The sequence below is a fragment of the Leiobunum rupestre genome, chromosome 11 (assembly GCF_980474605.1).
Source record: "Leiobunum rupestre chromosome 11, qqLeiRupe1.1.hap1, whole genome shotgun sequence".
Classification (NCBI taxonomy): domain Eukaryota; kingdom Metazoa; phylum Arthropoda; class Arachnida; order Opiliones; family Sclerosomatidae; genus Leiobunum; species Leiobunum rupestre.
In genome coordinates this window covers 52,425,354-52,497,442 of record NC_143394.1, presented here as the reverse complement: position 1 = coordinate 52,497,442, position 72,089 = coordinate 52,425,354, and the positions used below count along the sequence as shown (strand labels likewise).

The window sequence follows — 72,089 nt, the reverse complement described above, 5'->3', positions numbered from 1 at the left end:
AAGACATTTTCCGTGCAAAGGTTAATCAATGTACGCAATGTCTCGAAATCTCTGCGTTCGCAGTTTTTCGTAGTGTTGGCAAAACCACCGTGTGACGGTGAGCATTAACGCATTATTTTGCGGTTTGGTTTGGGTGGTGTTTTTTCGCTCACTGTCGTGACGGTTTGGTGTACTACGTTTTTGTAATGTTTATGCGTAGGTTGTGAATGTGGAGTTCGTGTTATGACGGTTGTGAGTGTTGAGTTTGTTGTGTTTGTGTTTTGATGGTTGTTCATGTTGAATTCGTGTTATGACGGTTGTGGGTGTAGAGAATGTGGTGTGTCGGTGTTATGATGGTTGAGTATGTTGTAATTGTTTTCTCTCCAGCTTCTACTTAATGACTTTGGGACGGACCGAATGCTGAGTGTTATGCAACCTCTCAACGTCCAATGGCAGGGTTTCCACCAAGTGATCACGGTATTCGTATTCGAATAAATTCGCGATTTATTGGCACAGGCCGGAATCGCACCGGGGTCTGCTGCGTGCAAGAGATTTACTCTAACCACTCAACCACCAACGCTTGTTAACCTGCGGTGTTTTTACCTCTCCGAGGGGACAAAGTCCCCTAGGAGGGGTTATACAACGACCGTGTCTGTCTGTGGGTCTGTAAGTGGGTCTGTGTGTGGGTCTGTGGGTGGGTCTGTCTGTCAGGACTGCGAACGCGTTCGCATTTTCGGTGCAAAGTGTAATCACTGCGTACGCAGTTTCTCAAAGGGTTGGCAAAACCACCGTGTGACGGTGAGCGTTAACGAATGCATTTGCGGTTTGGTTTGGATGGTGTTTTTTCGCTCACCGTCGTGACGGTTTGGTGTATTACGTTTTTGTAATGTTTATGCGTAGGTTGTGAGTGTTGAATTTGTTGTGTTTGTGTTCTGATGGTTGTGCATGTTGAGTCTGTTGTGTTTATATGGGCGTTTTTTCTCCAACTTCTCCTTAATGACTTTGGGACGGACCGAGTGCTGAGTGTAATGCTACCTCTCAACGTCCAATGGCAGGGTTTCCACCAGTTGTACACGGTATTCGTCTTAGTATCAATTTGCGATCGCATCGGGCGGGATTTGAACCCGAGACCTCCTGATTGACAGGCGGACGTTCTACCACAGAACCACCGACACTTGTCACGCCTTATTGAAAATTAGACCTTCAGCTTTATCGGAAGCGTATTTAATATAGTACGAAATTTTGGTTTAATTGAAATAGAATTGAAATTGAAATTATTGCATCGAAGAAATTCTAATTTAGCGTTTCTCTATTGATTAAAAACAAATGCGCCACCCAGGTTTCGAACCCAGACCATTCGGCTTGGCAGTCGAGCGCTCTACCACAGAACCACCGATAGCTGCTTAGATTCACTGAAATTAAGACAGGCATCGTAAGCATAATAGGTAATAAAGTCTTTTTTTATTAATGAATTTATGAAGGCCTAATCTGGTATTTTTTAAAGGTTAAATCTTGTTTTAGCGCAGTCAGCCGAGATTAGAGGGTTAAAGGGTAGACCCTGTGGGTGGTCCACTTTCTTAACGACCTATATATAGTTCTGTTAATTCAAAGGAGATAATTTAACGTTAATTGCTTTAAGAGGTGGCGGTTAGTCAAGTGGCTCTCTGTGCTTTGTTGATGGTAAGGTTTTTGCTTCTTGTAAATACATTTGGTGTGGATATTTGGATATCTACGATTTCTAACGCAGTCAATGATTTCTTGGGTGTGCGAGTCATTATATGATATTGGAAATTGGACGGCATTGGTCTTTTTCATGTGGTATGCGTCACAACGTCAACAGGAAGTGAACGAGTCGTCCACTACCAGATATCTACGGTATCTTCATCAAGGGCGAGTGTTGAAATAAAATGAGCGTTAAAGATGCGGCAAGTATTTCGTAAGCGAGTAATTCCAAAAAGCCTCTGTAGATATTTCTTTCATTAAAATTTGCTTCGTATTATATTTAACTGATAAACTTGTTCTGTAAAAGGGTTTAATTCAATTGTGCATTGTTATAGTACGTCTAACTTACTGTTGTAACTACTTAACTTATGATATTCTGAATAAATTAAAATTGGTCGTTTCGTCTCAATTATTTTAATTATAATTAAAATTTTATACCGGGCGGGATAGAAATGGGTTAATATTTTTAACAAATAACTCTAAATTGCGGAGATATATCTTTCAGGGTTATCTCGAGAAATTAATACCACTAGGGACAATTCTACCGAGGAGAGGTATATTTTGGCTTGCCAACTTGTTCTAATTACTTTAATTTATTCTATATCATTTTAAATATTTACTAGGACGTCTCAAAACCCGGAGCCGGCATTCTCGAGAAAGACTTGAGCGGAGCGTGGGCGCTACGATAATCGTGAATTATTATTCCAATCTTTTTTATAATTTATAATAAATCCACTCTTTATTAAAAGTGGAAAAAATAGAAAAATAATACGGTAAAGAATACGGGCGAAAAGCAAAACTCGCTAACTTTCCATGCGGGAAAGAGTACCGAAAAATAATACGGTAAAGAATACGGGCGAAAAGCAAAACTCGCTAACTTTCCATGCGGGAAAGAGTACCGAAAAATAATACGGTAAAGAATACGGGCGAAAAGCAAAACTCGCTAACTTTCCATGCGCGAAAGAATACCGAAAAATAATACGGTAAAGAATACGGGCGAAAAGCAAAACTCGCTAACTTTCCATGCGGGAAAGAGTACCGAAAATGAATACGGTAAAGAATACGGGCGAAAAGCAAAACTCGCTAACTTTCAATGCGGGAAAGAGTACCGAAAAATAATACGGTAAAGAATACGGGCGAAAAGCAAAACTCGCTAACTTTCCATGCGGGAAAGAGTACCGAAAAATAATACGGTAAAGAATACGGGCGAAAAGCAAAACTCGCTAACTTTCCATGCGGGAAAGAGTACCGAAAAATAATACGGTAAAGAATACGGGCGAAAAGCAAAACTCGCTAACTTTCCATGCGGGAAAGAGTACCGAAAAATAATACGGTAAAGAATACGGGCGAAAAGCAAAACTCGCTAACTTTCAATGCGGGAAAGAGTACCGAAAAATAATACGGTAAAGAATACGGGCGAAAAGAAAAACTCGCTAACTTTCAATACGCGAAAGAATACGGAAAAATAATACGGTAAAGAATACGGGCGAAAAGCAAAACTCGCTAACTTTCCATGCGGGAAAGAGTACCGAAAAATAATACGGTAAAGAATACGGGCGAAAAGCAAAACTCGCTAACTTTCAATGCGGGAAAGAGTACCGAAAAATAATACGGTAAAGAATACGGGCGAAAAGCAAAACTCGCTAACTTTCAATGCGGGAAAGAGTACCGAAAAATAATACGGTAAAGAATACGGGCGAAAAGCAAAACTCGCTAACTTTCAATGCGGGAAAGAGTACCGAAAAATAATACGGTAAAGAATACGGGCGAAAAGCAAAACTCGCTAACTTTCCATGCGGGAAAGAGTACCGAAAAATAATACGGTAAAGAATACGGGCGAAAAGCAAAACTCGCTAACTTTCAATGCGGGAAAGAGTACCGAAAAATAATACGGTAAAGAATACGGGCGAAAAGCAAAACTCGCTAACTTTCCATGCGGGAAAGAGTACCGAAAAATAATACGGTAAAGAATACGGGCGAAAAGCAAAACTCGCTAACTTTCCATGCGGGAAAGAGTACCGAAAAATAATACGGTAAAGAATACGGGCGAAAAGCAAAACTCGCTAACTTTCCATGCGGGAAAGAGTACCGAAAAATAATACGGTAAAGAATACGGGCGAAAAGCAAAACTCGCTAACTTTCCATGCGGGAAAGAGTACCGAAAAATAATACGGTAAAGAATACGGGCGAAAAGCAAAACTCGCTAACTTTCCATGCGGGAAAGAGTACCGAAAAATAACGGTAAAGAATACGGGCGAAAAGCAAAACTCGCTAACTTTCAATGCGGGAAAGAGTACCGAAAAATAATACGGTAAAGAATACGGGCGAAAAGCAAAACTCGCTAACTTTCCATGCGGGAAAGAGTACCGAAAAATAATACGGTAAAGAATACGGGCGAAAAGCAAAACTCGCTAACTTTCCATGCGGGAAAGAGTACCGAAAAATAATACGGTAAAGAATACGGGCGAAAAGCAAAACTCGCTAACTTTCCATGCGGGAAAGAGTACCGAAAAATAATACGGTAAAGAATACGGGCGAAAAGCAAAACTCGCTAACTTTCCATGCGGGAAAGAGTACCGAAAAATAATACGGTAAAGAATACGGGCGAAAAGCAAAACTCGCTAACTTTCCATGCGGGAAAGAGTACCGAAAAATAATACGGTAAAGAATACAGGCGAAAAGCAAAACTCGCTAACTTTCCATGCGGGAAAGAGTACCGAAAAATAATACGGTAAAGAATACGGGCGAAAAGCAAAACTCGCTAACTTTCCATGCGGGAAAGAGTACCGAAAAATAATACGGTAAAGAATACGGGCGAAAAGCAAAACTCGCTAACTTTCCATGCGGGAAAGAGTACCGAAAAATAATACGGTAAAGAATACGGGCGAAAAGCAAAACTCGCTAACTTTCCATGCGGGAAAGAGTACCGAAAAATAATACGGTAAAGAATACGGGCGAAAAGCAAAACTCGCTAACTTTCCATGCGGGAAAGAGTACCGAAAAATAATACGGTAAAGAATACGGGCGAAAAGCAAAACTCGCTAACTTTCCATGCGGGAAAGAGTACCGAAAAATAATACGGTAAAGAATACGGGCGAAAAGCAAAACTCGCTAACTTTCCATGCGGGAAAGAGTACCGAAAAATAATACGGTAAAGAATACAGGCGAAAAGCAAAACTCGCTAACTTTCCATGCGGGAAAGAGTACCGAAAAATAATACGGTAAAGAATACGGGCGAAAAGCAAAACTCGCTAACTTTCCATGCGGGAAAGAGTACCGAAAAATAATACGGTAAAGAATACGGGCGAAAAGCAAAACTCGCTAACTTTCCATGCGGGAAAGAGTACCGAAAAATAATACGGTAAAGAATACGGGCGAAAAGCAAAACTCGCTAACTTTCCATGCGGGAAAGAGTACCGAAAAATAATACGGTAAAGAATACGGGCGAAAAGCAAAACTCGCTAACTTTCCATGCGGGAAAGAGTACCGAAAAATAATACGGTAAAGAATACGGGCGAAAAGCAAAACTCGCTAACTTTCCATGCGGGAAAGAGTACCGAAAAATAATAAGGTAAAGAATACAGGCGAAAAGCAAAACTCGCTAACTTTCCATGCGGGAAAGAGTACCGAAAAATAATACGGTAAAGAATACGGGCGAAAAGCAAAACTCGCTAACTTTCCATGCGGGAAAGAGTACCGAAAAATAATACGGTAAAGAATACGGGCGAAAAGCAAAACTCGCTAACTTTCCATGCGGGAAAGAGTACCGAAAAATAATACGGTAAAGAATACGGGCGAAAAGCAAAACTCGCTAACTTTCCATGCGGGAAAGAGTACCGAAAAATAATACGGTAAAGAATACGGGCGAAAAGCAAAACTCGCTAACTTTCCATGCGGGAAAGAGTACCGAAAAATAATACGGTAAAGAATACGGGCGAAAAGCAAAACTCGCTAACTTTCAATGCGGGAAAGAGTACCGAAAAATAATACGGTAAAGAATACGGGCGAAAAGCAAAACTCGCTAACTTTCCATGCGGGAAAGAGTACCGAAAAATAATACGGTAAAGAATACGGGCGAAAAGCAAAACTCGCTAACTTTCAATGCGGGAAAGAATACCGAATAATAATACGGTAAAGAATAAGGGCGAAAAGCAAAACTCGCTAACTTTCAATGCGCGAAAGAATACCGAAAAATAATATGGTAAAGAAAACGGGCGAAAAGCAAAACTCGCTAACTTTCAATGCGGGAAAGAGTACCGAAAAATAATACGGTAAAGAATACGGGCGAAAAGCAAAATCGCTAAATTTCAATGCGGGAAAGAATACCGAATAATAATACGGTAAAGAATAAGGGCGAAAAGCAAAACTCGCTAACTTTCAATGCGGGAAAGAGTACCGAAAAATAATACGGTAAAGAAAACGGGCGAAAAGCAAAACTCGCTAACTTTCCATGCGGGAAAGAGTACCGAAAAATAATAAGGTAAAGAATACAGGCGAAAAGCAAAACTCGCTAACTTTCCATGCGGGAAAGAGTACCGAAAAATAATACGGTAAAGAATACGGGCGAAAAGCAAAACTCGCTAACTTTCCATGCGGGAAAGAGTACCGAAAAATAATACGGTAAAGAATACGGGCGAAAAGCAAAACTCGCTAACTTTCAATGCGGGAAAGAGTACCGAAAAATAATACGGTAAAGAATACGGGCGAAAAGCAAAACTCGCTAACTTTCAATGCGGGAAAGAATACCGAATAATAATACGGTAAAGAATAAGGGCGAAAAGCAAAACTCGCTAACTTTCAATGCGCGAAAGAATACCGAAAAATAATATGGTAAAGAAAACGGGCGAAAAGCAAAACTCGCTAAATTTCAATGCGGGAAAGAGTACCGAAAAATAATACGGTAAAGAATACGGGCGAAAAGCAAAATCGCTAACTTTCAATGCGGGAAAGAATACCGAATAATAATACGGTAAAGAAAACGGGCGAAAAGCAAAACTCGCTAACTTTCAATGCGGGAAAGAGTACCGAAAAATAATACGGTAAAGAATACGGGCGAAAAGCAAAACTCGCTAACTTTCAATGCGGGAAAGAGTACCGAAAAATAATACGGTAAAGAATACGGGCGAAAAGCAAAACTCGCTAACTTTCAATGCGGGAAAGAGTACCGAATAATAATACGGTAAAGAATACGGGCGAAAAGCAAAATCGCTAACTTTCAATGCGGGAAAGAATACCGAATAATAATACGGTAAAGAATAAGGGCGAAAAGCAAAACTCGCTAACTTTCAATGCGGGAAAGAGTACCGAAAAATACTACGGTAAAGAAAACGGGCGAAAAGCAAAACTCGCTAACTTTCCATGCGGGAAAGAGTACCGAAAAATAATAAGGTAAAGAATACAGGCGAAAAGCAAAACTCGCTAACTTTCCATGCGGGAAAGAGTACCGAAAAATAATACGGTAAAGAATACGGGCGAAAAGCAAAACTCGCTAACTTTCCATGCGGGAAAGAGTACCGAAAAATAATACGGTAAAGAATACGGGCGAAAAGCAAAACTCGCTAACTTTCCATGCGGGAAAGAGTACCGAAAAATAATACGGTAAAGAATACGGGCGAAAAGCAAAACTCGCTAACTTTCCATGCGGGAAAGAGTACCGAAAAATAACGGTAAAGAATACGGGCGAAAAGCAAAACTCGCTAACTTTCAATGCGGGAAAGAGTACCGAAAAATAATACGGTAAAGAATACGGGCGAAAAGCAAAACTCGCTAACTTTCCATGCGGGAAAGAGTACCGAAAAATAATACGGTAAAGAATACGGGCGAAAAGCAAAACTCGCTAACTTTCCATGCGGGAAAGAGTACCGAAAAATAATACGGTAAAGAATACGGGCGAAAAGCAAAACTCGCTAACTTTCCATGCGGGAAAGAGTACCGAAAAATAATACGGTAAAGAATACGGGCGAAAAGCAAAACTCGCTAACTTTCCATGCGGGAAAGAGTACCGAAAAATAATACGGTAAAGAATACAGGCGAAAAGCAAAACTCGCTAACTTTCCATGCGGGAAAGAGTACCGAAAAATAATACGGTAAAGAATACGGGCGAAAAGCAAAACTCGCTAACTTTCCATGCGGGAAAGAGTACCGAAAAATAATACGGTAAAGAATACAGGCGAAAAGCAAAACTCGCTAACTTTCCATGCGGGAAAGAGTACCGAAAAATAATACGGTAAAGAATACGGGCGAAAAGCAAAACTCGCTAACTTTCCATGCGGGAAAGAGTACCGAAAAATAATACGGTAAAGAATACGGGCGAAAAGCAAAACTCGCTAACTTTCCATGCGGGAAAGAGTACCGAAAAATAATACGGTAAAGAATACGGGCGAAAAGCAAAACTCGCTAACTTTCCATGCGGGAAAGAGTACCGAAAAATAATACGGTAAAGAATACGGGCGAAAAGCAAAACTCGCTAACTTTCCATGCGGGAAAGAGTACCGAAAAATAATACGGTAAAGAATACGGGCGAAAAGCAAAACTCGCTAACTTTCCATGCGGGAAAGAGTACCGAAAAATAATACGGTAAAGAATACGGGCGAAAAGCAAAACTCGCTAACTTTCCATGCGGGAAAGAGTACCGAAAAATAATACGGTAAAGAATACGGGCGAAAAGCAAAACTCGCTAACTTTCCATGCGGGAAAGAGTACCGAAAAATAATACGGTAAAAAATACGGGCGAAAAGCAAAACTCGCTAACTTTCCATGCGGGAAAGAGTACCGAAAAATAATACGGTAAAGAATACGGGCGAAAAGCAAAACTCGCTAACTTTCCATGCGGGAAAGAGTACCGAAAAATAATACGGTAAAGAATACGGGCGAAAAGCAAAACTCGCTAACTTTCCATGCGGGAAAGAGTACCGAAAAATAATACGGTAAAGAATACGGGCGAAAAGCAAAACTCGCTAACTTTCCATGCGGGAAAGAGTACCGAAAAATAATACGGTAAAGAATACGGGCGAAAAGCAAAACTCGCTAACTTTCAATGCGGGAAAGAATACCGAATAATAATACGGTAAAGAATAAGGGCGAAAAGCAAAACTCGCTAACTTTCAATGCGCGAAAGAATACCGAAAAATAATATGGTAAAGAAAACGGGCGAAAAGCAAAACTCGCTAACTTTCAATGCGGGAAAGAGTACCGAAAAATAATACGGTAAAGAATACGGGCGAAAAGCAAAATCGCTAACTTTCAATGCGGGAAAGAATACCGAATAATAATACGGTAAAGAATAAGGGCGAAAAGCAAAACTCGCTAACTTTCAATGCGGGAAAGAGTACCGAAAAATAATACGGTAAAGAAAACGGGCGAAAAGCAAAACTCGCTAACTTTCCATGCGGGAAAGAGTACCGAAAAATAATAAGGTAAAGAATACAGGCGAAAAGCAAAACTCGCTAACTTTCCATGCGGGAAAGAGTACCGAAAAATAATACGGTAAAGAATACGGGCGAAAAGCAAAACTCGCTAACTTTCCATGCGGGAAAGAGTACCGAAAAATAATACGGTAAAGAATACGGGCGAAAAGCAAAACTCGCTAACTTTCAATGCGGGAAAGAGTACCGAAAAATAATACGGTAAAGAATACGGGCGAAAAGCAAAACTCGCTAACTTTCAATGCGGGAAAGAATACCGAATAATAATACGGTAAAGAATAAGGGCGAAAAGCAAAACTCGCTAACTTTCAATGCGCGAAAGAATACCGAAAAATAATATGGTAAAGAAAACGGGCGAAAAGCAAAACTCGCTAACTTTCAATGCGGGAAAGAGTACCGAAAAATAATACGGTAAAGAATACGGGCGAAAAGCAAAATCGCTAACTTTCAATGCGGGAAAGAATACCGAATAATAATACGGTAAAGAATAAGGGCGAAAAGCAAAACTCGCTAACTTTCAATGCGGGAAAGAGTACCGAAAAATAATACGGTAAAGAAAACGGGCGAAAAGCAAAACTCGCTAACTTTCCATGCGGGAAAGAGTACCGAAAAATAATACGGTAAAGAATACGGGCGAAAAGCAAAACTCGCTAACTTTCAATGCGGGAAAGAGTACCGAAAAATAATACGGTAAAGAATACGGGCGAAAAGCAAAACTCGCTAACTTTCAATGCGGGAAAGAGTACCGAATAATAATACGGTAAAGAATACGGGCGAAAAGCAAAATCGCTAACTTTCAATGCGGGAAAGAATACCGAATAATAATACGGTAAAGAATAAGGGCGAAAAGCAAAACTCGCTAACTTTCAATGCGGGAAAGAGTACCGAAAAATAATACGGTAAAGAAAACGGGCGAAAAGCAAAACTCGCTAACTTTCCATGCGGGAAAGAGTACCGAAAAATAATAAGGTAAAGAATACAGGCGAAAAGCAAAACTCGCTAACTTTCCATGCGGGAAAGAGTACCGAAAAATAATACGGTAAAGAATACGGGCGAAAAGCAAAACTCGCTAACTTTCCATGCGGGAAAGAGTACCGAAAAATAATACGGTAAAGAATACGGGCGAAAAGCAAAACTCGCTAACTTTCAATGCGGGAAAGAGTACCGAAAAATAATACGGTAAAGAATACGGGCGAAAAGCAAAATCGCTAACTTTCCATGCGGGAAAGAGTACCGAAAAATAATACGGTAAAGAATACGGGCGAAAAGCAAAACTCGCTAACTTTCAATGCGGGAAAGAATACCGAATAATAATACGGTAAAGAATAAGGGCGAAAAGCAAAACTCGCTAACTTTCAATGCGCGAAAGAATACCGAAAAATAATATGGTAAAGAAAACGGGCGAAAAGCAAAACTCGCTAACTTTCAATGCGGGAAAGAGTACCGAAAAATAATACGGTAAAGAATACGGGCGAAAAGCAAAATCGCTAACTTTCAATGCGGGAAAGAATACCGAATAATAATACGGTAAAGAATAAGGGCGAAAAGCAAAACTCGCTAACTTTCAATGCGGGAAAGAGTACCGAAAAATAATACGGTAAAGAAAACGGGCGAAAAGCAAAACTCGCTAACTTTCCATGCGGGAAAGAGTACCGAAAAATAATACGGTAAAGAATACGGGCGAAAAGCAAAATCGCTAACTTTCCATGCGGGAAAGAGTACCGAAAAATAATACGGTAAAGAATACGGGCGAAAAGCAAAACTCGCTAACTTTCAATGCGGGAAAGAGTACCGAAAAATAATACGGTAAAGAATACGGGCGAAAAGCAAAACTCGCTAACTTTCAATGCGGGAAAGAATACCGAATAATAATACGGTAAAGAATAAGGGCGAAAAGCAAAACTCGCTAACTTTCAATGCGCGAAAGAATACCGAAAAATAATATGGTAAAGAAAACGGGCGAAAAGGAAAACTCGCTAACTTTCAATGCGGGAAAGAGTACCGAAAAATAATTGATTTTTTTTAAAAACACGTTTTTATTTTTTTCTCGCGTTTAAAAAATAATACCTTTAAAAGACTTCTTACCCCATTATAAGAAAAATATAAAAAAAAATCAGATTTTGTGAAGGTGGAGTACGCGTCGCAAATCGCGACCAACCATGACCCCCCGAGTATTCAAATATTTTAAAAAAAAAAACAATTATTTTTAAAGATTCAGGTTCAGCACTTCTTTTATGCCTAAAATGTGAAGTTTCATTAATTTCAGTGAATTGGTTCAAAAGATATTTGAATATATTCAAAATTTCATATTGGAAAGCCAAACATTTCAATTTTTGAAAAAAAAAATTATATTTCGAAAAAAAAATTTTGAGACTCAAAATTTGAGAAACTTAGTTTCTTAACCTAATGTATTTGTAGAAAAATATTATTAAAATTAAAAATTAGGCATTTTTCCACCTGGTCGATTTCACATGGAATGACTCTATAAGATTCTTAACGGTCTAAGAGTCTCTTCAATCATTGAGTTCGAATCTTGTTTCAACCTTTAAGTCGTAGATAAGAGTATTACAATTTTTCCAGTATTGGAGGGTCCGTGACTAAAGGAAACGTAAAACGAGGACGAGTGTTGGTCGTGTTTGGTTCGGAATTTCAAGCAGTTATAGTCTTGAAGTCATAAGTGTCAATTATCCATTCTTTTAGTCGTTTGCTCAAGACATTCGGACCAAACCTCGAGACAAACACCGCCTTTTTTTTGAAGAATAGTTAAATTGTTCTTCGGGGCCGATTCCAAAGGTGAATTTTCTTTGTTTCCCATAATTGCCGTAGTTTTTCTATTTTGTCCAAATTGATTCGTTTTATTAGAGTTTCGGTTGCTATTAGAATCTGTAAATTTCGTATTCCTCTTATTTTTAACCCGCCTCGCTTTAGTTGCCCAGGATTGATCTTCATTTGCCCTTGGCTGTTCCTTACGTTTCGTTGCGTCCACGGACAGAGGAGAGGTTTGACTAGATTCTTGGGAAGGCGTTAGTGATTCGCAGACTTTTAAGGTCTCGCAAGTCAGATCAGAAATGCGCGAATTTTGAATAGAACTGTCACGGACACTTGAGACAACGTTGTTGAGTGATGCGAATGTACTTCAGAGGTTAGGGTTGTCGATTGGATTCTTAGTTATTTGAAGTATTTCCAACATCGTAAGGCACATATTTTCATTCTGAGCTTTAAGTGCGGTAACTTCAAAATGTAACTCCAAAACTGTTTTAAGTAGAGATTTCAATATCAAAGTATCACCTATTGAATTGATTTTATCGGAAATAGCATGTTCAGACTGAACTTCTTCATCGTAAGAGACTTCGCTTTTAAAGGAATCCAACGTTAACGAAACCTTTGATTGGTCGTTCGGAGTTTCTAATAGCGACTCGTCGGTCTTCGACATCTTGCAATCATTACATTTAAAATTTAAAACAACGTCTTTTTCCTAATAAGGTAGCTTAACCTACGTTATATTGTAGCAGGAAGTGTGAGAAAACAGTGAACATTGACGGCATTTAATTTTTTTTCTTTGTGGCTCGGCCCTTTGCGGCTCGGCCCTTTGCGGCTCGGCCCTTTGCGGCTCGGCCCTTTGCGGCTCGGCCCTTTGCGGCTCGGCCCTTTGCGGCTCGGCCCTTTGCGGCTCGGCCCTTTGCGGCTCGGCCCTTTGCGGCTCGGCCCTTTGCGGCTCGGCCCTTTGCGGCTCGGCCCTTTGCGGCTCGGCCCTTTGCGGCTCGGCCCTTTGCGGCTCGGCCCTTTGCGGCTCGGCCCTTTGCGGCTCGGCCCTTTGCGGCTCGGCCCTTTGCGGCTCGGCCCTTTGCGGCTCGGCCCTTTGCGGCTCGGCCCTTTGCGGCTCGGCCCTTTGCGGCTCGGCCCTTTGCGGCTCGGCCCTTTGCGGCTCGGCCCTTTGCGGCTCGGCCCTTTGCGGCTCGGCCCTTTGCGGCTCGGCCCTTTGCGGCTCGGCCCTTTGCGGCTCGGCCCTTTGCGGCTCGGCCCTTTGCGGCTCGGCCCTTTGCGGCTCGGCCCTTTGCGGCTCGGTCCTTTGCGGCTCGGTCCTTTGCGGCTCGGCCCTTTGCGGCTCGGCCCTTTGCGGCTCGGCCCTTTGCGGCTCGGCCCTTTGCGGCTCGGCCCTTTGCGGCTCGGCCCTTTGCGGCTCGGCCCTTTGCGGCTCGGCCCTTTGCGGCTCGGCCCTTTGCGGCTCGGCCCTTTGCGGCTCGGCCCTTTGCGGCTCGGCCCTTTGCGGCTCGGCCCTTTGCGGCTCGGCCCTTTGCGGCTCGGCCCTTTGCGGCTCGGCCCTTTGCGGCTCGGCCCTTTGCGGCTCGGCCCTTTGCGGCTCGGCCCTTTGCGGCTCGGCCCTTTGCGGCTCGGCCCTTTGCGGCTCGGCCCTTTGCGGCTCGGCCCTTTGCGGCTCGGCCCTTTGCGGCTCGGCCCTTTGCGGCTCGGCCCTTTGCGGCTCGGCCCTTTGCGGCTCGGCCCTTTGCGGCTCGGCCCTTTGCGGCTCGGCCCTTTGCGGCTCGGCCCTTTGCGGCTCGGCCCTTTGCGGCTCGGCCCTTTGCGGCTCTGCTTCACCAGGTCATTTGGCGGGTTTATCATAACAAAATGAAATATTTAAACTGATAATTAATATCGAGATATATACAAAGCAATATAGTATTTACAAAACAATATTGTTATTTTACCCCGCGCAGTAACACTATCGAGTGTTACCTGAATTATTGTTTGTTTATTGTTCTTGAAATCGTTCGCTAATTTCCAAATTGTACAGCAATTGTACATCTGCTGAATTACTGTTCTTTTAAGATTTAAACAAGTTTGCAGAAATAAAATTAATATGAGTCTTATTTAAGGCTGCATAAACATTTATAATTTAGACTAAATCTAAGCTTAAATTTATATACTTAAATAACTTTTGATATTAGCTGTAAATATAAGGGGTTTTAGTCTTAATTTAAACTTCAAATTTAAGTGTTAATTTAGTCTTAATCTAAAGTAAAAAAAGTAGTTTAAAACTGAGTTTAAGCTCCGAATTTAGGTGTTAATTTAGTCTTAATCTGCAGTACAATATAGGATTAGAATAAGTCTGAATTTAAGCTGCGAATTTAAATTTAAATTTTGTCTGAATCTATCTACAAAAATAGATTTTGTTTTAGTCTGTTAATGAACTGCAAAAAGTTATATTTCAGTTTTAGTCAAAACTGCATATAGTTGTCTTATTTTTACAATACTTAATTATTATCATTATTAGAACTATAATTTAAATACGCTAAAGCTTAAAACATTTAAATTTACACGCTTAGTGATCATTGGAATTAAACTAATAACTAACTAACGTTTTATAAATGTATATAAAAAGGGAATAATTGAAATAGGATTTTTTAAGAAAATGTATTTAATTAATTATTGAAAAGTAAAATTTTCGACAAATTATAATTTTAATCTTCAGTCACGTCACTTGAGGATGAATTTATCTTTTTGTGCGGGCATTCCATTTGGGTGGCGTCTTTGTACTTCCGCTTTACCGCTCCACATTTATTATTAACTATTCTATTGAACACACTTTTACTCATTTGAAATTTACCAATTGTGGTTTTAATATATACTGAAAAGAGTAACATGAAATTAGTGTTGTTGTTAGTTATTTGATACAACTTTTACCTTTAATCGCATTTAGTAAAGTACTTGTTCCGGGATTCCTTTCGACCCCCGTTTTCCCTCTGAGGAAAATTCTGCAAGTTGGGGAAAAGCATAAAGGGCGTCTAAAATTAGTCTGATCATTTTTCCTTCGTCTTTCACTCCTAATATTTCTAGTGTCTGTTTTTGACTTTCCGAAATGAATACATTGTATCCAGGAACAAGTGGAACCTAATTCAAGCGGTGCATAATTAGTCATTTTTATTAGGAAAGATTTTAAGGTTTTTTGTAGTTGTTTACTTTGTTTCTTTAACGCAATCCTTTATAACGCTCGGGGACGAATGTTCTAAGAGATAAATTCGTCTCCCGATTCCATTTTTAAAATTGACAAAAACCTCTCCACGAAATATATGTTTTCCGGAGTTGCTGTGAAATGATGTTTTAATTAATATAGTTTTAAATAAAGTTATTAAATGTATCATGTCAGAACTGACGAGAAATTCAATTATTTCTTCAATAGCTGAGCAATTTCTAAATGATATATGTATAGATATATAATTTTTATAATGTAAGACGAGTACCATTATCCTTAAAATACTTATTTATTGGTGAATATTCTGCATTATTCGATGCTGATATTTCAATAGATTGTTTTCCGCTCGTAATCTTTCGTCCTTTGTTCGAAAACACTTTCATCATCTTTCGTTATTGTATTAGGCTGGAGTTGGTTAGCTGACCGAAGAGCGTTTGTGCTTAAAAACCAAAAAAAAACTTTATTTATCAATTTATCTAAAAACATGAAAAAAATATTGACCTAATACAATTTTCCGGAACGACGTGTAACTGGTTTATATTATCATCATTTAAAATTGCTTCCTTAGTGATATATTAGGTAATTTAAAAAAATTGTACAATTAAAAATAATTTTAATATATATACGTGTAGTTCGGAATTTCCAATATCCCGAAATTGTTTGCTAGTACTAGCAACTAGAAACGATGGGTCAACGATAGCTTCCGCCACTGCTTTACCGTAATTACACTCATAAATATCGGAACATTCGATATTTTCCGGCTGCGGATTCGTATTTAAGTCAAATTGGTTTGGACTTTGCCACATGTCATTGATGTTTTTAATATTAAGAACTGAGCTGTCGCTTCTTGCAGCAATTTTCGCATTGGTCAAAGCTTCCCTCTCAGGTTTTTTGGGTAATGGGGGCATTTGCGACGTCAGCTCTTCCACATATTTCGCTTCTTGTAAAGAAATTTCTTTCTCTAAAACAAATGTATTAAATTAACTTACGTTGCTTCTACAGAATTATCAGGATCGAGTGAAAATCGCGTTGAAATAAAAATTAATTGTTATTTACTTTATAAGCAAACATCACCTACAACCAACTTTCATCCTTTATAACAATGTACGATAGATGCGCGCTTACTTTTATTAATAAAAGTCGCAACTTAAAATTAAACTTTAAAAGACCAATTCTAATTTTTAAATCACAAAATTGACCAAATTGATTTCGTAAATTAGATTTAAATTTATTATTATAATTTATTTGGCCAAAAATCTTAACAGTACGTATTAAAACTACTCAAAATCTCGATAACTGAACAAGAAAATACATAAATTTTGCTGTTGATTGAAAATATACTTTCAATTATAGCAGAAGTTTAGCACAACCCATTTTCGGGGGCAAGTATGAAATACGGCCTTGTTAAAATTTGCGAACAGCAGTCGTTCCCCGAATTAAATTATATCATCGCAGATTATTTAATTAGTTGTCTAGCGACTTGCACAAAAGTATGAGAATAAATAATAAAAACAACGAAATCTAAAAGTGCACAAGATAATTTATTTAAAAAGAAAAATAACCCGACTAGTTTCGGCAGTGCCGTAACTAGCCTTTTCTGCGCCCGGTGCGAGCTTCTATAACTGCGCCCTTAACAATCTTTCCCGGTTCTGACTATAAAATAAACAATGTGACAATGTCTATAAAAAAATCTATCATTCAAAAATTAAATTTTGGTTTGAGTATAGGTACTTGGTAAAATTTTCAATTGATATAGGTACTTGGTAGAATTTTGAATAATTATATATAAATTAATTTAAAGATCGTTTATTTGAAAATATTTGCCAAAATACATAAAAATCCGATTAGTACAGAAACAAGTTAGACTACTATCTTTTTAAAGATTTACTTTACGCGCTTTCCTCATTGCGAAGTCCTTGATTACGTTTTCATACGACAAGAGCCGTGCTATGTCGAGTTCAATAGTATATATAGTTTACATAGAGTCACGTAGTGGCAAACGCGTGTAGTTCATAGACTGCTGGATTTTTGTCTGCTAAGCGGACGATTTGCCATAATAAAAATACAAAGCGTCTGCTAAGAGCTTCTCAGGTTTGCCGCTACGTGGCTCTATATTATTATATAAACTGAAATAGCAAACTTCCAGATGTAAAAATATTATTTGTATAAATTATGTTCATTGAAATAGCGTACAAACCCAACCGACATAATCCTTTATAGGAGCCCACTAGCCCCAGCCTTTAAAATTAACCTAGTAGGTGACACACACCTACACAACTCTCATAGCTACAGTTACACTACAAGATAGAAAACGTTTCGAACCGTTTAGAAATATATCGAAATGGGTTGAGTGAAAATTATTGATGTTACTTTTAACGTACGTATTTTAGCAGAGTTTAACCCTAAAATTGCTCTTATTTTTACCCTTCGCGTACCCAAATTGACTTTGCAAAAAACTTTTTATTTTTATTTGCGAGTATATTTTACACCTAACCTAAGGTTATAAACATTTCATCAAAAACGTGTGAATTTAGTTATTAGAATTTCGGATAACACAATAATTAATTATTAAATCTTTTATAATAATTTAGTGACTATAAAGCGACTACGGTAGAGCTTAGAAGACATTGGGATGTTTACTACTAACACCCAGTCACTCACAAGCGTATATTTTAATTTTATTAGATCAAAAATAACTTACTTTCGATTTCTTGCACCCACTAATCACTAGCGATTAGCCACGGCCAACTTCGATCACGCGTACCACGCTTTAGCGGCCCCGTCAATCGCCGGAATTTACCGTGTATATATTTTCCCACCAGGGTTTCGCTACGACCAAAATTTAACGATAGTCAGATAGGAAAAATCCACAAAAAACAATTATTTTTAAATAAATTTTAAAAAACATTGTATTAAACCAAATGTAGGTTAATATTGTACGCTTTGGTCCCATTCGACCGAAATCCCATTCGTTCGAAAACGATTTAACATTGAGTCCCAATCGATCGAAAATACCCCAATTGTGCGGTTTACAGCCCAATTTTGCACGTTTATATTATTTTTATAGTACGTCAAATTTCGTTTTTATGAGACGTTTTTTAAATAGGTTTACTTCTTATATAAATAAGTGTTGATAGTCTTATTGACGCAATTGCTACAAACTTTACCATTCACATTAAAAAATGAAATTGTTCGAATTATTGTATTCTTGATATAAATAAAAAGTTCAAAGCATAAATATATTTATAAAAGCGCGCTACCCTAGGGAAGTGAGAGACTAACCTAACCTAACCTAACCTAACCTAACCTAACCTATCCTTACCGTTAGTACACCTGTAGCAATTTTGTTTAGGTATAACGTTTTTTTGCGTACCCTGCTATATCTCGGGGTAGAAGTAAAAAACAAAACAAAAGGTCCCAATGAACCGAATCTGCCTTTTAAGCTATATTTCGGAAACATATTGAATTCGGTCGAATGGGAATATACCTATTTAACTAATAATATAATCATCTTTTAATGATTCTAATTTTTTAACGGTGTTTATAAATTATAAAAGAGTTAAACAGAAACCAAGAACATACTCTAGATGCTGCCAGTATTATTCTTTAATACTTGAAACACATGTAAATAAATAAATAAAACAAAAAGTGAAAAGAAGATTCACTGTACTTCTGGGTAAATATATTATTTTAACATTTTTTATTAAATAATATTAAGTTAAGATAAATAAATTTTAATTTTAGGTTTCAACAAGTTTTAAGCTTCCGTCTTTTTAAACCTAGAATAATATTGTATATTTAGTAAGGGCCGGTTTGTAATTTTATCTGACTGAAATTTTTTCCATAAAAAAGGTACAACCCTGAACAGAAATCATCCTCCTTGAAATGCAGGCTGAAGACCATCTATCTTTTACCTATTTAGTTCCAAAGATGTACCTAAGCATCATTTATCTTCAATTATATTAGTTTTATGATTCTTACTCTTAAAACTAATTAGATTTACAGAAAATACTACCTACTAGCGGTTTTAAACTTGTGAAATTGCTATATGTATACTATTAATAAAGATTTGTTATTATAAATGATTTATAAATTTTAAGAGATACATTATTTACGCGTCAAAACGCTCTAAACACTTCTACAGCCTTCAAAACTATGTATTCTAATATAGCGCCTTCGAGTAAAAAACGCCTCTCTTTTTCTTCATTTAATATTTATAAGGTAATATTTTTTTTAGTTATGAATTATACATAAATATATTGCGAAAAGATAGTTTAACTAACTATACCTTGTTTTTTCTAAATAGGAAAGTGGAAAACCGAAGAAAAAACATTTTCCCGCGATTTCGCTTGTATTCCCCGCCTTAGGTGATAGTAGGTTTTTGGTCGTATGTAGCGCCCCTATCGGAATTATTCATACACGCAAATTAACATTAGATGCGAGGCGATTGACGGGGCCGCTAAAGCGCGGTACGCGCGATCGAAGTTGGCCGTGGATTAGCGAACCGTACTGGCTAAAAACTAATAGTTTTTATATACCCTCTAAATCAAGAAATAAAGAGAGGCTTCCGTTTAAATTAGCGACGAATACCGGGCTACCTTTCTTTCACGAGCTGCAGTTACTCTGATCCCTGGAACTAGGCTGTGCCTGAATTTCCCTAATTCAGCATAGAAGTCGGAGCTCTGCGGTTATATTACTAAATAAAAGCTCTTAACAAACGCGGACTAAATATGCGATAGTTTTGCAATATTGCTATTTAAGGCTAGGTGAGCCTAGGCAGAAATACGGCCCTGACGTATGCTTCTAAAAACCATGCATGGCATGATGGCCCAAACTTTGGTCCTGGCCTGGTCATTTCTGCGCCCCTCCAAGGTCTGCGCCCTGTTCCTGTGCACCGCTGGCACCGCCCTAGTTACGGCACTGAGTTTCGGACAGTGTTATTGGTCCATCATCAGGGGACCAATAACGCTGTCCGAAACTAGTCGGGTTATTTTTCCTTTTAAATAAGTTATTTTGTGCACTTTTAGATTTCGTTAATTTTATTATTTATTCTCATCGCAGATTATAATAAATAATCATTTACTACTAAAAATATATCATAAAATATTATCGATTATCGTTTTTCTCGATGTAATTATATTGTGAAAAAGAAATAAATACATACCTGAACCTAATTCGGCCGTTTTTTCATCTGATTAACGCTTTTATTCCAACTTTTCGGTCGTTAACTTTTGCAAGACTAATAGGCAACCAGTTACTTGCTTTGTTTTTTCCCAAAAAATAAGCCTCTAAATCACTAGGGCTCGAATTACTCTCTAATAAACCTCTGACTTGTTCTGCAATGGTTTTTGTCTCACTCATCCTTTTTACTCTGAACAAAACTGAATTAAATTAAATTTAGTATTCCGCGCGCCCTTTCTATGTTTCGTTGTCCGAGAGCCTAAAACTTTACTAGTCTTCTTTTGGCAATAGGCCTTTCAATGAAACCTGTTCAGCACTCGCCAAGGAGTATTAACATTCCGCGCCTGGACTAACAGATTCCTTTTTGTATTGTCTTTGTCACTTGTGGTCGCTTGGTGCCTGAAATAAGGAAATATTTTTAACGCTGTAAACGTTAGGCCTAAGTTGGAATTCGGGATCATAGATAACCTTGTCTCCAAAATTCACTTCGACATCGCCGTATCGCCACCGAATTATAACGACAGGGTATGGGGTGTCGGAATCGCGTTTTCTTGTCGTTATGACGTTATTTTTCGCTTCGAATCGCGGTATTTTTAAAATGGCAGCTTTACAGCTCGGGTGTTTTGAGTTTTTGCGTCTCGCTGAGATTGAAGAAAATAAGAGTTTCAGGAGAGATCGCGTTCTAAGGGACCGTTCTAAAGTTTTTGAACTTTCGGAACAGCAGTTTAGAAGTTTATTTCGCCTTGATAAGTTTTTAATAATAGAGATTTGTGATAATCTAAAAGCGACGTTAGAGTCAAACGCGTCCAACGTAAGAGCTACGGATCTCCCTGTAGATTCAAAGGTGAGCCGTGAATTTAATAATTAAATAGCGTTTTAATAATATGGTTCAATAGGTGTTAGTGGCTGTTCGATTTTATGCTGTTGGATTAGAGAGCTGCAGAGCAGCGAAAATACCATACCGTTTCCGCTCCGTTTTGTTTCCTGGTATGGTTCATATATCCATTTCCAGTCCGCTTTGTTTCTCGTCCGTTGTTTCTGTCCGTTTCCGGTCCGTTTAGGTTCTCGCCTATTATTTCCGTCCAATTCCGGTCCGCTTTGTTTCTCGTCCGTTATTTCCGTCCGTTTCCGGTCCATTTAGGTTCTCGCCTATTATTTCCGTCCGTTTCCGGTCCGTTTAGGTTCTCGCCTATTATGTCCGTCCGTTTCCGGTCCGTTTATGTTATCGCCTATTATTTCCGTCCGTTTCCGGTCCGTTTTGTTTCTCATCCGTTATTTCTCTCCGCTTCCAGTCCGCTTTTTTTCCCGTCTGTTTCCGCTCTGGTGTATTTCTAGCCCAATATTTTAGTCCGTTTCCGCTCCGGTTTATTTCTAGCCCATAATTTTCGTCCGTTTCCGCTCCGGTTTATTTCTAGCCCATTATTTCCGTCCGTTTCCGCTCCAGTTTATTTCTAGCCCATTATTTCCGTCCGTTTCTCCTCCGTTTGATGGCCGCCTATCATTTCGGTCCGTTTCTGCTCCGTTTCATTTATCGTCAATATTTTCCGTCCGTTTCCGCTCCGTTTTTTTCTCCGATATTATTTCCGTTCGTGTTCCGCTCCCGTTTTATATTTTGCTTTCCCTCAGTATACACTCTTTTTAGAAACGTTTACTGAGCGCCGCCATTATCGTACAGACAACCAACGAGCCAACCCTCTACCGCAGTTATTTAATCCCCCCAAAACCGGTTTTCTCATCACCCTCGCCGTAGACTGTAAGGTAATGGCGGTCGATTGGAAATTCGCGTTTAAGAGTCTATAGTCTTGAAAAATGAGGAAAAATTACTTTATTTTCCTGAATACCGAAATTTACAGAAACAATTATTATTTCTATTGATTTGAATGTAAAACTAAAACTTTACCGCAAGCCGGGTCACACCGCCAATTTATTCCCCCTTTTCGCTAAACGGCCTTTGTACCTTTTGCGATTCTGCGCATTGATGTACGCAACGTAGTCGTAGAGAAAAAGGCTTCAGTTGCAGTTATGTTTCCCACCTCTTTCGTCAATTTTTCAAATAGTTTACCTTAAAACCCACACATTTTGTTATAAATGCCTAACTAATGACTTCGACGTAAACGTCGTGAGCCAATTGTGTAAAGCAGATTTAAAGACGAAAGAAATATATCGCATCTGGTAGAAATAAATTTTATTAGTCAGCTATCTTTTATGCTTAAAAGACGTGGTTTTTTCGAGATCTGCAGCATCGATTTAGTAGAACCGCTAAAAACGATGTAATTTCTGATATATATGATGGGGAAATATACAAAAATATGATTCGTGATGGACAGTTCCTTTCGTATAGAAACCACATTTCCTTTATGTGGTATACCGACGGTGTACCACTTTTTAATCATCTAAGAAAAGTATTTGGCCTTTATTTTTAAATATTTTAGAATTACCAGCTCCTAAAAGATTAAGAAAAGAAAACACCTTATTTGCTGGTGTTTGGATTGGCCCTGAAAAGCCAAATATGAGAAACTTATTAATGGAGTAAAGATGCAAACGAATGATGACGGCCCGATTAAAATCCGTGGTAAACTGTTATGTGGCACTTGCGATTTACCAGCGAAATGTATGGTTTTAAATATGACACAGTTTATTGGAGCTCATGGTTGCCCCAAATGCTCCTAGAAAGGTAAATCGGTATGCCACGTGTATACTTATCCATTTGATAAAGTTTACATTGATAAGCCATACAGAAGCCATAACGAAACAGTTGCTTCCGGTATAGAAGCTCATAAAACGGGTAAAACCATATTAGGAGTAAAAGGACCAACTGTTTTATCAAGTCTGTTCTCTGATATTATAAATTCCACCGCGATAGATTCTATGCATACTATTTATTTGGGGGTAGCCAAAAAAACTGTTTGGTTAAGACACTTTTTTTAAAATCTTACTCTAAAAACAGTCTTATTTTAGTGTTATTGAAGTGTCAATTTTAGCGGAAATGAGACTGAAAACAAGTTGGAAAGCCAAAATATACCTATCCTCGGAAGAATTGTCCCTAGTGGTATTAATTTCTCGAGACGCCCCCTAAAGATATTTCCGTATTTCAGAGTTATTTACTAAAAACTTAATCCCGGTTCAATCCCGCACGGTATAAATTTTTTTATTTTAATTAAAATAATTGAGACGAAACAACCGAGTTTAATTTATTCAGAATAATAGAAATTAAGTAGTTACAACAGCGAGTTAGACGTACTAAACCAATGTACAATTGAATTTAACTCTATTTACAGAACAAGTTTATCAGTTAAATATAATAAGAAGCAAATTTTAATGAAATAAATATCTACAGAGGGTATTTGTATTTTTCTCGATTACGAAATACTGGCCCCATCTTTAACGCTCATTTTATTTCAACACTCGCCCTTGATGAAGATACCGTAAAATAGTTATATTCGACGTCTGGTAATGGACGACTCGTAGACTTCCAGTTGACGTTGTGACACATACCGCATGAAAAGGACCAAAACCATTCAATTTCCAATATCATATAATGACTCGCACAACCAGTAAATCAATGACTGCATTAGGTATCGTAGATATACAAATATCCACACCAAAAAAAAATGTATTAACAAGAAGTGAAAAACTTACCATTCACAAAGCGCAGAAAGCCACTTGACTAAACAACAGATCGTATATCAATTAATGACCATAGACGGAATAGTTAGGGCTCTTTATAAATAAAAACAATCAAACCCAATTGATGAACTGCATTAAACATCTTAATCAGTCGAGAAAACGTTTAAAATAAATTACGAAGTAATGACGACCCAGTTAAAAACCAGACCAATGTAAGCGCACGATGTTTACAACTCGATATTTTCTTCGTAAATGAACAATTACGCTAAACACACAGTAGATAAAAATATACGACTGAAAAAACGAAATAAATTACAAAAACTAACGACTTCTACCGTTTAACCATCTTATCTGCTGACTGCGGTAAAACAAGATTTGACCTTTAAATTTTCATACGTTAAAAATGTAGACTTTAAAAACAATATAAAAATCTACGTAAGGTGTTTATAATCTTCCCACCCAAACAAATATTACATTTATTTTTATCCCGTTTTTACTTGTATTTAAACTTTAAAGCTGTGCCCCGGGTTCGATTCCTGACGATGATCGTATTTAACTACAAATTGATAAATTTCCACATTTAAAAATTTTATACATATCTAAAAAAAAATAAAATGGTACAGGAAAAATTGACGTTAATAACTTTAAAACTGCTTAAACACTTTCGCCAAAGCTGTTTTAGAAAAAAACACCGTAGCTTAACAAGCGTCGGTGGCTAAGTGTGTTGAGTCTACTTAGCTATTCGACGAAAGGGAAATATTTAACAGTTAACATGGCAGCACTGCCGAGCGTATTTCTCAACCTGTTTGTTAAAAAGTTCAGTCTTGTTAGTCTGCCTTGAGCTTTTGATGCATTAAGCTGTAGTTAATTTTAACCTGTTTTATTTATTAAACACTTTATTATTCTTTTAATGATTATGTCTTTACTTAATGAATTTAGTTTATATTATCAGTTAGTTAATTTAACATGGTAGCAAACCTCGTGGTTAGGTCCAAGGGTTAGTGTTTAGGGTTTCAGTTGGCGTTTAAGAAGACGTTTTTTCCAAGATGGTGGATCACTTGAAGCAAAATTCAAATTATTTATCATTCAAGAAGTTAAATGATGTTAATTATGAGAGATGGAAGTTAGATAAGAGAATGGCATTGTTTGATTGTGGATTATGGGGTATTGTTGCTAGGACTGATGTTGTAGGGAGCACAGCAACACCTGAAGAGAAGGAGCGGCATTTATTTAGATCACAGAAAGCTTCAGCAAGAATATCCCTGGCTGATGATGATCAACATAAACGAATAGTAGCACAATATGATTCAGCTATAAAGGTTTGGAAGGCATTAGCTGACATCTATGAACCCAAGTCTAGAGCCCGCATTGCAACACTTAGATCAGAATTTGTGAGTTTGCGTTATAATCCACCTGAATCAATGTCTGTATTTTTGGCAAGAATTATTAGCGTGGCCGAGCAATTGGAATTAGCCGGAAAGAAGTTAAGTGACGATGAAGTAGCTTACCAGATGATACATCGACTCCCAAAGCAATATGAAAATACTGTGGTCCGTGCCTACGCCCTTGATGATAAAGACTTTACAACTGATAAAGTGAAGAGTTTACTCATTTCCGAAAATGAAAGGCAAAAAGAGTTGCAAATGAAGAAGCTGGAGAAACCGTAACCCAGTCTGGGTATGCGTCCTCGGCACAACCAAGTAAGAGGAATTTTAGTAATTCTAACAGAGGTGGAAGACAAGATTATAATGGAAATACAAGACATGAAGTCATCTGTTTCAATTGTAACAAGTCGGGACATTTTGCAAAAGACTGTAAAGATAACGATACTAATCAAGAAAAATGTTCAAATTGCCATAGAATGGGGCATATTGCAAGGTTCTTTAGAACCAATTCTAGAATCCAACATAGACATAATGGAAGGGGAAATTATAGAGGCCAACATTTTCAATTTAAGACAAAGTCATTTTATGCCTCCGCTCGTTTATCTGTAGAGGAAGATAAGGACACTTGGGTCTATGATTCCGCTGCAATTCACCATTTTTGCAACAAGCGTGATTGGCTTTATAACTATAGAGAAATTGAGACTCCTATTGACATAGCGCAAGTTCATGCTAAGGCAATAGGAAGAGGTGACGTAGCGTTGATGGTAAAAACCCAAAGGGGTGAAGAATTAGTTTACCTTAGGGATGTTATTTATGCGCCATTATACTCAAGATATTTGTTGTCTGCCAGGAGGATTGACGGAAGTGGATTTAAGGCAGTAAAAAATAAAAGTACTATACAAGTCTATAATGGGCCAAATAATTTTTGTATGATATCCCACTTAAATGACAATAACTTATATTGTCTTGAAGCATATGTACGTACAGATTTGGAAAATATTCCTCCGGATGAAAGGTATAGGCAGACAAGTTATAATAATCAAAAAAGCTTAACCAGTCAAGCAAATGAATTAGTCTTATGGCATAAGCGTCTAGGACATCCGAGTGTAGAAAGAATGATAAATTTGGTGAAGAATAAAATGGTAAATGGTTTACCAGAATTAAAGGGAAATATGGAGATTTGTAACTCCTGTAGAATATCGAAAGCTACAAAGGCCCCAGCCATAGGTAAAGATTGCATAACTACAAAGTCAGTTTTAGAACTTGTTCATAGTGATGTTTGGGGAATTGCACCTGTAGCCTCAAAGGGAGGCGCACGGTATTTTGTTTCGTTTATTGACGATTTTTCAAGAAGAGCCAGTATTTACACCTTGCAAAGAAAAAATGTGGTCTTCCAGAAATTTTTACTTTATAAAAATTGGGCGGAGAGACAGACAGGTTAAAGGTTTCAGAGGCTGCGTACTGAGAACGGTATGGAGTACTGTGCACTGCTGGTTATTTTGAAGAGAATTTGAAGAGAGATGGTATTCACATAGAGCGAACAAATACCTATTTAGTTCTGAAATGAATGGAGTAGCCGAAAGGTATAACAGGACGATAATGGATGGCACCCGCACATTAATAGAAGATGCACAGTTACCTCAAGAACGTTGGGGGGAAGCTCCGAGGGGCTAACCACTCTTAGAAAATCTGTACACCGGATTACGCTTAGATTAGCACTGCCAAAGGCAGGGACTTCAAAGATTACGCGTAATCCCATTAGTACAGTCAAAGGTACGGCTCTGTACACCGATTACGCGGAGTGATCAGCCCCTCGGGAAGCTCTTCATGCAAGCGTATATATGTTAAATCGCCTACCACATTCGAAAATTCCTGAAATAGTACCAGAAGAGAAATGGTCAGGATATAAACCATCAGTGAAGCATATGAAGAGATATGGCTGCTTGGCATTTACTTACATTCCAAAACCTCACAGAAGTAAATTATCAAATAGAGCTAAATTAGGAGTGAGGGTGGGCTATGCGAATCAGACTAAAGGCTATAGAGTTTGGTATCCAAGGGAGCGCATAGTTATTGAGACTAAGCACGTAACATTTAACGAGGATAAGCGTGGCGTAAAGGAGTTAAATGAAACGAAAGAACAGATTTATAACTATGTTTATAATGATTATTGGCCTAGGATACAAAATTGTGAGGAGAAAGATGAAAGTGAAGTAGTCGATGAAAGACATGTAGTTCCTGAGAGGGAAGTTGAGTCAGTTACTCAAGAGTTACAGAGTAAGCCAGTTATAGTCCAACCAGATACTACGCCAGATGATGTTCCTAGAAAAGCTCATGTCCCAAGAGGGTGGAGAAGAGAAGAAAAAACCCGACAAAAAGGAGCAACCAAAGACAGAATTGACGTTTATTATTATGATGACCAAAAAGTGAGAATTTGCTCCGAAGCTGAATTACTGGATTATTTTGAAGAAAAGGGTCTAGAAGTTGATATTTCACAGTTTTCATTCAAACCATTACCAAAAACACAAGTTAATATATCAGCCGAGAACATGGAGGTCCACTGCGTAGAAGTTCCAGAGATGTTTGAAGAGGCGGTAAATAGTCCCGAATCAGACAATTGGAATGATGCAATGACAGCTGAATTGGTTACAATTAAAGAACGTGAAGTATACGAATTGGTACCAAAACCAGAAAATAGGAAAATGGTAGGTAGTCGCTAGGTATACGCCTTGAAAAATAATTCAGAAGAAGAAATTGTAAAATATAATGCACGTTTAGTCGCTCAAGGTTTTTCAAAACAATATGGATTGGATTATCATCATGTATATGCACCGGTGGTCAACTTAAGTCTTATACGCCTATTTATTTTTATATTTGCTATTTGTATGGGCTGGCATCATAGACATTTCGATGTGAAATGTGCTTATTTATACGGCGAGCTAGAAGATATTATATACATGGCCCAACCAAAAGGCTTTGTATTTCCTGCTAAAGAAGATCATGTTTGGTTACTAAGAAAAGCTTTATACGGCTTAAAACAGAGCGGTCGTCAGTGGTTCAATGAACTTGATAAAACTTTAATTGGAGGTGGAATGAAGAAATTACTTGGATGTAACTGTATATACTATTTTGGGTTGGATGGAATTATAATAGTTTATGTTGATGATATCATTGTTTTAACCCGTAATCAGAATGTTATGGCAAACATACCTAGAATACTGAAAGAAAATTTTTAAATAGTTGACCTAGGCGAATTACGAAATTTCTTAGGAGACGAGTTTGAATTTTCTGAAAAAGGGAAACTAAGTATTCATCAGCGTAGTTATATAGAGAAGATCACCAAAGATTTCACTATCGTAGAAGATGATAGATTGGGAACACCATTACCACCTGGTATAATCCTAACAAATCAGGATTCGTCAGATGACCCACAAATTGAAACAGCATATAGAAAGATCATTGGCATATTGTTATATCTTTCCCAACGAACTCGTCCAGATATTGCGTATGTGGTTTCCCACCTATATGGAACGCCAAACCGGAAAAAACTCTCTTATATCATAGTAGAAAATTAATCTATAATATGGTAGAAAATTCATTTATATTATAGTAGAAAATTCATCTATAATATATTACTTAAATGCTTCTATAATATAGTAGAAAATGCTTCTATAATATAGTAGAAAATGCTTCTATAATATAGTAGGAAAAATACTTCTATAATATAGTAGGAAAAATGCTTTTATAATATATTAGGAAAAATGCTTCTATAATATAGTAGGAAAAATGCTTCTATAATATAGTAGAGACATGTTCACTTATATTATAGTAGAAAATTCATCTATAATATGATAGGAACTTCGTCTATAATATGATAGGAAATTCATCTATAATATGATAGGAACTTCATCCATAATAAAGTAGAAAAATGCTTCTATAATATAGTAGAGACATGTTCACTTATATTATAGTAGAAAATTCATCTATAATATGATAGGAACTTCGTCTATAATATGATAGAAAATTCATCTATAATATGATAGGAACTTCATCCATAATAAAGTAGAAAAATGCTTCTATAATATAGTAGAAAAATGCTTATAATTTTCCGCGAAACAGAACGCAGACGATTACCGATTGAACGCACCAAAGCGGGAGGGTGGTGAAATTCTCCGCAAAACAGAACGCAGGGGATTCCGGATTGAACGCACCAAAGCGAGAGGGGAGAGGCGAAATTTTCTTCGAGGGAATAGCTCTTTCTATAAAATATTATATACGCATACATGTATAAAAACTAAAAAGTGTTATATTTTGGAGCGCGCACGTCCTAATATTTCCGTGTAGAGGGTCTCGTGCGTTTTCGCGCGAGCTCAACAAAAACAAAAATATGCGCGCGCTCTCTAACCCTAACTGCACGATGAATCTAACGTAATCACGTGACCTCTCGTATTTTATATAAACAGCTATTGAAGCTTTCAAAATTTAACTTACGTCAGAAAACTTCAATCAATGACCATTTAATGACCCCTTTGACCATCAGTGGCCACAAATTAAGCTACCTACGATTCTATTTCACATAAAATACTATCAGCAAAATAAATTAGTCGGTTAGCCATTCCTAGTCGCGTTATTGACGGATTTTGAAATGACGTTTTAGCGCGCGACACTACAGGTTTTGGGCACACAGCCTTCTTTGCGTCCTTTTTTGACCATAACATGTAGAGGTATTTTCACACGCAAAATGAATTTTAAAAGCCGCCAATTGATTCCTGTTTTTTTAAGTTTCGGTTATCTTCTGTTTGAAATTATAATTCAGACGACTTTATTTAAACATAACAGAATTTTCATGATTAAGATTATAGTCCAAGGGCCCATGACAAAATAAGCATGTGATAAGGTACACGGTGGGTCAATATATTTTTAAATTAGGTTAGTGATTTGTAACAAAGAACTGTTTGTCTTACGGGTCAAAGGGGGGGCTTTCCCGAGGGGCCGTACCTTTGACTGTACTAATGGGATTACGCGTAATCTTTGAAGTTACTGCCTTTGGCAGTGCTAATCTAAGTGTAATCCGGTGTATAGACTTTCTAAGAGTGGTTAGCCCCTCGGGCTTTCCGGAAATACGAACCACGTGATGTCACTTCCGGTGACATTGAGAATTGATATGACCTGATATTGGTATCATTCGATTGGTCTCAACGTGCTCTTACCAAATATCGCCAAATTAACCTTCAAATCTGAAAAAAGGGCGTATAAGACTAAAAAAGTAATTATTTCTTACACATGTACATTTGGGAGGGGCTAAAAATTAGTTTTTTAGTCTTATACGCCTCTTGGTTCAGATTTGATCGTTAATTTAGCAATCGAATGATACCAATATCAGGTTATATCAATTTTCAATGTCACCGGAAGTGCCGTCACGTGGTTCGTATTTCCGGAAAGCCCCCACTTTGACCCGTAAGACAAACAGTTCTTTGTTACAAATCACTAACCTAATTTAAAAATATATTGACCCACCGTGTACCTTATCACATGCTTATTTTGTCATGGGCTCTTGGACTATGCCGAAAATTTTAGAATTAATTTTAACCGATTCGCAAAAACAGGGGCGAATCCAAGCAATGCTGGATTAACACTATTGGGAGCCAAAAAAAAATAAGATCTCAATTTTGACTGCCAATGTGGTTAAGAATTACCGTATTTAAGATTTTTTTCTATGGTAATTCTTTACACTTTCACTGTGGCAGCAGCCGGCGAGAGAGACTCGAATAAGATATATAATACGCCCAAAAAAGGGCCCACATTTAACCCATTACCCATTAATGGAATACGTCTTTTATTCTTATACGCTATATGTACGTGTTTTATTATATCACCCCCGCCAACTAAGGCTCTAATCAGTGGCGGCTTAAGAAGGCAGGGTCCCTGCGTAAAGAAAATTCCAAACGTCTGGATTCAATTCCTTTATAATTAATTTAATGCTGGGAGATTAAGTTTGCGAGTAAACTAATTTTAAATACTAATAATAAGCGGGATTTAATTAATGTTCCCAATTTGTGGGCTAACTTAAATTTTAATGTAATAATTTGACTTCGTAACAAAAAACTATTTTATTTTTACGAAAAAATGTTCTGCTCTGAAAGAGCTCCAAATGCGAAGTGAGGATGGAGTTCTTTTTTCTCCGTCCTCAAGAATACAAATTTCAAAAATCAACGGAACTTTTTGTCTATTCCCAACTGCCTTTCCTAAACTTCTTAAACTATAACATGCCTGAAGCAAAAAGCTTTCGGTCATAAAAGGAGAGATGACTTTCTCCGAAACCATTATCCAAGCGAGATAACCAACGCGCGGTGTATCAATCGTCCCGCGAAAGGTACGCCACTTTGACTTAATACAATAGTACCATGCCCGGACGGCCCGAGAAGTCGCGAAGCCTCTCCCGATATTCCCGAAACCCTTTCTTCAATTTCGCCAAGCACCTGTCAATAGTTTTACGACCAATTTATCATTTGGACAAGTTGGAGGTTCTTCTAATTTTGTTATACCTACATTTTATACAATTTTAAAGAAGTAATATCTTTTTCTTCTAAAAAAAGATTTAATTATTAAATGTTTGAATTTTACCATTATTTTAATTTTAATTTTAAGAAATTTTAGTTAATATTAGTACACTTTTTCCCACCCCCCCCCCCGAAATACTGCAATAGTATTTCAATAGTTCAGTTGCGCTATTTAATTGTTTTTATCATTTTTGATTTCAAGCGCGTAGAGCAATTGTACTGGCCTGATTATCTCGCTACGGTTCGCCATTCTTAATTGACATTTCCGCACCTTTTTGTCGCGGCCGTAAAAGATTTTAGTGACTACACCGAGTTTCCATACCTGTTTAGGTAGTTTATCCTCATGAATAAGCATGACGTCACCAATTTCAATTAATCTATTTTCCTTTACGGTCGCGGCGTGATGGGCCGATCTTAGCTCCATCAAGTACTCGTGTCGAAATCGTTTCCAAAGGTTTTGAATTAATTGTTGTCGGTATTTTAAACGTTTAGTTAATTCGACACGAGTAGCTGGTAATTTGTCATTTGGAAATTTCTGAGAAGGGAGGCAGGTAATTCTTTTCCCAATCAAGAATTCAGCAGGTGTGAGAGGGATGGGTTCGTTTATATCGTTATAGACGTAGGTTAAGGGTCTGGAGTTGATCACTGCCTCAGTTTCGGCTAGTGTCGTCTCCATGTCCTCGTATGTTAATGAGGCTCTACTTAATACTTTTTTTTAAAGTGGTTTTGGTAGAGCGTACTAATCGCTCCCACCAACCCCCCCACCAAGCTGCACGTTCGGCTATAAATTTCCACGTAATACCATTCACTCCAAAATGTTGTTTTAGTTCTGCGCTATCTAAGCATTTCCAAATTAATTTTAAGTCCTTGTTCGCTTTGTGAAATGTTTTTGCATTGTCGGTATAGACTACCGATGGAATGCCCCTTCTCGCTACTACTCTACGGAATGCCAAGAGAAACTCTTCCGTTCTTAACGATGATACTAATTCTAAATGAATAGCCCTAGTGACTGCGCATGTCACGAGGCAAATGTAGGCTTTTTCTGGCGGGCCATTAGTTTTGCGTATGAATAATGGTCCCGCGAAATCTATTCCAATAATTTCAAACGGTTTCGATTCTCTCATTCGATCCGCAGGAAGAGGAGCTACTGGTGCTACGCAAGGCTTTGCTTTTATTTTTCTGCACTTTATGCAACTGCTAATTACGTTTTTTGCTAATTGCCTACCAGAAACAATCCAGAATTTTTCTCTGGTTTGCGTAATAGTTTCTTGCACTCCTCCGTGCAGTGTTTTCAGGTGGCTTCTCATTAAGATTAATTCGGAGAAGCGATGGGTTTTTGCCATAATTATAGGATGCTTTTCGCTATAAGTTAGCTCTGCTTCTGTCAAACGGCCTCCTACTCTTAATACTCCTTCTTCGTCGAGCTGAGGGTGCAAAGTTGCAATCTTTGATGTAGCTAAAATTGTCTTTTTTAATTGTAAATCACTAATTTATCTTTTACAATCTTCTAATTGTGTTGCTTTAATCCAAATAGTCTCAGCTTTATTTAATTCCGCAGCTGTCGGTGGCATAATTTTATGACCCCATTTTGTGTGTAAAATATTGGCGTTTTGTCCATCGGTTACTACTTCCTTATTTTTACCGAAAGCTCGCAATACGTATACCGTGATTCTAATCGCCTTGTCTAATGAATAATATCTGTTCAAATCTAGAATGTTGACTATACTGATTTTAGTTTCGCATCCTACTACCAGGACTACCTTTTTTCTCTCCACCCCGACTTCGACGGGTACTCTCCTTTCTTCGAATCTTTTCTCGGGCCACTGCGATTTCGGCTTTTTTAGCCAAACGGGCCCCTCCCAAAATAGCTTACACGCTGCTGGATTTTCGGCTCCCGAGCAGTGGCTCCAATTTTGAGGGTCGGTTATCTTTTGAATTTCGGCGGTTCGATTGGAAACGAAAGGCTTCCATTCTTTAGATGAGCCCTTTATCCAATGCATAGCAATTGCTGAATCGGTCCATAAAAAGGCGGCGATGCCGGTTTTATAGAAATTGTCCCTTACGTAATTAATGAGTCTCGCTCCTAGCAAGCATCCTAACAGCTCCAGCCTTGGCAATGTAATTGGTTTGATGGCGTAAAGAAATATTGTTTAAACGTTAGTATATATATGTATATATTGTTTTGTTGAATAGCTCGAGCTCGCGTCTCGTAAATTAAAAGAAAGAGTGAGCACGAGTCTCGTGCTTTGAGAAAGAAAAAGGCTTAGATTTAAGTTTTTTTACAACGAACGAAACCTTTACAAATTTTTGGCTGTAACGGACATTCTGTATATTTGGATGTAGTCTCCCTGTTGCGCTCATTAAAAGCAATTGTTCTGATTAAATTAAGATCCGTTTCCTAAATCTATCGCGTCTCAATCACAGAGTAAAAGTAGAAGCTATTTCATAGTGCCGAAACCCGGGACCTTTAGATTAGAGTAATTTTAGGGAAAGTCGGATTAAAATAGAGTAAGGTAATCAATCAGGATGGCAAGCAGAGGAGGCATCGGGGATGTCCAAAGAGCAAAGAATAAGAGAGAAGTATACAGAGGCTTTATCGGAGAAATATTGTCTGAAATGGAAAGCGCGCTTAAATCCGATCCAATGGATTTGGAAACACTGAGAGTCAACGTAAGGCAATTGGAGCCAAAAGAAAACGCCTTAAAAGACTTGGACTCAGAAATAGAGGAGGCAATTTCATTGGACGACCTAGCTGCAGAGTATAGAGAAGTTGAAACCTTCAGAAACGAAATCATATCATGGAAGACAAGAGCCGAAAGTGCGATAGAAAATGAAAAGGATTCAGCGAGTTTAGCCGGTTCCTATAGAACAGCGAGAAATCGCGCGTTAAAGGTAAAACTTCCCACATTGGAATTAAAGAAATTTTACGGCGACGCAACAGAGTGGTCCAAGTTTTGGAACCACTACAAAGCAACTAAACACGACAACGAGGACGTACCCGACAAGGCAAACAAGTTTTACTACCTAGCATCACTCCTTAGAGGAGACGCGGAAGCCATCATTAAAGGGCTACAAATATCAGATCGGAACTATGATATCGCTATCCAGCTATTAAAAGAGACGTACGGAAAAGTAGAAATTCAGATAGATGCCCACACTGAAAATCTATTAAAATTAAAGTCCGTTGAAAGCTCATCAGACGTGGTAGGCCTGAGGAATTTATACAATACATGTCAAGTAGAGCTACGTAGTTTGGAGTCGTTAGGTCAAGACCCAGAGGCATGCGCGTCACTTTTGTGTCCAATGCTAATTAAGAGAATTCCACAAGACATAGCGCTAGGATTCAATAAGAGCGCGTCAGCGAATGGAAAATGGAAGTTAGCGGAATTAATGGAATTTATAAAAAGAAGACTTGGAAGGAAGGGAGCGCATTTTAAGGTTGACAAATAAAGGCGGAAGAAAAGACGGAGCGTTCAACCACGGCAGTAGTGGCAAAGATCAAGGCTATAGTAGAGAGTTATCGAGGAATCAACAGTACAAAAAAGCCACCACGACATCCGCTTTAATCGCAGGTGTAGAAGGCCAAAAGGAAAATTGTATATTTTGCGAGAAAGAACCCCATAAGCCGGAAGAATGTAAAGGCGTTTCACTAGAGCAGAAGTTGGAAATCCTAAAGAAGAAAAACCGTTGTTTTCGATGCTTAGTAGGGGAACATTCCTCTCGATTCTGCAGGCTAAGATTTAAGATCAAATGTAACCACTGTCAAAAGCGCCACCATACAGCCATGTGTGAAGAGAAAGAGAAGGGACGAAGCGAGAAGATCGAGTTCGAGAAAACAAACACCGCCACTACAGTTAAAGAAGTATCTGTAGGGACAGTAAGTTCGTACCCTACTACGAAAGAAAAAATACTTCTCCAAACCGCTACAGTTCTAGCAAGAGGACCGAACGGGAATGAACTTATCAGATGTTTCATGGATAATGGCAGCCAGCGAACCTTTATAAAGAAAGATACAGCGCGGAAGCTCGGTTTAAAACCTACAGGCGTAGAGAGTCTCCAAATTAAAACATTCGGAAGTAGAAAACCGACACTGCTAAAAACAAACAAAGTAGAGTTGAAGTTAAGAAGCCTAGTAGACGAGACCGAAATCATTATCGAAGCGTTGGAATCTGATGAAATCAGCTCGGCTACAATTCGAGTTCCTGGAGAAGCTATTAAACGGAACCTAGAATCAAAAAACTTACCACTAGCAGATATAAGCCAAAGCGACAACAATAATGGAGAAATACAGTTACTAATTGGTTCAGACTTGCGTGGGAAGATTTACACGGGAAGGTTCGAAAGAATAAACGACGTTCTCTTCGCTATGAGCACCCTATTTGGATGAGTCGTGCAGGGACAGACAACAATAAGAAACATGCAAGTTTGCGCGGAGAAAGTCAATATAGACCCCGTTTCCATTATGATGATCCACGAAGAAGAAGAACTAACGGGAAATAGTCTTAAGCGTTTTTGGGAATTAGAATCGCTAGGAATAAGAGACACCGAAGAAAGTGGCCATGATCCGATGAACGAGAACGCCGTGGAATTCTTTGAAAAGACGGTTCAATTCAAAAAGGAAGGTGGGAGGTCAGCCTCCCATGGAAAGAAGAAATGCCAGAGTTGGCGGACAATTTCGATATGGCGAAGTGGAGATTAGCCGGACTATTTCGAAGATTCAAACGTGATCCCAACTTATTTGAAGCGTACAAAAAGGCCTTAAAGGAATATGAAGAGGGCGGAATTATCGAAAGGGTCGCGAGAGAGACAAATGAGATTGACCCCCTCTATTATCTCCCTCATCAACCGGTTATAAGAGAAGAAAGAGCGACCACAAAAGTACGTCTTGTGTTTGACGCGTCGAGCCATAAGAAGAATGAGAATTCGCTAAACGACTGTTTGATGTCCGGTCCAAACCTCAATCCTGACATCTTTGAAATCCTCGTGAAATTTCGAACAAAGAAAGTAGCAATTGTCGCCGATATTAAGCAAGCCTTCCTTCAGATCGACTTACACGAAAGAGACAGAAACGCTGTAAGATTTCTGTGGATTGAAAACACCGAAGACCCAAATCAAAAATACATAATATTTAGATTCACCAAAGTTTTATTTGGAGTTAACAGCAGTCCATACCACCTAGCGGCCGTTCTAAATAAACATCTAGAACAATTTAGAAATGAATTTCCGGAAACGTGTAAGATACTAAAGGAAGATCGATACGTCGATGATTTTGTCTCGGGAGCTGATAACGCTCTATTGGCCTATGACAGAGTTAAGGAAGCGAAGGAGATCCTTAAAAGGGGACATTTTAATCTATGTAAATGGCATACTAATGACAAGGGTCTACGAGAGCGTATCGAAAAGAAAAAGTTCAACGAGTCATTGACGTCGAGCGAAAATCAAGAAACCCTGATTTTACCTAGCGCTTCGTTGTCATCTAAGGTTCTAGGAATGACCTGGAATGAAGAAACAGACAACTTCTCCTTTGAAGTAGAGGCCTTGCTACCCCTTGTACAACAGTTGGACAGTACGAAAAGATGCGTTTTGCAGCTGTCCGCTCGGATATTTGATCCCTTGGGGTTAATAACGCCATTCTCAATCAGAGCGAAGTCGCTTTTCCAAATGCTGTGGCTGGATAAACAGAGATCTTGGGACGACGAGTTACCTCAGGATCTTGCCAAAATTTGGAACTCATGGTGCTCAGAGCTACCCGATTTACGACTTATATCAACACCCCGACTCTGTTTTTTCAATGAGGAAGACATATCTGTGGTAGAGATGCAACTACACTGTTTTTCAGATGCTAGTGAAGCCGCCTTTGGAGCGGTCGTTTATTTAAGAGCCACATTAAGTAACGGAAAGGTATCAAGTCGTCTTGTAACTTCAAAATCCTGCGTTGCACCGCTAAAGAGGATAAATTTACCCAGGCTGGAGCTAATGGGAGCTCTAGTAGGAGCCCGACTGACAAACAGAGTTAGTAAGTGTATGAATATCAACAACGAAAAGATCCATTTTTGGTCAGATTCGAAAATCGTCATTCACTGGATAAGAGGTTCACCCAGAAAATGGAAACCTTTCGTGGGAAACAGAGTAGAAGAAATACAAGAGATAGCCGAACCAGGCTCATGGAATCATTGTCCAGGTTCTCAGAATCCTGCGGACTTGTTAACGAGAGGAAAAACCTTAAAAGATTTACAAGGCAGCGAGATTTGGTGGAATGGACCTGCTTGGCTTGTAGCCAAAGAAAAGAATTGGGGTAACAAGAACTACAAACCAGAGAAATTAGGCGAAGATGAGATTTCAAAGGTCGAAGAAGAAACCAGAAGGAAGTATGAAGAGGTCGCTCTCACGGTGTGCGAGGCAAAGCAAGTTACCGAACCACTGTTGGATATTAAGCAACGCAGTAGACTGTCAAAAGTCCTAAGAGTAGCAGGATGGGTACTGAGGTTTCTCCAAAACTTGCGCAAACACCAAAAAAGAGATTCGTTAGTAAAAGTGGACGAGATAATCCCTCTGAACGCCGAAGAAATAAGGAACGCTGAAGAATTCTAGATTCGCCGAGTTCAAACTGAAAGTTTTCAGGAAGAACAAAAGGACTTGAAGGCCGGAACTGAGCTAAAAAGAAATTCAACGATTCGTTATCTCAAACCATTCTTGGATGAAGCTGGTTTAATTAGGGTTGGCGGTAGACTCCAATTTTCAGAGTTTGATTACACTGAGAAACATCCTGTAATTCTACCGTGTGATCATTACTTCTCCAGTTTAATAGTCGACCGCGAGCATGAGTTTGTCCATCACTCTGGAACGGCTAATACCTTAGCGCAAGTTAGAGAAAAGTATTGGATTATACGTAACAGGCAATTAGTAAAGAAAATAATTAAGGCGTGCTTGAAATGTAGAAAATGGAGAGCAAAATCAGCTAAGGAAGTTACTGCGCCCCTGCCTCGAGACAGAATTACGGAGTCTAGCGCGTTCGAAACATCAGGGTTGGACTTTGCGGGCCCATTATATATCCGAAGTGAAGATGACGTGAGAGAGAAAGCGTATATCTGTCTCCTGACTTGCGCAGTTACTAGAGCCGTACATCTGGAGCTGGTGAGCGAAATGAGTACGGAAAAATTACTTTTAGCACTCCGGAGATTTATAGCTAGAAGAGGTCTGTGCAAGATCATCTACTCTGACAACGCGAAAAGTTTCAAGAGAGCGGACAAAGAGTTAACTTCCATTTGGAACAGCGTAAAAGAAAAGGACGTGAGCGAATTTTTTGGTAAGATTGGCGTCCAATGGAAGTTCATCGTGGAGCGGGCTCCTTGGTGGGGCGGGTTTTATGAAATAATGGTGAGAGGCGTCAAGTCAGCGCTTAAGAAGGTTTTACACGGCGCTCTACTCAGATTCGAAGAAGTAACTACCGTCTTAGCAGAGGTGGAAGCCGTGATTAATTCACGTCCACTAACATACCAAGGAAGCGACCATGAGGAACCTACAGCATTAACCCCAGCTCATTTTTTGGTCGGTAAACGATTAACTTCTCTACCCCCAAATTCCGAGCCGGTAACGGCCGGCACTTTAACCCGAGACCAAACATTATTGAGATGGAGATATCACCAACAAGTGTTGAACCATTTCTGGAAAAGATGGAAGTCCGAATATCTTTTACAGTTAAAATCCGTTCACCACCTGGACGAAACAAGTCCGAATGCCGTTATAGACGTGGGAGACGTAGCTTTACTGAAAGGAGACAATGAACCTAGACAGATATGGAAATTAGTGAAAGTGGAAGAAGTGTTTGAAGGTTGCGACCAGAAGATCCGCTCCTGCAAAATTCGATTGCCAAATGGAACTCTCGTGAAAAGATCCATTAATTTGTTGTACCCCTTAGAGATAAATAATTAATGAACTCTATAAAATCGTTCATGGGGGGGGAGTGTAAAGAAATATTGTTTAAACGTTAGTATATATATATATATATTGTTTTGTTGAATAGCTCGAGCTCGCGTCTCGTAAATTAAAAGAAAGAGCGAGCACGAGTCTCGTGCTTTGAGAAAGAAAAAGGCTTAGATTTAAGTTTTTTTACAACGAACGAAACCTTTACAAATTTTTGGCTGTAACGGACATTCTGTATATTTGGATGTAGTCTCCCTGTTGCGCTCATTAAAAGCAATTGTTCTGATTAAATTAAGATCCGTTTCCTAAATCTATCGCGTCTCAATCACAGAGTAAAGGTAGAAGCTATTTCAGATGGGAGCCACCTTTGCCTTGGAAACCACGAAAGATACTCCAAAAATCCCAGATTTTGTTACGTAACGAACGTAAACAATGGATGCGTATGCCTTAGTGCTCGCATCGGAGAAACTGTGTAATTCAAATTCGCTAATTTCGTCTTCTGGGCAATGGAAAATGCAACGCGGCAATTCTTCTAATTTGGGGTAGTTCTCTTCTTCATTTGGTAAATAACTCTCCCACGTCTGGAGGAAATTCGTCGTCCCATTTTAACCCTCGTTCCCATAACATTTGAAATATAATTTTAGCTCTAATTGTAATCGGCGATAGCATTCCCATTGGATCGAAAATCTGCGCTACTACACTTAAAACTTGCCTTTTAGTATTTTTCATTTCCGACATCATCGCGATCAAATTTGATAGATCGAAAGAAAACAGATCCGCTTTCGCGTTCCATCTCAAGCCCAGTACCTTTAAATTTTCGCGGTTGGTACCGCTTTCAAATAATGTAATTTCACCCGCTTCTTGTCTTTTATTTCCCCAAATTTTTCTCAATTCGTCCGAGTTGGTTTCCCACTTTCGGAATCTCATGCTGGCTTTATTCATGATTTCGGTAACTCCAGCGGAGAGTTCAAACGCTTTTTTTACGTCGCTGGCTCCGCTCACCAAATCGTCATAATATAGATCTCTATTTAGAGCGCTTACCGCTGAACTGTGGCTTCCCTCGTATTGCTTTATGTGATATTTGATCGTGGCTGCTAATAAATAGGGGCTCGCTGTAACTCCGAAAGGAACTCTTGCCATTCGCAATATTTGGTAATCCTCCTCTTTAATTTTTCCATTTAAATCCTCCTTTACCCAAAGAAATTTCACCGAGTCCCGTTCTTCTTCCACTAGACCGACTTGTAAGAAAGCCTTTTCAATATCTGCCATAATGGCTACTTGATGGTTTCGGAATCTTAGTAATAAAAGCAATAAGTCTGGGTTTAGATTGGGGCCAGAACTCATACAGTTGTTAAGCGACGGAGATCCGTATTGACTCGCTGATCCGTCCATTACTACGCGTAATTTTGTAGTTGCGCTAATTTCTCTCTTCACACCTTGGTGCGGTAAATAGAACGCTCCAGGTGTATCTTCCTTTTCTCTCGGGACAACTTCCACGATACCAAGAGCTAATTGATCGTCAATTATTTTTTGGACTCCGAGAAATATTTAGGATCTTTATGGAATTTCTTAAGAAGAGGTTTGGATCTTTTTAAGGCGAGGGTTAGATTGTTAGGCAGAACAGTTTTATCCACGTTCCATGGGAATTTTACGTAATACCTTCCCTCCCTGAATTCGATTTCTTCATTGAATTTTTTGATTACTTCTTCGTGGGTGGGCCCTAAATTTTGTTCCTCGCTTTTAATCCCTAATGATTCCAATTCCCAGAAACTTTTCATAATTTTATTAATCTCTCCTTCTTCTACTCCAGTAATCATTGCCGTGACGCTAAAATTTTGCGCACTTGAGTTTTTACCCCTTTGTGGACCCTGAATCACCCATCCAAACAAGGTATCCAGAGCTACAAATCTTCCGTACCTTTCTATACCTTTTACTACGTTCCAATAGTAATCTCCTCCAACTAATACGCTAATACTGGAAATATTTTTATTGGCTAAACTTGGTTCGTCTGCCATTTATCGGCCTTTCTCTTTCATAATTTCTTCCATTTTTCCGCAATGTTTGGTAGTCGTTAAATTACACAAGAAAGGTACTTCCATAGCTATAATTTCAATTTTTAATCCTGGATAACGTTTGTTCTGAAGGGTTACTCTAACTACGCGCCTCCGCATTTCCTTCAGAAATTCGTTGCCAAAGTTATTTACTGTCAATCCTAATTCTTCAACTACGGGCAAATTCATTCTTCTAGAGTATTCTTCTTTTACGAAGCTAACTTCACTACCCGCGTCGAAAAGGCATCTTACTTCTTCTTCCAATACTTCTGAAGTTACGGGGTTTTCAATCTTAATCATAGCGGTTTGAAGTAGAGTTTTCCACGCGCTGATCAGGCCTTGCCCGGTGGATGTCGAGTTTACGTCTACCATGAATTTCTACATCCTGCCTGTGGTGGAATTAAATCGGATGAAAGTTTTAAAAAAATGGGTTCCCGGAAGGCAGTATGGAAATGTGATCCATGTAAAGCGGTAAGCGAGAAATCAAACAATAAATCTGATGAAGAGGCGGAAACTAGTCCTAACGAAAATATCAATATGGCTCAATTACTACGACAACTTCAAAGTATTAATCAAAAAATGAACAAACTAGACGATATTGAAACCCAAGTGAAAAAAATTGCGGATCTAGAACAGTCGGTAAATTTTTGTTCTAATAAAATAGACGATTTTACTAAAGAATTACAATCTATGACTAAAACCGTAAAAGACCTCCAACATGATAATCAATTGCTAAAAAACGACTATGCAAACTTGGTAACTAAAGTTAAAGAACAAGATACAATAATTAATGAACTCAAACAAGGAAGCCTCTTTTGCAATTTAGAAATATCTGGTGTTAACTATACTAACAACGAAGACTTATTTACTGTAACAAAAGATATCGCATCTGCCGTAGGCCTTAATTATGATTGTAATGACATAAATGCAGTTTATAGGCTTCCACGCTCACCTAACCAAATTCCTATTATTAGAATCTGTTTTGTGTCAAAAAAAATAAGAGATATTTGGTTGAAAAAAATTAAATCTGTAAAAAATTTATCCGCTACCGATGTAAATAAGACCTTGAAAAAGGTCAGATTATATGCAAATGAACACTTAACTCCCATGAATAAAAAACTATTATATGAAGCAAAGCAAAAAGCAAAAGCCGTTAACTTTAAATATGTTTGGGTCCAAAATGGAAAAATAATTATGCGTAAACAGGAAAACGAACCGGCTATCAGAATTGAGATTTTAGATGATTTAAAAAATGTCAAGTAAATAGATGAGATATATTGCCTAAACCAATACTGATTTTTTATGTTAAGAGATAACCAGAATTTTGATTTTTTTAACCCTAGTTATAATATAGTTCATTGTAACACAGAAAACCTAAATCAAACAAACTGTAAAAATTTTATATTACTACACTTAAATATCCGTAGTTTAAATAAACATTTCAATGAGTTATTAATCTTTCTAGAAACTCTCAAATTTAAAATAGATGTAATAATATTAACCGAAACTTTTAAAATTAATAATGTAAACCAATTTGGTATCGACGGATATAATATAATATCATCTGATACTTATTTTAATAGGAATGATGGCGTGGTAATATATATTAATGACCATTTACAATTTAAAAAAATAGATTGTGATTTTGTAGATGCAAATATTCTAGCTATAGAAATAACGTTACCAAATAGCCAGATATATAAAATTATTGCTGTATATAGGTCTCCAAATAATGACGTACAGGAATTTATAAGAAAATTCGCTAGTAGTCTACAAATGTTGTCAAACGCTCCTAACATTATGTTAGTAGGCGATTTTAATATTAATTTAAATGCTAACAATAATACGACTACTGACTACTTAACATTATTATCTGAATATGGTTACGCGTCTTGTATAAATGAGCCAACGAGAGTGACTGAAAATTCAAGTACATGTATCGACCATATATTTATAAAAAAAAGGGACAATTTAGAAATCAGAACAGCCGTATGTGAAACTAACATTACAGATCATTATCCGATTTTGGCTAATTTACCATATATTGGTAGTTTTGGAATAAGTCCTAATTATTGTGAATCTATAAATATTGATTATGATATCTTAGTAAATAACCTTAAAAAAGAAAAGTGGACCACAGTTACTCAAAATACAGATGCTAACAAAGCTGCTGAAAATTTTATAGATATTTTAAAAAATAACCTGACTATTTTTACACAAAAACGGAGAATTAAATTAAACCATAAGACGCGTAAATTGAAACCTTGGATTACTACAGGCTTAATTGTGTCCATAAAAAAACGTGATGCCATGGCTAAAAAACTGAAAACTGAACCATTTAATCAAAATCTAAGAGATAATTATAAGGTTTATAGAAATAAAATTACAACCTTAATAAAAACTGTAAAATTTAATTATTATAAAGCTAAGTTTAATGAAAGTGATAAAAGCCCTAAGATGATTTGGAAATTGATCAATGGGGCTACTACTGTAAATAAGAGACAGAAAACTATAGAAAAAATTAAAATCAATGATCAATTATTAATCGTGAAAAATAATGCTAAGATAGCCGCAGATCACTTTAATGCTTATTTCGCATCTGTCGGTCCGCTATTAGCCAAAGACATATTGGATAAAAACCTTACAAATCCTACAAATTATAATTATATCGTTAATGAAAATGTAAACCCACAATCATTTTTTATCAACCCATCTATACCAATGGATATCGAAAACATCATTGATAAATTAAAAAATACTAACTCAAATGGGTATGATGGAATTAGTGTAAAAATGTTAAAATTATGCAAAACATCTATATCTTTTCCGCTCTCTTTTATCTTAAACTTGTCCATCGTAGAAGGGTCTTTTCCTGATGTTTTTAAAAAATCAGTTATAGTACCAATTTTTAAAGCTGGTAGTAAGGAGAAATTGGAAAATTATAGACCGATTTCATTTATAAGTAATGTTTCAAAAATATACGAAAGATTTGTTAAACATCAATTGGTGAATTTTCTAGAGTCCAAAAATTGTCTTTCTGAAAATCAATTTGGTTTTAGACAAGGCTTAAGCACAAGTGATGTATTATATGAGGTAACCAAACAATTGTATAATTCTCTCGATAAAAATCGAAAAATGATAGAAATTTTTATTGACCTAAAAAAGGCCTTCGACACAGTTTCCCATGATTTGTTAATTAAAAAACTTAATAAGATTGGAGTTCGTAGGCTTCCTCTAGAATGGCTCAAAAGCTATCTTCGAGACCGTTTTACTATAGTAAAATTAAATAGTATCTACAGTGATTCAATAGCAATGACTCATGGTATTCCACAAGGGACTATTCTAGGACCGATACTGTTTTTGGTGTACGTAAATGAGCTATGCAATCTACAAATTCATGGGCGTATAATATCATTTGCGGATGATACATTAATTTTATGTGAAGGTAATTCATGGGAAGAATCCTTTTTAAACGCTCAGATAGCTCTTGATCATCTGTATAAAATATTAAATATGAGCTTATTAACCTTAAATTCGGATAAAACTAAATATATATGTTTTGCTCAGAGACCTAAAATAGAAAATTACTATAATTTATCCATAAACATCCATAACCATTTTTTACATAACCATTGTAACCATGACTGTACCGAAATTGAGAGAGTGGAAAGTGTTAAATATTTGGGAATAACGATTGACTCAAAATTGAACTGGAAATTGCATATTAATAATATTTCGAAAAAATTACGTGCATGTCAATATAAGTTCTACGAACTGAGGAACTTCCTACCTATATGTTGGTTAAAAACAGTTTATTTTGCTATTGTCCAATCGATAATTTCCTATGGTATGGTTGGATGGGCTGGAACGTATAATGCTACTCTGGAACCCTTAGGAGTTATCCAGAGAAACATTATAAGAATTTGTTTAAAGAGAAATCGCTACGAACAGAATGTTCACCTATATTCGCTAGCGAAACGGGTATAGGCGGCGCCACAGTCGCTACCCCTGCAGCTTGGTTTGTCTGCGTACTTTGTTGATCAAAACAAACGATTAATATGGCGGATTGTAGGCGCAGAGGTGGCATAAATTGCCTTTTTGTAGTAATACTGCCTTTAAAAATATTACAATTCGAGTAAATGGTGAGAAAAGAACGTTGGAGTTATCGTTTCACAATTTTCCGAAATGCAAAAATCTTTTTAATGTGTGGTTAACTAATATAAAATCAGGGAAGATGCCTAGTTAGTGGGCACAGATTTGCAGCGCCCATTTTAAAGATAGACTTTTTAGAAAGAAATGGTGAGACACAAATTTTACTTGTTATTACTGATTTTAAAGTTAATATTATTAAATATATATCATAATAACTGTCATTTAGATGAAGAGAATTCAAGAGACGCATGAAATGCAGTGCCATTCCAAGCAATAATTTACCATGTAGACTTATTACAAATCCAATGTAACTAAATAAAAAGAGAGGACCCTACGTTTTGTGAATCGTTTTAAAGGTGATCTGTTTTATTATATACTGCAAAATAAGGAAATGCTAATGAATTAAATTAATTTTAGGTCAAGCCGTTCGATTGTCATTATCGCTGGAAAATGTTACATTTGAGGCCCACAAAATTATGCGTTAAAATATTTTTCTATTTTGTATTGGACCCCAATTTTCCTATCTTTGCCACCCTGATGGTTCGGTATGAGTTTTCGAGTTGATTAATAACATTTTGAGCTATTGCCGCAGATCCCAATATGGTTAAAAATAATACTGTAAATTCAAATGGTTTTTATTTTTAATACTTATTTGCATATCTTAACATTTTATTCACTTAATAGCCCTTGAGAGAATAGACAAAATGAAGAGGCCTAGCTGAATTTTTCCATAGTAGCCTCTACAGGCGTTAACCAGTAGATTCCTTCCTTTCCAACTTAGTTATTTTTTGTCACTGCCTCTTCAATTGATATTATCTTCGCTACAAATGGACTCTCCACAAATATTTCATCCCGACTAAAAGCTAGAAATAAATTTTTGAGACTAACTAAGTGACCAATTAAGAGTACATAAACCTTTTTGAACCAGCCAAATTTAACCCTCGCAACTCTAACCATTTTATTACCGTACAATACTGAAGGCACTGTTAGTTCTTTTCCTTCATTTTACCCCACTTCTAAAGTCAGAAAGTTGGGATAGCTCTCAGTATCTTTATATAGAAAATAGACCAGCAATTTACTGCATGTTTGCAAAAGCCTGAATTTCTAGAATAATAAGTAAAACAGGTTACATTAAAGAATTGGATTTTAATAAAAAATATATTTACCCACTATTGCATGAACAATGGACACTTTCAATGCTGTGTTTTCCATCACCAACTTCAAATTTTAACTTTTGTTTTAAGCATCCGCACACCTTATTCTATGGATCAAGAGTAGACTACTCTCCAATATACTTAAAAATTTCAAGCATGGAGCGATTCACAAATATACCAAATAAAATTATTTAAAATACATTATACAAAATGCTGAAGCTAGTTCAAGCTACTAGTCTATGAAATTATAACAATCTGGGCTTGTTCTAATGTGAAGATAATAATAAATTTCCTACATACCTTTAAAACTTTCAAACTGATCCCGTGTATGAATTCTCCAAGGCCTACTCATAGTGTTATTAAACTCGAATATTTATACTTATATTTACGAATTCAATACCTATTGACAGTTCAAAATTAATAAATAAATGTCGTATATACACCTTTGTTAATACAAAACATTCGAACACGCTTTAAAAAATATGCTAAAATCGTTAGTAAAATGTTTTAATTGATGTTATAAAACGCGCATTTTCGCATAACGCCATTACCCGTATCACCCAAATATAGTTCTAGGCAGTGTGACTAGGTGGCGCAGCTGTAGTTTTCGGTGGCGAATAGAGACTTCTCAGTCTATACTATTAATCAACTGTACGCTAAAATCATTTTAATCTATACTTACAAAAATCGAGATTCATTAGCTCCTCAAACGATTTATAGTACCCGTGGTATTACGAAGAAAAATTTAACAATTGAGAAAATGTTTAAATCAATTGGCCAGAATCATATTACTTATCTAGGGCCAAAATTATATAACTTATTGAACTCTGAAATTAAAAACTGTACTAATATAAAACTATTTAAACGCAAAATTTGTCAATGGATCAAAAATTATGGTGACGAAAGATTGAAAAATGTGTTTTTTTCTTAGTTATTAATATTTAAAAAAAAATTGTGAACTGATTAACCTTTAATTTTCTTTCCTAATCTTAAATCTTAAGTAGAATGTAATTCGATTGTTTTTCAAAGCCTTGATTTGATTTAAAACTATTATTATCCCCACCACGCACAAGTTTCCCTCATGTGGTTGGGGTGATGAATTAAACAACTATAAACATATTTTTGTAATGTCAACATCAATAAATTATTATTATATTATTATTATTATTATTATTATTACATTATTATTATTTTCCTTGGGGGCCGTTTCATCAGATTCTTTTTTCGTTTTGTTCGCTTCGTTTAATTCGCATATAGCAAAGTTATGTTTCACTCCACATGCTCGGCATGCCATTATTCTTGCATGGCAGCTTTTGCTATCGTGCCCTAATCTCAAACATTTAAAACATCTTCGATTTTCTCTAATGAATTTCCTTTTTTGCTCTAATGTTAATTTTACGCAATGAAAAGTAGCGTGTACGGTATTATCGCAGAATATACAGTATATTTTACTGGCCGTGGCCCTTTCTACATTAGTAGCTAGGGAGTAAGCCGAGGGAGTATAAGTTTTATTTTTATCTATTTTTCCGGGAAACCGCTTTGACCTATCTTGGGAAGAGGCTCCTTCTCGTTTATCGTTTTCCGTGGGTGCGCTTAATAATTTTGATCTTTCTCGACTTTGCAAATCCTTCCTCAGGAACTCGATTAAATTATGGACGTCCCAATCTTGGTCGGTATCGCGTTCTTTACTAAATTCTAGGCGAATATCTTCGGGTAAACTTCGCAGCAGGGCAGGGCATAAAAAACTACCATTGGAGTGAATGTTTTGTCCTAATGATTTTAAACTTCTAATATTAAGTTCGACTGTGTCGAATAATTTTCGCAAGGCCTTGAGATCGCTAGACTTTCGAACGGGCTCTATGCTTAAAAGCTTATTCATGTGGGTGTGAATGACTAAATCCCTACGACCGAATCGATTTTTTAATATTGATACAACTTCGTCGTAAGTGTCATCCGAAGCGTATATGCCAGAAATTACTGATTTTGCCTCCCCCTCTAAATACATTTCCAAATAACTAAATTTGTCTACCTTGTCCAGGTCCTGCGAGTCCACAGCGACGGTGAATTGGTTCCAAAAACTATGAAATTTGGTGATATCTCCATCGAACTTCTCTATAGCAAGCTTAGGCAGTTTCGTGTGAGATTTCCTCGAAACACTACCCGCAGAGTTATTATTGTTAATATGCCCGTGAATACTAGCTCCCGACGCTTCCGATAATATGTCCGTTACGCTGGACGATCCTCCTCGAGCGGCTTTAATTCTTCTACCGATCTTTAATTTGCTCGCGAATATTTCCTCCTTGTAACGCTCTTTATTCAACGTCTCGGTTTCCAATGTTTTCTCGTCGTCCGTCAATGCCTCAGCATCACTTTCCGATAGGCGATGATCCTCTTCCTTTTTAATTAATATAGATAGCGCATCTTCTAATGTCTCGATGTCTATCAAATCATCGCTTAAATAATCCGCAACTACCTTCAAATAATTTGTAATTGTCGTTCTCATGGTTTTCCTTATAGCTTTACCTCTTAGATATCTTTCATTTTTTCCTTTGGCGTTTTCCGCGGCCTTCGCTGTGGCATCAGCTATGGCTCTGGCTACATCTGTTTCCGCCTCCATCTTCTTAATATTAATATTCGATATCTTTTTTCTTGTAATACTACCGCTGTCTGTTCATTCACAACTCAACCAGTCCCGGGTTTCGGCACCATAAAGAAAATTCCAAACGTCTGGATTCAATTCCTTTATAATTAATTTAATGCTGGGAGATTAAGTTTGCGAGTAAACTAATTTTAAATACTAATAATAAGCGGGATTTAATTAACGTTCCCAATTTGTGGGCTAACTTAAATTTTAATGTAATAATTTGACTTCGTAACAAAAAACTATTTTATTTTTACGAAAAAATGTTCTGCTCTGAAAGAGCTCCAAATGCGAAGTGAGGATGGAGTTCTTTTTTCTCCGTCCTCAAGAAAACAAATTTCAAAAATCAACGGAACTTTTTGTCTATTCCCAACTGCCTTTCCTAAACTTCTTAAACTATAACATGCCTGAAGCAAAAAGCTTTCGGTCATAAAAGGAGAGATGACTTTCTCCGAAACCATTATCCAAGCGAGATAACCAACGCGCGGTGTATCAATCGTCCCGCGAAAGGTACGCCACTTTGACTTAATACAATAGTACCATGCCCGGACGGCCCGAGAAGTCGCGAAGCCTCTCCCGAAATTCCCGAAACCCTTTCTTCAATTTCGCCAAGCACCTGTCAATAGTTTTACGACCAATTTATCATTTGGACAAGTTGGGGGTTCTTCTAATTTTGTTATACCTACATTTTATACAATTTTAAAGAAGTAATATCTTTTTCTTCTAAAAAAAGATTTAATTATTAAATGTTTGAATTTTACCTTTATTTTAATTTTAATTTTAAGAAATTTTAGTTAATATTTAGTACACTTTTTAACACTGGGGTGGCAATATTTTGTGACACCCACAGGACCGTGCAGTTTCACGGGTCCGTCGTTTTGCGCCCCCCATTCTTCAAGTTTTATCGTTCTGATTTACACCCCCCATCCTCGAGCTTCTCTGATGGCACCCATGGCTACCCTGGTACCAGGGGCGGACCGCCCCCCTCGCCCCCCTTACGCCGCCACTAGCTCTAATTTAAAATTTGGCTTCCTATATCTCACTCTTTGCTGCTGTACGACTTGTTTTAATCTGAAATAAAAACACGAGAACCACCAATGGTCTAGAGAGTTAGGAGTAAAAACGCGAACAAGTAAAGAGACCAAGAAATGGGAGAGAAAACCAAGCTTTACTTGTTCGCGTTTTTACTCTTAATCAGAAATAAATTTTACGAATAATTTTAAAAATATATCTAAAAAATAATATAAAAACATTGATTTCAAAGACATGGGCTCCCTAATCTCGGGGGCCCCTGTGCCATGGCACACTTAGCACAAATACGGCCCTGAACCCAAGTGGGCATAGGAGAGCTTCCCCAACCAAACATTTTCTCAGTTGGCAAATCGAAGATTTACATGACCTTTTTTTAGGAACCGAATTTCTTAAAAATAACAATTTAACCAAATGACTCGGAAAAACCAAAGAAAGTATTAGGGTGAATAGCAAGTATAGCTTCCGCCTTCCACAAGGCCTAAAATTATCTCGGTGTTTTAAAGCTACGATATAACGCGGGGGAACTTCCGGTTAATACTATTCTAATTGGCGAGGCCTACCGGAAAGAACTAAGCCTAACGAATCCCGAGATCCACTTGCTATTCCTCCGAATTATTTTGTTTTTGAAAAACCTAAATTGAGTTGGAAAATTCCAAGGGCGGTTCACTCCTCTTTTGAGCGCAGATTTAATCGGATCGTGATTAAATTTTTAATCCAATTTAATCACGATTAAAAAAAATTAATCTTGATTTAATCACGATTAAAAAATTAATCTTGATTTAATCAAAATTTAATCGGCTTAACTATGATCTAATATTTTTCACGATTTAATCGTTTAAATCATGATCTAATCTTTTTAATCACGATTTAATCTACGTAACAATGGTTAAATCTAGCGAATCTAGTTCATAATAATCATATTTTAATCAGATATTTTTTACTTCGCCATCTAATATTAAATCGATAAAATTAAACCAAATAACTTTATTTAATTAAGGTTATAGTTTGGAGTATTTAAATTCAGAATAATAAATAAAAACACGAAGAACATGCGAAAGTAAAAGTTGGTTTATTAAGCCGGAGTATTTAATACTAAAAATAATATGCCTACTGGAACAGCCAAAAATGTAATTGTTTTGATAATAGTAACATTTATTATCATAGTTTAGCCACAATATAAGGTACAGCAGTTATTAAATCGGAACGTCACACTTCTGATATTTCACACAGTTTAGTGTTAATCAGCGAATCACGATTCAATCGGCTGCCGCTTAATCACTAGCTAGACTTAATCCATTTAATCATTTTAATCATGATTTAATTGAATTTAATCTGCCAAGAGCGCATATTTAATCGAGTGATCTGCCCCTCTGAAAAATCACAAATATCTCCTCCCTTCGGTATGGCCCAAAACGAACTGTTGCCGAAATATGTTAAAATCAGTCTTCGTGCGACAAACAAAATTTCACTTTCCCACGCGGTTGTAGTAGAGTGTAAAGTTCAGAGAACAAAGAGGTAAACGCTAGAGAACTAAGGCACCGCTAGCTTAGTAACGCCGCGAGAAAAACAAACACGCATACATAGTATACCCGTACTGCACTAGATGACTCTCTTTAGGCTGCTGAAATTTATTTTCACTGCAATATTTTTCCTCACCAGGAGGGTCACACACAGGTAATGCTTACAATTATAATCGTACTCTTATCTCGCTTCTAAAAATATATTTTCGGGTTAGAACTTTACATTATTAATTTAATTATAGGGGTGTGACTTGTAATCGAAAATTGTTTTCAAATATTAGACTAGCTTTCAAGATACCGTCCGAGACAGAGTGGAAGAGTTGGGCATCTCTCGCGCCATTTGTAACCGCTTGACACTAGACGATAGTTCGTATTAGATAATTTGAAACAGTAAGCGGGACTTAATTTCGGACTTCAAGTATGGATTCGTCAGACGACGATTTCGTAACACCTAAAGGAAACCCTAAGGACGATGGTAAAATGGAAAGGCGTCGTCGAGAATTTCAACAATTTCTGGCTGATACGTTTCAAAAAATTATTCTCGATAAACAAGTATCAAAGTCTTTACAAGAATGTGGAACAAGAATGATCGCTTCAGAATCTAACGATAAACAAGTATTAAAGCCTGTAGAAAGATATGCATCAAGAATAACAGCTGCAGGTTCTTCAGAATCTTTCGAAAAACAAGTATCAAAGTTTTTTGAAGAATATCTATCAAGAATGATACCTTCAGAATCTTTCGATAAACCATTATTTAAGTCTGTAGAAGGATATGGTTCAAAAATGATAACTTCGGGCTCTTCAGAATCTTTCGAAAAACAAGTTTCAAAGTTTTTTGAAGAATGTGGATCAAAAATGATAGCTTCAGAATCTTTCGATAAACCAGAATCTTTATCTGAGAGTGTGGATGGAAATTCAAACTTGAAACAAGAAATGAGAAGAATTTTCAGACCTAAAAGTGTTTCTCTATTGCCTAAAATTGTACACGTTCCAAAATTTAATCGAGGTTTGGACCGAGGATTTTCAACCAAGAAAACCAAAAAGTAAACCTTTTTAATAATTCTAAATGAAAAACAATTTTACTAACTATAACTTAATTAATTTTAAAATACTTATCTTAATCTCTTCTTAATATATCACAATCAATAACAGGGCCGGCGTTAGGGGGTAAGTGGCGCAAAAGTAAGGGGACCCGCCGGCTCGGGTGCCAACCGTAACTACCGTGTTTAAAACTGGGACCACTAAAAAATAATTCCTAACAAAAAAGGCTTTATTTGATTTTTTGTATTAAATTTTCTAACTATTTCCAAAACAAAATAAATTTTAAAGTACAATATTGGGGGCAGGGCAGGGGCCTGAGGACGCTTACCAGGAACCCGAAAATCCTAGCGCCGGTCATGCTCAATCGGATTAGAATCCAAAAGGGGGTAGGGGGTTGTTCGTTCCAACAGATTTTCCCCCCGAGTTTGCAAAACGAGAGCGAGTTGGAAATTTTTTAAATTTGGGACTTTTTATAGGAGTGCAAACTTATAATACGCGGGAGTTTTAAGTAGTGTTGGGAAAATTTAATTAAAGTTGACAAAATTAAGTTTTACTCCCCTCCCATTTCGAACCCTTCGCTACGCCCCTACAATCAAAAAATCTAAACTAAAAATAGCCTATATTTAGAAGTACCTGTAATTCTTCAGCCAGTGCCAAAAGAAAGAGAGGCTCTTCTACTTTTGGATTAGAAGTGGTTCTACTATTGGGACCGAGTGTCGATGAAGTGCCATGGGGCAAAACGATAAAATCGTTGCGGGACAAGGGATATATAATCAATTGGTTGATTTTTGTGAAAGAATGGTCTGCTGATGAAGTCTTGGAAGAAATTCGGAAACATTTCCAGGACATTCGTTCAACTGACGTAAGGTAAATGACCATTCATGTAATACTAACAAGGAGACTACCCGAGGTGTAACTCACCGATTTTGTTTAAATTCTGGGATTAAGTAGACCTTCAAAAAACCCCAAAGGGAAAAAATGCGATGGGCTTTAGTTTTACCATGGCAACCGAAAACGTTTTTGACAACTAAAATATTATATTTCACTATGTAAATTAACATGGCAAAATCATTATGAAATTATTCAAAACCTTTTTAAAGAAAGGTGGTTAATTTTGGGTAAATATCTAATTTTGGGTTAGTATCTAATTTTGGGTAAATATCTCAATTTTGGGTAAATATCTCAATTTTGGCAAATAATATGAAATATTTAAATTTAAATATTTAAATTAAATTTAGGTAAGAATTTAAATTTGGGTAAATATTTTAATTTGGTTAAATATCTGAATTCCGGTAAATATATAAATTTTTGTAAACTTCTAAGTTTGGATAAAAATCTAAACTTTGGGTCATTCCACCACAAATTTTACAAAAATTTTGATATTTACCTGAATTAAAATTTTAACCCAAATTTAAGTAATTACGCAAATTATTACTCAAATTTAAATTCTGACTCAAAAGTAGACGTTAACCCAAAATTAGTCGTTAACCCAAAATTAGATGTTTACCCAAAATTAGATGTTTACCCAAAATTAGATGTTTACCCAAAATTAGATATTTACCCAAATTTAACCACCTTTCTTTAAAAGGTTTTTGAATAATTTCAATTAAAATCTTCGATTTTGCCATGTCAATTTAATATTTTAATTGTCAAAAACGTTTTCGGTTGCCATGGTAAAAAATACTAAAGCCCATCGCATTTTTCCCTTTGGGGTTTTATACGTGGTCTAAAAGGCAGATTGTCTCGTAAGTCTAGAGTCCTCGTTACTCCAACGCCACCACCGGCAATAAGCGGAATTATTCACGAGTTGGTGGGTGAAAACGAATTACACGTATTTAAGAAAAACACTTGGAAAATGCCGAAATTGTGAGCACTGGAATCAGCATAGAAATATAGAGAATGTCCGGTTTTGAAACACCTTTGTCCGGTTGAAAACCACCGGTGTCCGGAAATTACGTTCGTTTGTCCGGTTAGAAGGCATTCGTGTCCGAAACTTAAGTTCGTGTGTCCGGATATTAGCTCCTATCGTCGGAGCCAAAGGTACATGGTTCCAAGTGATCGTACGGGTTGTTAAATTTTTGGGTCGGGTTTTCCAAATCCAAAAAAAAATTAATAAACGCCCGAGTGAGTGCTTAGGTACAGCCTACAACCAAAACGGGAAGGACGGGGCAAGCCAGCAGCCTAATCTCGGCGACTTCTCTCGTTCGAAGCTACAAAGGTCGCGTCACACTCGCCTCTCGTTCGCCTTGATTTCATTTTTGGTTTTACCATAAGTCTATAATATTGTTCCATAAGTTTGTCACTTTGAGGAATATTTTACTGAGAGCTAGTAACGGAGTAACGTCATCACAAGAAGAAATCTCCCCCTAGCAAGGCGAAGCCCGTAATGCAGTCTGTTTTGTGAAGAATAGAAAGTGTAACACATATGAAACAATGTTTTACACTTATGGTTATACTTTTACTTTTAAATAGTCGGCCGCTGAAGGGATGCGACTATTCTCGTCACTTTTGTTATTAGAAATGGCGTAAAATTAAAAATTTAATAAAACCCCGACCCGACCCGATTTTTCGGGGTTTCTTCTGTCCCCGACCACGATCCCAACCACGACTAAAATTTCACCCCCTTCGATCACTGATGGTTTCATAAAAAGACCAATGGTGTCCGATTAATTATCCAAAAGTCCGATAATAGGTACTCGTACTAGCCAGTTAATTTATCAGTTTAGCACTATTTTCCGTAATTATTTTAAATATTTTTCTAAAGCATATGGAAGACAATGTTTCATATTTCATAGTTCTGAGGTTTAAATAGTCTCTCTGCTGTTTCTCTTTGTTTAAATATGAATTTTCTATAAATTGTCCGATAATAGGGGGACTGACCCTAGGTAATTTTTGAAATATAAAAATTTACTGCTGTGTGATAACGTTTGGTGCGAGAAAAAATATTGCAAGAAATTTATTTAACGAAAACCATTTTTTTTTTCATACCAAAATATTATTTTTTTTGTCAAAAATGATTATTGACAAACCAAATATTTTTATATTTTAAATATGACCTAAATGGCGTCGTAATCTGTAACTTTTATGAAAAATATAGGAAAATGTGTAAATTTTTCATCACTTGAAAGTAAACTTTTTTTATTTTTCTAATTTTGACCCGAATGGCGTGCCATACGAACATCAAGGTATTCCCGAAGTTGTAGTTCAAACTTCTAGAGTGTTTGTTTAATCTCTCTAAATTACTTTATATGAGAAAATTTCAATCGAATAAAAAGTATTTAAAATGCTTTAACGTTTTATTTTTTTACAATAATATTGTTCAAGTAATAAATCCTAACAAGGAACGAAATTTTAATTTTAGGTTTGGAGTTTCTTTTTGGAGTTCGCCATAGCCTTTGTAAACCAAATTTGGGCGTGGACGGTAATTCTGGAATTAATGGCCATCTTCTAAATCGAATTTGGAAATTCAAACAAAGACCTCTTTATGTAAGACCAAGTAAAAACCTCAAGCGTTGCGATGACTCCGATGATACTCTCCCAAGAGATAATGATTCGAATTCTGACACAGACTCGGAATTACCAGACATAAAACTCACAGACTCGGAATTACCGTACGTCCAAATCATAGACTCGGAATCAGATTCTAAGATCAATCTAAGCCCAATTAAAGGAAACAAGAAAATCAAAATGGATGAAAAAAACAGTGAAAATCTCCCTGAAGATAATGAGATTGATTGCTCCACCACTTCTATAACGTCCTCTTACTTTCAAAAACATAAACCAATTGAGAAAAAACACGATTGGTATGAAGCAAGTCTCAAAATACTATTCAAAGACGAAGACATGCCTCCTCCAATCGAGACACTAGATGTCTATGAGCCGGAATGGGAAGAACCATTGAGAGAAACATCTTCAAAAAACACGCAAGATGTACTAATGGATCTTAAACAACAAATGAATTCGACATGTTCGACACTTTTTAACATTAGTCGAAAAAATGTGATGGAATGCGCCTTTATGGCGTTCAAACGCAAAGGGTTTTGTCCTGCTAACAAAATTGATGTTTGTTTTGTTGGCGCTCAAGGATTTAACGAACCAGCTATTGACGCTGGCGGACCGACAAGAGAATTCCTTAGATACCTTATTAAACAATGTATGGCGAGCTCAATTTTTTCGGGACCGGAGAAATGTAGATCTCTGGTAACAAACCCAATGGCGTTTGGGAAAAAAACGTACTATTTGTGTGGTACCGCTATATCAATGTCTCTAGTTCACGGTGGGCCAGATCCTGGTTGCGTGAGTTCTGTTTCCTTTGAGTCGCTTGTAAAACTTGATTGCAGAGAAATCAACATTTCTATTGACGATATAGAAGATGCGGAGTGCAAGGAAAAGATAATCCGTCTGGACGAGAGTAACAATTTGGATGATTTTTATGAAGCGTTAGGCAATTTGTCGGATATGGTTTTGCTTACGGGCTCAAACAGAAGACATATAAAGGGAATTGGAGATAAAGAAACCATCGTCAAGGATCTTCTTTAATATTTGGTAATTGGGCGCCATACAGAAGCCCGTCTCAAGTTCAAAGAAGGCTTAGAGAATCTTGGAGTATTGCAACAAATGACAGAAAATCCTAACGCTTTTCGCCCGTTATTTTGTTACGTAGATAGAGATTTAACTGCCATCCAATTTTTTTAACTGTTTTGCTACATCGATTTTTCAGAGGAGGGAAGCAATAAGTACCAAAAAGAATGTAACGCGTATGCATTTTTTAGAGAGTTTATTTTACGATGTGAATCTTTGGATGAGGGCTCGTCTTCCGTCACCATTGCCGATGTGCTCTCATTTACCACGGGAGCAGACCATATCCCTCCACTAGGATTCGAAAATAAACCTTCTATTGGTTTTTTGCATGACGAAAAGAAATACCCCAAAGCTAACACCTGTGCTCCACAGATTTTTCTACCAACAGTGCACGAGTCTTTTGACGATTTCTTTGACATAATGATTGATGGAATAAAAAATTCCGTCGGTTTCGGAATTCCATAGTATAGCCAAAGAATATAAAGCCCCAGGAATGGAAGGTGTAGCTCCGTCTAGTGGAACTTTTGCGCCTCTCGTTTTTAAAGAGAGACCGGGTTGCGTTAACCGTTTCCGGTTATTCTGATTTGCTTTGCCGGAAGTTTCTAGCTCGGCGAAAACACGCGGCGAATAATATCAAACCTTCCATTCCTGGGGCTTTATATTCTTTGGTATAGCTAATTTTTAGTTTTTGAAAAAGTTTAAATTGTTTACTTTAGTGTGGATTTCATAATTTTGAATAAAACAGGTATATAATCATTACTTATTTACTCTAGAATAATGACTATAGCTATCGCCAGGTGGTATTTTAGTGCTGACAATGGCTGAATGCTGACTGATACAAACTTTCGCATTCAGTGGCGGATTACCGCACAGGCGCATCGGATGAAGCACCTCCGCTTTTGATGAAGTTCATCCTCGAGATCAGGGTGCGCCTGGGGCCCCTCAAAATCAAGATCCGCCACTGTTCGCATTAAGGAAATTATATAACGATATGACATCGGTTTGATCACGCGGCCGATATATCGGTTTGCGTCTAAGTTACAGATTTTTAAGTTTTTCCAATATTGCAGTGATATTTAGTTCAATTTTGCGATAACTGTCGTCGTCGTCTACATGATATCAGTTTGGCAATTGTTTTCACTAAGTGTCAATAGAATACATATCTTATTTTACTTATGGTTAAACGTATATATTTTGACTCGGCGTCTACCAAGGCTTTACTTTTAGTTTTGTATAATTTTTGTTAGAAATAATGTAAATAACGAAAATTGTTACAAAAATAATTTTTTTTTATAGACGGTGGGGTGGCGGAGTGGTTAGCACTTTCGCCTCTGCGTTGAGTTTGCAATCTAAAGGTGTTTTTCCTCGAGCTCTTCGGTTTCCCCTTCCATAAAAACTTGTTGAGGTTAACGGGAATAGTTAGTGTGGGGATCTGTTGGCTCGCGTGGCTTATAGGGCTTATAGGGCTTGCCACCACCCTCCTACACATTGTAACCCGGCCACCTGAATTAATGGCTTTAAAAGTCGCTTGATGACTTGAAAAAATATTATTTCGAAATTCGCCGAAACAGTGCTGTTGGAAACTGATTCCGGAAGGAGCTTGGCTGCTTGGCAGTCGTACCAGCGATTTGAATCCGTTTTTAACCGGTTGGATACTGAGAAACGATTTCAAAGAGGTACGTGTGAACGTAGCTAAACTAATTTGAAGAAAGTTCGTAAGACAACCGCTTCGGCAGGTTTCGAACCTAATTTTGCTGTGTCTGAAGTTGGTTTTAGATTCTTAACTCATTTTAGCTACGTTCACACGTACAGCTTGAAAACGTTTTGGATCTATTCAAAAGTGGCGCCCGGAGGTTAGCGCCCCTACTAGGTACGACACTTGCCTTCCACTATAGATATGCTGACATCACGGAAATACTTACATTAGCTTAGCACCAACCGAGGGAATAATAAGCCGGTATAAGCCTCATTCAATCGTTCCTTATTAACTCTAATCAATCCGTAATGATAATCGTTTTAATCGCTCTTCGCCTTGTACTTGGTGAATAATCTCCGTAAGGTCGCGCAGTAATCATTGTAATGCTGCAATCGTTGGGTTAACTTCCCTAAATAATTTTGTTACTAAAGTAGTCACTTTTGTAATCATAATTTTAATCACATGCGTAACAATTTTTACGGAATCAGATTTTCAGTAGTTTAAATTTGGCTCTGTTTATTACCTAGCTCTTTTTATGATATTTTATATCATGAAATTTTACACTGTTAATAATATTTAGGGAGCAAACAAGATTCAAGTTATTTAAATTAAAACATTATGATTAGTTTTGTTAATTATCGGAGTTATTAATAGCGCGATTATTCGTAGTTAGATTAATTTACGAAATTTAGAAAGGCTTTTACAAAAATTGTTACTCTTTCCTAGAGCATTATTTCGATTTCTTAAGAACTAATTTCCATTTGACTTTTGAGATTAAGAAATTAGTAATCGAACAAGTTGGCAAGCCAAAATATACCTCTCCTCAGAAGAATTGTCCCTAGTGGTATTAATTTCTCGCGATGACCCTTAAAGATATATCTCCGCAATTCAGAGTGGTTTACTAAAAACGTAATCCCGGTTCAATCCCGCCCGGTATATAATTTTAATTATAATTAAAATAATTGAGGCGTTTAATTTATTCAGAATATTATAAATTAAGTAGTTACAACAGTGAGTTAGACGTACTAAACAACAACAAAAATAACCAATAGAAAAATATAAAAGAATATTCAACCAAGTAACAAGTTAATCCAAATACTTTGAAATCAAGAATAAAACCCAAATACCGAAAGTTGAAAAAATTATGTGAAAGGAAAAACAAAAAAACCTTACCGTTAGCAATACTCGGCTTACAACGTACAATAAATTACCGTAGACGGAATAGTTTGGGTTCTTTATAAATAAACACAAACAAACCCAATTGGTGAACTGCATAATCCGTCGAGAAAACGTTTAAAATAAATTACGAAGTAATGACGACCAAGTTAAAAACCAGACCAACATAAATGTATGAGAACGATATATACCACTCGAAATTTTCTTCATAAATGAACGATTACGCTTGAAAACTAAATACGCTAAACACACAATAGATAACAATATATGACTGAAAAAAAAACGAAATAAATTACAAAACACTAACTAGGTGAATCACCCACGGGTTCTACCCTTTAACCCTCTTATCTGCTGACTGCGCTAAAACAAGATTTGACCTTTAAATTTTTATACGTAAAAAAATTTACTTTAAAAACTATTAATATACTCTTCCGATTAAGCTGAGCTTATAATTTTCAACGAACCATAACATGTATCGGTGGTTCTGTGGTATAACACTCGCCTGTCATGTACGAGGGCTCGGGTTCGAATCCCGCCCGATACGATCGCAAATTGAAACTAAATCGAAAACCCTTCCATTTGGACGTTGAGACGTTTATCGTAACCCTCAGTAATCAGTACGTCTCAAAAGTCAATTAGAAGAAGTTGATGAGAAAACATCCACAGCCGTCACAACGCTAACACAACCGACTCAACACCCACAACCGTAACACTACACATTACATTACAATAACAAACTGAGTTATAACCGTCGCGACGGTGAACTGAACGTTAACGGAAAAAAAAACCAACCCAACCGCAAATTTAAGTGTTAACGCTCACCGTCACACGGTGGTTTTGCTTCCCTTTAAACTGCAAACACGGTTTTTCGACTTTTTAAAAAAACGAAATATTTCTATAAAATAAAAATTTTGGGAACAATGAATAGAAAAATATTTTGTTTAGGCCTTTATTTTAAACACAAAACTATTCATTTATATTTTCATCATTAATTTCTCGTTCACTTTAAAAGGTAATAACTGAAACATAATGACTGACGCCATTATTTCCGTCATCTTGGGTTGGATCTACGGCATTTTGGAGTTGCTGGAAAGTTTCATTTGTTAAGAAAAAATCGCATTCTTGTACCACGACATTGTTGTCAGTCTCTATTGGAATTCGTTCGCCCATTACATCTTCAACTCCATACATTTCCGGATCGCCTTCATATTCTTGGTTTTCAATTTCACTGTCGATAGCATTCATTGTAGAAATAGAGTACAATTGTAATGGAGAGTGATAGCGTTCGGTACGTAAAGAATGGTGATTCCACGCATTTAAAAATGTTTGGCAAGAGCTCCTTATTCTTGGCTGAAATACATAATGTAATGCGAAAATATGCATTTCATTATCGACATCTAGTATGTTTTCCTCTTCCATAAATCGAAAGATATTTCGATAAAGAGAGGAAACGACCCTATTTACTTCCCGCCAGAGTCTTTCGATGCGTTGATTATGTACGGACAATCCAGAAATGAAACTGCCTCGGTTCAAACCGCGAGAAACTAACATGAACTGTGCAACTTTAACGTTTTCCGATCCTTTATCACCTCTAACACGTGAAGGTACTCCGCATTGGTGAACTCCTTGTTGGAATAAGGTCATAACACTGTTCGCTTTGTTGTTAGTTAGGCAGTCGAGGTATACATATTTTTCCATTAAATATATAAAATGACCATAATAATTATAGTAGTAATAACGATTTTAGTTGAAAAATAACTATTCACTATTAAATGTAATATTTTATATGAAAGGGTCGACTTCCCTGTAAGCTCCGGGTCTCCTTTTACTGACGTCATTCACGGGCAACATGTTTTCTCTCTGACGCGGCTTAGCCGAATATGACGTAGAATAAGGGAAAGTTTGCGGGGAAGCGAACATTTCACAAATAATTTAAAGTTAATTTTCATAAATAAATACTAATTTAAAGTGGACATTAAACTCTATCTAATGAAGGCCATAAAGTCGAGCTGGAACTATCTCTTTAAGCGAATACCAGGGAAATAGAATAGGAACGTTACGAATTATTATCACCGGACGCGTAGCTCGTGACGTAATGTCTGTTATTTTTCGTAATTTATAGAATTGGGGGTATAGGACGTGTCATTAAAACTTGTCGAGGTTAACGGTAATAGTTAGTGTAGGGAGCTGTTGGCTCTCGTGGCATGAAGGGCTTGCCACCACCCTCCTACGCATTGTAACCCGGCCACCTGAATTAATGGCTTTAAAAATCGCTTGATGACTTATGCAGAAGATGGTGCCTTGGGTATTAGCCTAGCTGATTATTATTATGTCAGTGGCGTACCAAGACCCTTTGACGCCCGTGGCGGAACACGAATTTGCAGCCCCTCCCAATTTCCAAAATATTAATGTGTCCCACGTTACAGCCAAAGCACAAAAATACTAAGAATACGCAAATGAATGAATGAATGAAACCGCTAGTAACAACGGTCTCACTACGAGAAAAGACTAACTTTAACCATTACTAAAACGCGCATTGTTTTTCTGAATGAAAAATGCCACCCCACCCCCGCTAGGTACGCCACTGATTTATTTTAATTATGGTAGTACCAAAAGTAGCATAAGACCCAAAAGTGTGTCAGCTGTACCTTCGCGCCTATTAAAATTTCTAATGAGACCTAGTCGCACTATAGACTACGTAACCTACTAGTTGGAATAGTACTAGCAACTTTATAATTAGTCTATAGTCTGGCGCGATTTTCTCTCTTCGATTTACTCGCCCGTAGACATACGTTCTAAAACGCCTCACTCGGCGGCGCTGGAGTACCTCGAGTTTGATGACGTATTTTCTGACCCCACCTTTTTACTTTGCCACAAACTCTCATTAACTACTATACCGTTCTGACACACTTTTGGGTCTTATGCTACTTTTGGTAGTACTAAGATTAATTGCATTCAATATTTATATTAGGGAATTTTGCATAATTGGTGATTTCTTTCTTTATGCACTCGTTGAGGTATATTTCTCATAAGCTCATACACCATGGTGTATGAGCTTATGAGAATAAAAGCACGCGTGGACTGATGACACGGTAAAGGGATTGCGGAGTGGGATAATATGGTATAAGGGTTCATAGAGTAGATTGAGAAAAATAAGTGTTTAAATAAGCACTTGGCGTCCTCTAAAACAATACTGTAAATGGATAAACCTAAAGTGCAGTTTGGAACCAAAATCGGTTTTGAAGACGCTTTGTGAAAAAATAAATGGTTTCATATCTTTTCGCGTTCCATTTCGTTTTTTTTTGGTTTAATCGGGTTCATTTTAGTTATTTATGCGCTTTCCGTGTCCCAGGGGTCGGTTTGATATATTTCCAGATTTCTCTTGGGGGCTGTTCACAAATTACGTAACGCAGAAAAACCACTTTTTGGACCCCCCCCCTCCCCCTCGTAACAAATGGAAAGACCCCTCTTCTTAAATTACGTAACAAATATCGACCCCCCACCCTTATATTTTTATAGTACGAAACAACTAATATTCTGGTAATAAAGTACAATAAGACCAGGTACTAAATTTTACTAATCGTTCTCGCACCTTTGTCCATCCCGAGCGTGGGAAAATAGGCGTAACTGTAGATCAAGGTCATATGAAATTCTTTTAAACGTGGGTAAACCAATGAAAATGCTTATGTTTTTAATAATTGCGACTTTTTCTGAAAGTGCTGAAAATTTTATTCTACGATATTAAAAATAAGATGTGTTACGTAACATTTTAGTGAACTATCCCTCCCCCCCACGTAACAATTCGTAACGCTTGCACAAACCCCTCCTCCCCCCCTACCGCGTTACGTAATTTGTGAACAGCCCTTTGGATTTCGTGATTTTTATGTCGGATTCCGTGATCCATTTACCATATTATCCCACTCCGCAATCCCTTTACCGTGTCATCCGTCCACACGTGCTCTTATTCTTATGGTTTTCTAATTCATCCCTTTAACATATTATCCGTCCTGGTGAGATAATATTTTCCTCTCTTTCTCTGACTAATCTCAGTTGGTTCCTTTTAAGTATTATCCGTCCGCGCAATCCTTTTACGTTATTTTCAGTCCCCGAAGCTGCGATGGTTGGAGCAAAGGCGCTTCTTGCAAGTTAACGACAGTGACCAGCCTTGGAAATAAGGTTTTCCATTTAACTGGTCCTTATGACCAATGAGCCCCTAGATTATGAATTTTTTAACTGGTCTCATATAAAATGTTCTAACCACATTTTATAAGCCTTATAATACTATCTCACCTAAGACTGTGGCCATAGCACTACCTTCTCTAATATTAGAGAAAGCAGTGGCCATAGCCCAAGGTTACTTGAGAAAAATACACCATACTCCATAGTCTAGAAGACCCTCGCAATTTCTCTCTCTACCCTAGACCTCGTAGCTCAGAAGTCCCCGGTCCGCAGCGGAGTTGCGGACGCTGTACATAGAAATCCGGTGAATAGGGAAATCAAAATGTATAGAAACGTTGAATGAATACACTGGTCATCTCCTATTTTTTGATATTTTTTTCAATCATGATTAAATCAGATTTAATCATTTGAGGGTGACTTAATAATCACGATAGTCATCTGCCCCTCGGTTAAATAATGCAATATGATAATGTTAAATTTTATATTAAATTTTTTTTTTACCATAGTGCGTTTGCTCCTCTAACTTTGTATACTCGCCTCCTAATTGGCGTTCTTCGTCTGAGGGCTCGTCTAATAGGGTCTAATACGTTCAACCTCTCTCTAACCCTCCATCTTTGTACCCGTACACCCATACTCTTTAATCCTCCGAGGACGTAGGTTTCTCCTATGTTTGAATTCTGGTTTAATAGTGATAAAATATGGTTATCGAGAGCATCATCTGAAATGGGCGCATCTTCAGTAATTTCAAGGTATTGTCTGTGCGAAAATACAGTTCGCACGCTTATTCCTAAAAAATCAGCCGTTTGGCTCCACGATAAACCAATATTTTGTCGGCAAAATTGTATCTGCTCTCTGCTGATATCGTACCTTGGACGACCAGGTGTTCCATCGTACGACAGCGGACATTCATGACCGTATTCGGTATATTCAATTTCTCGCTCAAGAACATTGAGCAATTCATTTGCTAAAGACGTTACGCCATTGTATAAAATGTTAATGTCTTCTAAATATTCTCCAATTTGTGGCGAAATGTTTTGAATATAATTATGTTCTAAAGTACTTGCAATACTTGATAATATCCTAGAGTGCTGTTCGAGCCTTCGGTGAAGGACTTCAATTACATTCAAATCATCCGAATGTTGATTCCTTAATGTTTCTTCATAGTCATGTTGAAGTTCGCGGATATATTCTTCAATGTCATTACAATTAATAGTTGTTACAAACAGAATAAAAAAACAAATCGTACGGACTATTTCCATTGATTATAACTAATTATTTAATATAAATAACCATAAAGGGTAGAGAGACGAGCCTTGATGATCTTTGTTGTCAAATAACCTCTATAAATGCTGTAACGACTGGGTACGCCATCCGAATTTAGACGGCGCGCGAGGGGTCTGATGTACTAATAACAATAATGTTATTGGCTAGAACCGACTTTCCACTGTTTCTCTAACCGACGCTCGGTTATTGAAAGTGGGGGGAACAAACGTTAACTTCTAAGCGATTCAAATGACCTTGAAATCTCCCGTTTTTAAAGTACGGCCGTCTTTATTCATCGGTGGCGCCAGCATCAATATGACTGTGTGGGGGCAAAAAATCAGAGCGTTTTCTCGTTCCCTTGTCATTCTGATCCCCCACCACTCTACACCCTCCTTCCGCTATAGTGCGTTCAGTCCGGAATCCCCTGCGGAAGATTTGTCATTCCTCCCGCTATGGTGCGTTCAATCGGTAATCCCATGCGTTCTGTTTCACTGAAAATTTTCTTTTTTCTAATATATTTTACCAAAAATGCAATCAGGTACCTGAATGCATTCTTGATTTTAGTGAAGGGTTTTCACTTTATAATAAAGTTTCTACTATTATATAGATCATTTTTCCTACTATATTATAGAAGCATTTTTCCTACTATATTATAGAAGCATTTTTCCTACTATATTATTGATGACAGAAAATCCACAACTGGATATATAGTCCAAATTGGAAAGAACTCAATTTTATGGCGGTCTACCAAACAGGACTCAGTTGCGCGGTCAACAATGGAATCTTAATATATGGCAGTATCCGAAGCTTCAAAGGAAATAATCTGGTTGGATCGTATTATTCAAGAAATTTTACCGCTGTGTCAGAATGAGCTTAATTATCAAAGCCCGGTTATCCAGTGTGACAACCAGTCAGCGATTTGTTTTTCCGAGAACTGTATAGAGAATAACAGAACTAAACATATAGACATTAGATAACATTGTGTTAGAGACTATATTTCTAAACATTTATTCAAAATAGAGTTTGTAAGAACCAATGAAAATTTGGCATATTTATTTACTAAAATATTACCAAGAAGAAAATTTAATATTTTTCTAATGATGTTAAATTTGAAATAATCAAGTTAATTATAGAATATCTAAGTAAGAGGGAGTGTTGAGTGTACTTAGCTATTCGACAAAATGGAAATATTTAACAGTTAACATGGCAGCACTGCCGAGCGTATTTCTTAACCGGTTTGTTAAGAAGTTCAGTCTTGTTAGTCTGCCTTGAGCTTTTGATGTATTAAGATGTAGTTAATTTTAACCCGTTTTATTTATTAAACACTTTATTATTCTTATAATGATTATGTCTTTATTTACTGAGTTTATTTTATATTATCAGTTAGTTAATTTAACAATGTGGTTAGAGTAAATCTCTTGCGCGCAACAGATTCGGTTCGTTTCCGGCCGGCGCCAATAGATAACAAGGCGTACACCATGAACATTTGGTGGAAACCCTGCCATCTGGATGGTAAGACGTTTAAAGTAACCCTTAGCGCTCGGTCCGTCAAAAATACGCCGCCGAAGAAATTATTATACGACAACCAATGAACGCGTTGAATTCGGGAAATTGCGTACGCAGTGATTACGCTTTACACCGAAAATTCGCAGGACACACACACCCGCACACACAGTTACGAGAAAGACGTCGATAAAGGTTTTTATATATTTTTTCAATCCGCTGCTAAAGACAAAACTATTGTCGGAAATGTTTCTTCAACTGAAAAACAAACTTTGAAGGCCGTTGTTAATGACGGATTTAGAAATTAGAAAAGAGTTATTGAAAGGTTTCAAAAACACGATTATAGTACTTTTCACAGAGCTTCTTCAAATGCTGACTTCTTGAAAAAATTAATGTTTCGACATCATTATCAGTGTGTCAGAATTTATAGCCCGGTGTACCTAGTAACAAAGACCATACCACCGGAGGTCTATCATCCCCAAGCCCGGAAAGGTGACAAATCCAGCATGGGTAGCAGTACCCCGCTACTGATGGTCGCACCTTCGACGAAAGCCCCTCAACCCAGCAGAAGGTGCAGCAATGGGGGGATCATTTCCCACTTCGCACACAGCAGTGGGAGTAAGAGTGGATGCTGTAGCAACTCCAGCCAACACCCTACCGACGTAGGTAAGGAGACAAACCCTTTGGAGAGAGCTCCTAAAAGGGAATGACGAGCACACAGCAGTCCAAGTAACCCGGCACAGCTGGGACCGGAGATCCCGGTGGAACCCCAAAAGGCCGGGAAACAGGACCGCCGTGCCCTCATACGGAGGCCCGCCGCCGCACAGCAGGCTACCCAATCCGCCGAGGCGGCCAGCTTGCACCGCAGAGCTAACATCTCCCAGTGCGCCACCGCCCTTATGGGTTACGAGAGCTGGACCCCGACTCCCCGATAAAGCCACCAGGTTATTGCACACTCTAACCCATTGAGGGCCTCGACATCATTATCAGTCGCAAAGGTGAAAGAAATGAAAGTCTCGTGAGGCCTTAACGATAATTTGTTCTTAAATTCTGAATTTGGCTAAGCAAGGAATAGCCATAAGGGGACATAAGGATCAAAACTCGAATCTGTATCAATATTTACTCCTACGCTCGGAAGATGTACCCACTCTTAAAAATTGGCTTCAACGAAAAACCAAATCGATATCACACGATGTGATCAACGAGATTTTATCTTTACTTGGAAAATCTGTTCTTCGACAAATAATCGATATCATTAAACAGACAAAATATTTGAGCATTTCAATCGACGAAACCCTGTTTTCTTTATTAAATGATGTATTGATACGTTGCAAACTTGATACCTCCAACTGTCGTGGCCGGTGCTATGACGGAGCGAGTAACGTAAGTGTTAATTTAACTGGTCTTCGCGCTAGGGTATAAGTGGAAAAAAGAGCCATATGCGTTCATTGTTGCGCGCATAACCTCAATTTATTGGTAAAAGATAGCATTGAAAAAATATCACCGGTACGCTTTTTTGTAGGAATTGCAAAAGATCTAATATCTTTTATTAAAGGGTTAGCCAAAAGAGTTTCAATGTTTAATAATCTTCAAGCAAACGAAGAAGGTTCTAACTTCGAAAGAAATTTGCATACTTTTTGTGCAATTAGATGGTGTGGTCGGATAGCATCTTTGAAAGAATAATAAGGAAACTATTCAATTCTAATGAAATTTTTGGAAAATATATCTAAAACGGCAACTCGCTATGCTTTTTATAAGGCTTCGGGATTTTTGAAGGCCATCAAGAAATATCACTTTTTCTTCTATTTAAAAACCATTATTACAATCTTCGAGTGTGGAAATTTTAAATGCAGAATTGTAAAAAGTTAACTTAAACTATAAAGAAGCGCGTTCAAAAATTGATAATATTAAGAATTCTGAAACAAAGACGTGAGGTTTTTGTAAATTATACCAGGGATATAAGATATCATGATGACTTATAACCCTTAACTTAATAAATTAAGCAAATCTCAATAAATTTGACTTGATAAAGTAGGTAATATATGATTCCAACTAATTATACAAATTTGATATTTTATTTTTTATAACTAAAATATCATATATGTGCTTAGATTATTATTACTATTAGAGTAAAAAAACGAATTTTTAGTTAAAGTGGAGACTTGCTTTAATCATCTACAACACTTTATTCTGAAAATGCTTCATTTAAGTACGTGACATCATTTAAACAATGAAAAATTAATTCTTTTATGTCAAAGGGGGAATACCCTGTAAATTAATTCAAAAAATATTTTTTACAAGATTCAAATATTCCTGGGAGATACGAAAGGTTGTATATAGATTAAAAAAATCACAAGGTACTCCTAGGTTTTTCAATGGTTTATAAATACAATAAATTGTTTTGAGATTTTCGATCAATACACAAAACATTGTGTTTATAACTAATATATTATTGTTTAGTTGATTTAATTGTTCATCTATACAAACTTTAAAGTTATCCAAAGCTAACACCTGAGTTCCACTAGATAAGTCTGATTACGTACCCTTTTTAAATGTATGATTTAAAGTAAAAGTTTCAGCCATTATATTAAACAATTCTGACTACTTGTAGAATAGTAGGAAACAGATAACGACCATGAAATAAAATTTACTTTTAAGGAATGTTATGATCAACATTCATAATTTTTTCAAATTTAAATTCAAGGTATTAATTTTTAATTCTACGATACATTATACTACTAACAATTGTAAGAGAAAGAGAGAGATAAAGTATATTTACCAAGTTTTTTCTTGCTTCTACGTTTCTAGAGACACTAGAAGAATGAATAAATTTGGATGGTGGAGTCTGGTTTTATACTAAATCCAAAAACACTTACATTACCAAAGTGTTTTTTGATTGCAAAACAAACGTGTTTATTTCTAAGTAAGTGGGTTAATTTCCAAATAAGTGTATTTATTTCCGAATAAGGTTTTTTTTTAAATAAGTGGATTTATTTCCCAATAAGTACGTTTTTTTAATACGCGGAATAGTTAAACACCATAAAGTTATTGGTAAGTGAAATTATAGGAAGTGTCCATATTAATAGAAAGTACTTTGTGAATTTTATTTAGGGTTAGTACTTTAAATTGAACATAAAAATTAAAATCATTCTTCGTAACATCTGAAGTAAAATTCTTTTACACTTTTAATAAAATAGTTTAATGAAATTGAATGTAACTTTGTAAATGAACGTTATTGCTTAGTTATATATAAAATTAATTTCAACGCTTACTTAGTTTAACCAATGGTATACCATGATTTTTTTAATAATCGATGATGAGCTATAAACAAATGTGTTTTTTTTTTTAATATTGGAGTTGGTTCTTGCTTTTTAACAAGGATATTTTTCCTACAGACACTGATATCTAATGGCGTCATAATAAATAACCAGGGTTTAACTCAGAAAATAGCCTAAAATTTCCGATAAACGTTGCTACATTGATACCTTATTAATTTATTTATTTATGAACAAAATAGATATCAAAATATAGGAAATAATTATTAAATCCAGTCACTACGTCAGTTGACTTGGTATTTTTTTTATTTATTTGAGTTCAATGTTTATTTCATTGATTGGTAAAGTTAGCAATGTGAAATCGCGATACAAAGTTCCAACAGTGTTATAAAAACCAGTCTCATTTGCAATGATAATTCAGAGTTTAATAATCGGTCTCAACACACGTATCTGAAATGTCTTCAGAAATGGTCAAACTTTCACAGTCCGATTCCGAGAGTTCCGACGAATTCAGTCCGGACATCGATTATGATCCCACGTCCAACTACCAATACGAGTAAGTATAACTAATTTCATAATCACCCTTTTTTCATTATTTTCATCCGTGTGTAATGGTAATTTAAATATATGTAGTTCCGATGCCGAAACTCTACCGTACGCACCGAGCCCATCACTCTTAGATCCAATACAGCTTCCCATTCAGCCAGTTCCAAACGAACTACCAATAAATAATATGAATGCCAATGCCATAACGTATGTTAACATATTCACTATAATTCCTCCAAATTAATATTACATTTAAAAAAATAGTCACATAAACGCTATTATCTTGTTTATGGGACCTATGATTGGGGCATCCGGGGACAGAGTGGATGAATTAATGCTAGCGTTAATTGTTGAAATTTCAGAAATTTTAACAACTACCAGGTATGTAACTCCAAAAGTAAGTTTTGGGGTGGTGTCTTTGAAAGGAACGGATGATTCGCTGTTTTCAAAGTTGTTGAATCACAAAACTCCTTCTTTTTATATTTTAAATTTTTACCTCTCCGAGGG

The 72,089-nt window shown here is 37.2% G+C and overlaps 5 protein-coding genes across 5 annotated transcripts; 3 read left to right on the top strand and 2 right to left on the bottom strand.

Moving 5' to 3' along the window:
- Positions 1-31,828: 31,828 nt before the first annotated feature.
- On the bottom strand, positions 31,829-33,849 carry LOC149923287 (uncharacterized). Its single transcript, XM_090162393.1, has 4 exons — positions 33,351-33,849; positions 32,607-33,305; positions 32,172-32,557; positions 31,829-31,834 (listed from the first exon to the last, which is right to left on the bottom strand). The coding sequence occupies exons 1-4, from the start codon at positions 33,847-33,849 to the stop codon at positions 31,829-31,831; spliced, it is 1,590 nt and encodes a 529-aa protein (XP_090018519.1).
- Positions 33,850-34,375: 526 nt separating this feature from the next.
- On the top strand, positions 34,376-36,236 carry LOC149923286 (uncharacterized). The gene is made up of 2 exons (XM_090162392.1): positions 34,376-35,226; positions 35,288-36,236. The coding sequence occupies exons 1-2, from the start codon at positions 34,376-34,378 to the stop codon at positions 36,234-36,236; spliced, it is 1,800 nt and encodes a 599-aa protein (XP_090018518.1).
- Positions 36,237-36,266: 30 nt separating this feature from the next.
- LOC149923285 (uncharacterized) lies at positions 36,267-39,781 on the top strand. The gene is made up of 3 exons (XM_090162391.1): positions 36,267-36,471; positions 36,594-38,377; positions 38,441-39,781. The coding sequence occupies exons 1-3, from the start codon at positions 36,267-36,269 to the stop codon at positions 39,779-39,781; spliced, it is 3,330 nt and encodes a 1,109-aa protein (XP_090018517.1).
- A 546-nt stretch (positions 39,782-40,327) lies between these two features.
- LOC149923284 (uncharacterized) lies at positions 40,328-41,164 on the bottom strand. Its single transcript, XM_090162390.1, has one exon. It carries the CDS (start codon positions 41,162-41,164, stop codon positions 40,328-40,330), a length of 837 nt encoding a protein of 278 aa, XP_090018516.1.
- Positions 41,165-42,249: 1,085 nt separating this feature from the next.
- On the top strand, positions 42,250-43,086 carry LOC149923283 (uncharacterized). Its single transcript, XM_090162389.1, has one exon. It carries the CDS (start codon positions 42,250-42,252, stop codon positions 43,084-43,086), a length of 837 nt encoding a protein of 278 aa, XP_090018515.1.
- The last annotated feature ends 29,003 nt before the right edge of the window (positions 43,087-72,089 follow it).

Bases quoted from the DNA above. Each gene is read 5' to 3' on its own strand.
- LOC149923283 (XM_090162389.1), top strand. From the start codon at position 42,250: ATGGGTTCCCGGAAGGCAGTATGGAAATGTGATCCATGTAAAGCGGTA.
- LOC149923286 (XM_090162392.1), top strand. From the start codon at position 34,376: ATGGCAAGCAGAGGAGGCATCGGGGATGTCCAAAGAGCAAAGAATAAG. The intron at 35,227-35,287 runs GTTAGCGGAATT...GCGCATTTTAAG, and splicing joins TCAGCGAATGGAAAATGGAA to GTTGACAAATAAAGGCGGAA.
- LOC149923287 (XM_090162393.1), bottom strand. From the start codon at position 33,849: ATGCATTGGATAAAGGGCTCATCTAAAGAATGGAAGCCTTTCGTTTCC. The intron at 33,306-33,350 runs GTAAAAGATAAA...AGACAATTTTAG, and splicing joins AGCAACACAATTAGAAGATT to CTACATCAAAGATTGCAACT. The intron at 32,558-32,606 runs GTTGGTGGGAGC...TTTAAAAAAAAG, and splicing joins ACGTGCAGCTTGGTGGGGGG to TATTAAGTAGAGCCTCATTA.
- LOC149923285 (XM_090162391.1), top strand. From the start codon at position 36,267: ATGCAAGTTTGCGCGGAGAAAGTCAATATAGACCCCGTTTCCATTATG. The intron at 36,472-36,593 runs GTGGGAGGTCAG...ACTTATTTGAAG, and splicing joins GGTTCAATTCAAAAAGGAAG to CGTACAAAAAGGCCTTAAAG. The intron at 38,378-38,440 runs GTAAAAGTGGAC...GAAGAATTCTAG, and splicing joins ACCAAAAAAGAGATTCGTTA to ATTCGCCGAGTTCAAACTGA.
- LOC149923284 (XM_090162390.1), bottom strand. From the start codon at position 41,164: ATGGACGGATCAGCGAGTCAATACGGATCTCCGTCGCTTAACAACTGT.